Source organism: Podarcis vaucheri (genome assembly GCF_965113315.1).
Source record: "Podarcis vaucheri genome assembly, chromosome: 3".
NCBI lineage: Eukaryota > Metazoa > Chordata > Lepidosauria > Squamata > Lacertidae > Podarcis > Podarcis vaucheri.
The window spans coordinates 23,629,641-23,701,729 of NC_138761.1; the positions used below are offsets into that span (position 1 = coordinate 23,629,641).

At 45.3% G+C, this 72,089-nt stretch overlaps 1 long non-coding RNA gene across 1 annotated transcript; it reads right to left on the reverse strand.

Moving 5' to 3' along the window:
- Nucleotides 1-20,957: 20,957 nt before the first annotated feature.
- LOC309529807 lies at nucleotides 20,958-28,978 on the reverse strand. The gene is made up of 3 exons (XR_014218477.1): nucleotides 28,543-28,978; nucleotides 26,145-26,328; nucleotides 20,958-21,131 (listed from the first exon to the last, which is right to left on the reverse strand). It is a non-coding gene; the product is annotated as an uncharacterized lncRNA (long non-coding RNA).
- Between the last annotated feature and the right edge of the window lie 43,111 nt (nucleotides 28,979-72,089).

Here is a 72,089-nt window from a genome sequence, read left to right on the forward strand (position 1 = left end):
TACATACGCTTCAGGTTACAGACTCCGCTAACCCAGAAATAGTGTTTCAGGTTAAGAACTTTGCTTCAGGATGAGTACAGAAATCATGCTCCGGCGGCGTGGCAGCAGCAGGAGGCCCCATTAGCTAAAGTGGTGCTTCAGGTTAAGAACAGTTTCAGGTTAAGAATGGACCTCCGGAACAAATTAAGTACTTAACCCGAGGTACCACTGTAGTGAAGGTTCCTTGCTTCAAAACTTTGCCCTCCAGGAGTTTGAAGGTGGCAGGAAAGGACAGAGCTTTGTGCCTTATTCCTGCCACCCCTGCTCATCTGCTGGCTTTACTCATGAACAGGATGGCCAAACAGGGCTCACGTCTAACATTTACCAGACACAGAAAGGTGAAAACACATGTCCGATGTTATTCCGCACAGAATAAGAGACAACTGAAGAAGGAACCCAGGCCAAATACTTATATTTAAAGGTGTGCTGTAAAAACACACGCCTTGTTTAAAAACCCTGGCCTCAAAACCAGCATGTTCATTATGCATAGTGGAAAAAGGCAATTAAAATGTAATGGAGCTTGCTGAAAGAACACTCCAGGCCAGCACTCGAGGCAAATGTGTTATTTGAGCAAATAGGAGAGTGTGAAAGATAGACTTCATTTCTAACTTGCAATTCTCTGGTCCTGTTCACTCGAGGATTTCAAAACAAGATGTGAAAATAAATAGAAACCTCACAGACCCCCCCATTTGAAAGGTGCAGGTTTTGTTCAATGGCGGAAGCTGCCAGATAGTTTGGGCCAAGGGTAGGTGCCAGGGGCCCACCCTCCCACAATCCAAATCACAGGGAGTCACAGAGTCGCAGCGACTTGCTTGCCTCTCCAGGTTCCTCTTTCAAGCCAGTGCCAACCCCTCCTGCGAGCACAGCTGCACCCACAGAGGGAATGACCATGCCCTACGTTTTCTAAGGCACAACCTGAATAGACAATAAAAGCAGTTTTCCAGTCCTGCTGAACTTTAACCCCCCATGCCTCCACCATATGTATCTTGTCCACACTTGAAAAATTATTGGGATCAATCTTTTCTCTACACCCACCCTCTTTCTGTTTGGTTGCACCATACGTGTAGAGCACATTTAATGCACATTTAAAGTGCACGGCTTCGCTCAGAGAAAACTACAAACTCTAGTTTGCTAAGGATGCTGGGAAATGTGGCTCTGTAAGGGGAAGACTGCAGTTCCCAGGAGTCTTTGGGGAAGTCATGTGCTTTAAATGTGTGTTAAATGAGGGCGCAGTCACAAAATGGCTTGGAAGCAGGATTCTGGAAGGACTACCCATGAGGCAGAGTGAAGTTGCCACCTTGGTGGTGAAATCCCATGCGGTGGTGCCCAGTGAGATCTCACAAGCTCTTGGCAGAGGCCACCACCACACAACCCTGCTGAGAGAGGTTGCAGCAGTGGCAGCAGGGAGGTGCCCATTCCTATTTTGCCTCAGGCAATGAAACTGGATGGGCCACCCCTACCTACCACCCCATAATAACCCGTGAAACTCTGAGGATCTTCCCTAGAGGCCCTGTCCAGAATGCCCCAACCCACAGGTCCTTTTTTGTTGTGGAACCTCATTTGTGGAACTCCTTCACCTCCACCCACCTGCATATTCTTTTATACAGTGGTGCCTCGCAAGACGAAATAAATTCATTCCGCGAGTTTTGTCGTCTTGCGATTTTTTTCGTCTTGCGAAGCACGGTGTCGGAAAAGTTTTGGAAAAGCTTCAAAAATCACCAAAGTCTTCAAAAACCTCAAAAAAGGCTACCACACCGCGTGCTATGAGTTGCTCCTCGAAGTCAAGTCGCAACTGTATTAACGGTGTTAAGAAAAAGGAAACAAACTTGCAAGACGTTTCCGTCTTGCGAAGCAAGCCCATAGGTAAAATCGTCTTGCGAAGCAGCTCAAAAAACCCTTTCGTTTTGCGAGTTTTCCGTCTTGCGAGGCATTTGTCTTCCGAGGTACCACTGTATAGGCTTTAAGTGAGATTTCGCACCCTTTGAATATATTTCCCCACAGTTGTTCCTAAATTTGTTTTAATGCTGTTGATGCCTGCTTTTAATGGTTTAACAACAACAACAACAACAACAACAAATCCACATTCCCCACCCCTTTCATTCCTTTCCTTCTCTGCCCTGGTTTTAGTAGTCTTCATAAGCACAGCTTAATACTGATTATGCTGTATACCAAAATTGAAACTGAGAGGCAGGATATAAATATTTCAAACCCATAAATTAATGGTTTTCAGCCTTGCCGCCCCTGCATTTCTTTATGTTTACACCAACAGCTTCACGCTCAGGACAACAGTGTTTTGGAAAAATGATGTCGCAAATTGAAAACACAAAGGATTACAGCTTGTAAAAAGTGACTCGGTGGTTCCAATAAATGTGAATAGTTTCATTAGAGGAGGTTGGAGTCAAGTAATGACACCAATTATATTAACAACTGATTTTCTTGTAACTCTCAGTCAGTGAAAACTGACTGATATTTGGCCAATAGGGTATTAATCTAATATTAAAATGTGGCTTTATTTTATACAGCAGACTTTTCCCCTTCTGAATTCAAATGCCTTCAGGTCCTGCTTGCAGGCTTCCCAGAGGCTTTTGGTTGGGTATTGTGAGAACAGGATGCTAGAATAGATGGATCTTTGGGCTCTCCTTATGTTCTAATATACTTCAATAAAAAGTCATGCTAGGGCAGTTTTAGGGTGCAACAACCAGGGTGTACTGGGTGCTGCACTGCAGGGGACGCCAAAATGATGGTGTACAGTGGAGCACAAAAGGCAATGTCAGAAGTGCTCTGATGGTGTTTCCTGCTTGGCAGGGGGCTGGACTTGATGGCCCTTGTGGTCTCTTCCAACTCTATGATTCTATGATACTATGATTCAATGTGTGTGTGTGTGTGTGTGTGTGTGTGTGTGTGTGTGTGTGTGTATGGATTTTAGCATCACACAGGATGCTGCTAAAATTTGCAAGCCCAAAGTCTGCCACTGCTGTTCTTCCTTTGGATTATACAGTGATACCTTGGGTTACAGATGCTTCAGGTTACAGACGCTTCAGGTTACAGACTCCGCTAACCCAGAAATAGTACCTCGGGTTAAGAACTTTGCTTCAGGATGAGAATAGAAATCACATGGCAGCAGCGGGAGGCCCCATTAGCTAAAGTGGTGCTTCAGGTTAAGAACAGTTTCAGGTTAAGAACAGACTTCCAGAACGAATTAAGTCCTTAACCTGAGGTACCACTGTACCTCAGGGTGCTTCCAGACTGTCATTATTTTGGGGTGTGATTTAACTGCATTCCAGCAAATTCAAGTTGTGCAATTAAAGTTGATTGGAAGGTTTCGTGCAACAGACCAATTTTCCCCAAAGACCAGGCTTCCCCCCCAACCCCCAAATAAGGGAAGTGAAAAGGAAATGCACTGTAAAGGGTGGGATAACACTTGCTTTGATGCAACATCATCTAACCTCCCTGGATGCAAATCAGAGTGAATGTTCATTAAATAGCCAACATCGTCTAATCTCCCTGGAAACTCAGCGAACCCCCTGAATGCTCAATAAACAGGTTTTCTGAAAAGAACCCTCAGCCTAATGTTCCCATTTTAGCAAAAGACTAAAAAAAATACTTTTTTTAGGGGGGGAGTGAAAGGGTATCAAATAAATATCTGTGGGATTTCAGCAGTGTTGTCAAACATTTGTATTGTATAAAGTGCCTCTCCTCTTAGGGCCCATGCAAGCCATGGAACTGTCTCCCTCGTGCTTTTTCCAACTTTTGCTCCACCCATTTCTTTTGTAGCTTCCGCAAGGTTGCTTTAGCAAACCCTCCGGGCTCTCTAGAAACCACACAGGCCACTGGCGGCTGGTGTTTCAATCTGTGAAGTCAGCAGAGTTGCAGCTGGTTAAGAAGAAGAAGAAGAAGAAAAAAGCTACGCAGGGCAAAATGTGGGTAATCGTGGCAAATAAAGGCTAATTCTTTTACAAGCAGAATTTGCTCGCTTCGCTAGCTTGTTATGACTTGAAGTGTCTGGCCATTGAACTGTGCATCTGGCTCATTTGATGCTATGAAAGAGATCATGTCCTGATGGACAGCAGTACCAGCCTGAAAAAAAGGAGAATGATCCCAAAGAACTAAGAACAAGAGGGTCCGGCGCTCTTATGATTTTAGGACAGTAACAGCCCAGGCAAGCTGCTTTAATAAGCAAAAGACACAATCCAGACAAAGAATGTGTGTGATATCGATACTTGGTCAAAGCCGCTGGTTTTCTTTCAATGACTGGCTCGGAACGCCAAACCTGCCATTGCCACCCTGCTGGAGATTCTATTATAAGCCCATGGAAACGTGGAATGCTGGTTTGTCTTGCTGCATCAGCGTGCAGACAAAACGTTAAAAAAACGTCCAGATATCTGCAAGTCTGCCGTGATGTTGTAAAATGGTTTAGATTCACACTAGTTATGGCTGGCCTGCGTTCATTGCCTGAGTTCTGTGTGCTTCTATTTATTTTGAGTCCCCAGTGTTTGGGGATAAACGGAGCACATCAAAATCTTTTGCTATCCTTTTATGACCAGAAGTTCCTGTTCCTGCAGCTGTACCTGTCCTTAGAAGGTGCCTTCACGTTCTTTCGGAGGGGGCTATTTCCTCCTTTTATCTCAGATCCATTTACACAGAGCAGTTGCCCTAACCTCCTTAATCCAGTGCATCATAAAACTCCCTTCTTGAGCATTCCGTTCCACATTCTCCTTTTCCCAGCTTGTCTTGCTAGATGTCTCTGTCTCTGGGAATATTGTCGCTCGCTCACCTGGCTTTCCTGAGCTGCTGTGAGAAGCCCTAGAGGGTTTTAGGGCAATCCTACGTATGTTTGACTTGGAAGGAAGTCCCGCTGTTTGCAGGATTACATCCATAGTTTCCTTTGCATGAGAGAGCATTGGAAGCTTACGGCGCTTTCATAACATTTGCTTTCTTCAACAAATATACAATCGGAACATAATAATGAAAGCACAAGACTCTTGCAGCAGACAGTAAAGCGATTAATCCCCCATCTGGCCCCTCAACCAATGGTCCCATACAGATTGTTCAAACAGTAAACTGGGTGCAAAACAGTGGTGCGCAGTCAGTGGACTGGGGGGGCTAGGCCAGTCCCCTAAACGTTCCCGGTAAATGAAAGCATTAAAATTTGCTGCCTCCTTCTGCTTGGTTTAGGAAGGGAGGTGTGATGCTCCAGCGAGGTCCATGAGTCATCCTACCAGCTTCCCAGGGTGCTCCCAGCACATGGCGCCGAGTGGAGAGGGCACAAACTAGTGCACTTGAGAGCATGCGCAGAACGGAAGGTGAGACGAGGGAGGGAGGTCGAACTCTGTTCCAGAATGAATTGTTGTGAAATAAGAGATAAGAAATATTTGAGGGGGGGCTGCCAATTTTTGTGTCCTCGCTCAGGGCGTCATATTACCAAAGTCCACCCTGCCACCACAGGAATGGGACCCCCAGAGGTTGTCTATGAGGGAGTATGGCCATTGGGCTGAAAAATATTCATCTATCTGAAGAGCTGGCAGGTGACTGACCTCTGTCTGAAGGGCTAGCTTAAGGACAAAGAGCCATCTTTTGATGTGGCGGCATACACACTTTGGAACTCTCTGCTTAATGACATCAGACAGGTTCCTTCACAGTACTCTTTTTAAAAAGGCAAAGGTAAAGGACCCCTGACAGTTAAGTCCAGTCGCAGAAGACTCTGGGGTTGTGGTGCTCATCTCACTTTACAGGCTGAGGGAGCCAGCGTTTGTCTGGAGACAGTTTTTCTGGGTCATGTGGCCAGCATGATTAAGTCACTTCTGGCGCAACGGAACACCAAAACCAGAGCAGCCCATGGAAACTGCGTTTACTTTCCCGCTGGAGTGGTGCCTATTTATCTACTTGCACTGGTGTGCTTTTGAAGTGCTAGGTTGGCAGGAGCTGGGACTGAGCAATGGGAACTCACCCCGTCGCGGGGATTCGAACCGCTAACCTTCTGGTCAGCGAGCCCAAGAGGCTCAGTGGTTTAGACCACAGTGCCACCTGTCCCTGTACTTTTTTAATTTGAAATTCATTTTAATCTGGGTTGGGTTTTTTGCTTATCGTTGATTTGATTTTTTAAATAAAAATGTTTTATATAGTTGTTTTTACCTGGACAGCAGACTGAGCATGCATGCAAACCACCTGGTCACATGCTTCCCCACTATGGTGAGATGCATTGTATTTCATTTTTAGCTTTCTAAATTTGCATCAATATATAAAAATCAGCATATTTCATGCAAGCCTTTGTCTTCTTATTTTTGTGGGGTAATGCTTTTCTGTTCTTTCGGTGATACATAAATGGCTGGCCATTGTACCATGCAAATTCAAGGAGGATTAAAACAAATCACAGGCATGGAAGTCTCCAAGTGTATTTCAGTTCTGATATAAATCATCCCTTATTAATATAATATTGAAAGTTCCCCCCTCCTCCTTAAAGTCATTTCTTTGGAAATTCCAGTTGGAATTAGTGCTAGCAAAGGCTGTCTTCAGGGGGGATGTTTTAAAACCTAGCAAAGAAACATAAAATGTTTCTTCAAGGCAGCCAAATCGTCCCAGATTCATATAATTGGAGGCTGGCATCTGTCTGTCTGTCTGTCTGTCTGTCTGTCTTGGGAGAAATGGAGGAACGCATCTTGGATCAGGGGGGTGAGGTCAAGCTGTTGGAAGGTTGCAGCGCCTGCTGTGGCTGTAGAGACCGATGCAGAAGAGATGCACCCCAAGGAATCTCTATAGAGACTCATCAAATATTTTGCTCAAGCTTGCAGGGAGCTTGGCCTTGCCATCAGCCTGATGAAGACCAACATCGTGGGTCAGGACATCGCTAGTGCTCCATGCATTAGCACTGGTGACCACACGCTTGAGGTGGTAGACCATTCTGTCAACTTGGGTACCACCATAATCAGCAACTTCTCCACTGACGCTGAGCTGGAGAAGTGTATTGGCAAGGCAGCTGTGGTAATGGCTCGCCTCTCCAAATGGGTATGGGAGAGTGTGAAGCTAACGGCCAATAGCAAGTCAAATAGCATGCTACTTTATGGAAGAGAGTTGTGGGCAACTTACAACCTCCAGGAGCAATGCCTCAATGCCTTCCATGTGTGCTGCATCACATGGCATGACAGAATTCCAATCAGAGATGTGCTCTCCCAAGTCCACATTCCCAGCATGTTAGCACTCCTGTCTCAGCAACATCTACATTGGCTTGGTTGTGCCCACAGAATGGAAGATGGCACTATCTCCAAGGATGTGCTATAAGGAGAGCTGGCTTCTGGCACCAGGCCAATTGGCAGAACAACTCTGCACTTACAAACATGTCTGCAAAGGCTGGCAAAGTCAACCTGCAATGTGGGAATCCATTACCATCATTATCTGTACATAAAGGCAGAAGATGCATTTTAAACTTTGCTTCTTTGAAATGCAAGGTCCTGATCCAAATAGAGTGTGATCCATGGCTGCAAAGGAAACATAGTTTGCATGATTTCTCTCTCTGCAGATGCATGTCTGGCACAGCAAACTCACCTGCTTCTGCGCTAGGAAGATCCCCCCCTTTCCTTGCCATATCCCGTTCATGAGGTTTACATCTATTTCACAATTGCGTTAGCCAAAGGCCATGCGGAAAGCCAAAGCACAGAGTACAAAACAGGATGTCAAAAGCATGACATCATAAAAATAGATAATGTAGGCAGAGTTTGCATCCAAGGGCAGCGATTGTGATAAATGGCTGTAGCTCTTTCTATTTATGTTACTGTTAATTTTGGCTCCCCATCTGCAGATGGAAGAGGGGAATGTGCAGCCCAGCTAAGCCCCTTCCCTCTCCCTCCTGCTAATTCATGTCTGTGAGATTGATCCACGAATGAGCGCTACTGTGCTCATGGACCTGGGCACAAATTTAACGAACCACTCCAAAAATGAAATTATAATTGGTGGCACTCACCAGTGCCTTTATTTTTGTGGGAGGGCTTTTAAATCCAGCAGTGGCTTTAGCAAATAGAAGGCGGGGGGGGGGGAGAGAAAGGAAAGCCACCCACCTCTTCTATGCAGTGTTATTAAAGTCACTTAAATAACACAGATGGAGTCCAGAGAGAAAATAAACCCTGCTAGCACTTTACTGAGCAGTGTATAATTTTTCTTTGTCGGGGGGGGGGGGGATAAATGGAGAGGTTTGGTCTTTCTTACTTCAGGCCTTTTTCATAGCAGGGAGAAACTCAACCAAACATACAGAGTAAAACTCCCTCAGAACTACACAGCCAATCGGAGCACATGCTACCTCACTAGAGATCACGCCATTCTGCCCGGTTACTATGCAACACTCTACCTGCACCTCTTTGTTTGCTGACTTACTGATAACAGAATTAATCTATAAGTTAGTACTGAACTTAGTAACAAACTAATTTTTAGTTTTCTGTATAGAAAGATGGCTAAATCAGAAAACAAACCGCCTGCCTACCACAGACAGCTTGCATGTGTGGTGGACGTGTCTTGTCATACCGATATTTCTGCTTCAAGGTGAGGGAGATAAAAGTAGAACAACCAGCGGCAAAACTATCACCAGACTTGAAACTTACACTGTTTGACATTACTCATTCATTACTATCAAAACTACACGGCTCGCTAAATTAGTAATAGCAAAATTAGCAATAAAAAAATAGTAATAACGGGACTGGAGAACCGCAAAACCGCCTGTGTGCAGTTTGGCAGATAGAGAGGGGTCCTGTTTCGCCACCTGAGGCAAAATGGGAAGGGGCCGCCCCACCCTGCTGCCACTCTGTTGAAGCCTCCCATACCTAGGATGAACAGAGGTGCCTGTCAAGTGGCGGTGGCGATGGCAGGTTCCAGTGAGATGGCTTGAGATCTTGCAGATGGCTGGCACTGTGTGTGTATGTGTGAGACAGAGGCAGAAGGGGGGGGGGAGGGAGGGAGAGAGAGAGAGAGAGAGAGAGAGAGAGAGAGAGAGAGAGAGAGATTCCTGGACTGCAGCAGGTGGCAAGGGGAAAGAAAATGTCTCTTCTGAAGCTCTGGTTTGCACTGGGAGGAAATCTCCCACCAGGGATGGGTAAATCTGTCATTTAAGGTTTCTCTCAATTTCTCAATTTCCCAATCCTAAATTTTCGATCTTTTTTTTTTAATAAAAAAACACCCTAAAGAAAATTCATCAACATGTTAGTGTGGATTTCTGCTAATCAACACATCTCTGTTCACAATGTTGCCTAATACAGACATTTTCCCCAATATATTTTTGTACGCTTTCACTAATCTATTCATATTCATTTATTTAATTGCAAATTTCAAAGAACAGCTGTGTTTTGTTATTGTATTGTTTCAGAAATAACAATAATATAATTATTATAAATAATCATTATAATTAATTAATTATAATACAATTAACATCATCATCATCATCATCATCATTATTATTATTATTATTATTATTATTATTATTATACTGCCCTGTACCTATAGATCTCAGGGTGGTTGGCAACTTTGGTAGGTTTCTCTTTAAATGCAAATTGATGAATTGTATTTCTTCCCCATCCCTTCTGCCATCCTCAATGCTAAGGTGGAGCAACTCTCGTCCACCCCCTTAGCAGCACATAATTAGAATATGGAATTTGCTGCTACAAGGTAAGGCCCCCAACTTGGATAGTTTTTAAAAAAGAGGATTAGGCAAATTCACAGAGGAAAAGGCACTGAATGGCTACTAGACATGCCGGATGTATTCACCATTGGAGGCAGCACGTCTCTGAATCAGTTGGCAGAGCGTGTGACTCTTAATCTTGGGGTCATGGATTTGAGCCCCACGGTGGGCAAAAGATCCCTGAATTTCAGGGAGTTGGACTAGATGACCCTCATGGTCCCTTCCAACCATAGCCGTAGCTAGGTGATCTTTTGCCCCTGGCAGAACCGTCCAGATTGCGCACCCTAGCTACGAACAAATTAGTTCTTCTTTCTGCCTCTCCTCCAACCCCACCTTCCGTTTACCCTCTATTTCATGGGTAGGCAAACTAAGGCCCAGGGTCCAGATCCGGCCCAATCGCCTTCTAAATCCGGCCCACGGACAGTCTGGGAAACAGCGTGTTTTTACATGAGTAGAATATGTCCTTCTATTTAGAATGCATCTCTGGGTTATTTGTGGGGCCTGCCTGGTGTTTTTACATGAGTAGAATGTGTGCTTTTATTTAAAATGCATCTCTGTGTTATTTGTGGGGCATAGGAATTCGTTCATTTCCCCCCCTGAAAAAAAAAAATAGTCCGGCCCCCCCACAAGGTCTGAGGGACTGTGAACCGGCCCCCTGATGGAAAGGTTTGCTGACCCCTGCTCTATTTAATACCTTTTCTTAGGAGGCAATAATTGATATTATTATTTATAGACATATTTATGGACATATTTTTAAGCTGACTTTGCGCCCCCCTCTCGCCTGCGCCCCGGGGGGGGCACCTCACCACCCCCTAGCTACAGCCCTGCTTCCAACTCTACCATGCTATGATTCTATGAATGCCAGTTGTGGGGAATCACAGGTGTTGTTGAGCTCAAGCCTTGCTTGTGGTTCCCTATTTGCAAGAATGGTGAGCTCAGTAGGCTTTTGGTCTTCTGTTCCATATGTGAGGGAATAGGATCCCCCCCTTACGCTTTTAAGACATGCCCCTCCACCCATATGCCCCCTAACCCCACCCCCTTTCCTCCCTTGCATTGGCCCAGGATTGCTATGCTGATGTAATTTATTTTCCAAGTGGTCATAACGTGAGGAGAAGATTGCTCTCTGTGAGGGACATGGGGCTGAGTTGTGTTGGGCTCGATGCGTCTCTCTGTTCTCCCAAAGTCCTTCATGGCTCAGTGGAAATGGAACACAACAGCTAGCTCTGGAGATGTTTTGTGGAAACAGGCCTTCTGTGTACAGAAATACACATTACTTCTCATAAATCAGCGCACGTCAATCAAAAGCACATACTGCTGGGGCTGGGGGGGGGGTTGGACTGTGTTTCTTAAATCCAACCAGGAATGCCTCTTTAACTAGACTTCTATTGCCTTGAAGAACTCATAGAGGTTGTCTTCAATGAGAGGTTGTTTCCAACCAGAGACAGAAGGTTATGCCAGTTTTGTTTCTCTCCGTTTTTCTTTTTTCTTTTATTAAAGATTTTCTTGATTTACAAAAGTGTGTGCAATGTCTCTCTCTTGTATTTTTCCCCCATGTAACATTTTTACAAATCGGTTTCATTTGTCAAGACATTAGGAAGAAAAGGGGAAAGAGGTGGAGGGGGGAAGATGGGTGGGGTGGGGTTGTGTGGCGATGTTTCTATTTTAATTAATATATGTGTGGGGTTTTGTGTCAGCGTCGCTTGTGCAGGTTCTCTGCTGTCCACTTGTGTTCCTTTGGTGGTGAGAGAGGTTGGGGTTGGCCTAGGGTGTGGTTGGCTGTGGTGGTCTTTGTTTTCATGTGTGAGTGGGGTGGGTGGGTGTTTTGGATCAGGTAAGCCATCTTGATTTGTATGCTGTTGGTCGATTTTTGTCATTGTCTTGTTGGGCTGTGTGTGTGATAAAGGGGAGCCATACCGGGATGAAGGCGTCTTCTTCTAATTGTCCCCGTGTCAGTTTCAGTTTATTGGTTAATTTTTCTATTACGGCTGTTTGATTCTTTCCGTTTTTACCTTCTTTCCAATTTACCTTCACATTTCTGCTGCAACTTTTAAAAATAAACCTCCTGAAAATTCATCAGCATTTTAGTGTAACTTTCGCCTACTAAACAATTTTTGTATGCAGTTTTGATTAATGTACACATTTTGGCAGGCATTTTCCTCCAATAGAATGCCTGTGTGTGTGTGTGTGTGTGTGTGTGTGTGTGTGTGTTACAAATATAGGCATTTTTATGCACATCCCCCACTTATATATACATAAAGGTAAAGGGGCCCCTAACCATTAGGTCCAGACGTGGCCGACTCTGGGGTTGTGGCGTTCATCTCGCTTTATTGGCTGAGGGAGCCGGCGTACAGCTTCCGGGTCATGTGGCCAGCATGACTAAACCGCTTCTGGTGAACCAGAGCAGCGCACAGAAACGCCGTTTACCTTCCCCCCAGAGCGGTACCTATTGATCTACTTGCACTTTGACGTGCTTTCGAACAGCTAGGTTGGCAGGAGCAGGGACCGAGCAACAGGAGCTCACCCCGTCATGGGGATTCAAACCGCCGACCTTCTGATCGGCAAGTCCTAGGCTCTGTGGTTTAACCCACAGCGCCACCCCCGTCCCTTTATATATACATACTTTTTTGTAAATGTGGCTTTTTTGGAGCACTGCATTGCAAAATTCAACTGAGTGCGAATTTTGAAGGACTGCTGAATTTCAGTTCTCATATTGCGTTTGAAACTGAATTTGATAGATGTGCCTTTGAGTGTGAACAGAATTTAATTCCCCGCCCCCTGTTTCAAACTGAATCCTACTTGGAGTAGGCCCATTGAAATCAATGTACTTTGGCTAGTCATGCTTTTCCTGAGTCTTACTCTGTAGAGCAGGAGAAAACAAGCTTGCTCCATCTTCTATAGCATAGATAATTATGCACGCACCAACTAGCTCTGATCTAGTGGTAGGAGGGAGCTGATTAAGATTTCCATGGAGATCTGTTTCTAATTTTGGCTTTAAAAGTCTCCCACAATGCTTCAGTATAAAATAAAATATATTTCCTTGTAAACCTCTGGTTGAAGTTTGTGCTAGCAGAGTGACATGAATAAGGCAGATCGAGTTCTGAGAGAAAAGAAACTGATAATACTATACTCAATAAAACTGAACAAGATCAGCATATAACTTGTGGAGAAATATTGAGGTTTGTTTTTCTTAAGTCAGGCCTGGTTCATAGCAGGGAAATGTTCAGCTAGTGACATATACAAAAGAATACTCCTTCAGAACTACCCAGCCAAGTCAGAGGATGTCCCATCTCAGTGAAAGTTACACCACTGTATCTGTTTGCTAAGCTACACTTCCGCCTGTCCCCCTCTTGACTAATTGACTTTTAACACTGACAAAATTAACCCTTACGTTACAAACTGAATGATTCCCCACTGTTCTACTTCCAACCGTTTATTTGTCACTCCCTGCGGCCCCACCAGCATCTTTCAGTGTGCCAAAGAGATGTGAAGTGGATTAGAGGGCACTCAATCTCCCATCGTTGCACATTGCCCAGAACATTAGGGGTACAAATGTAAGAACTGGTGGAAGAGTCAGTCTCTCGCCGTCCTGTTTTTTTTTTTTATACGGGCTGAAAAGGGAAATGGGAATGTCTTCTGATTTTTATCGGGCTCTCTCCACAATACCTAATTGTTTCGTATTTTACTTTGCCACTGGCGGTCTGGTTAAGATCAGATGGGGATCTTGAGGTTCCTGTAGCCTTTTGCTGTGTTCGACAGAAAACGTGCACGAACGCTTGTTTACAGCCTGTCATCCACTTCTTGCACTAAGGAAACCAAAGGTCTCTGAGGTTGGCGACGCTGACGTCATGCTACCATATCCATTTTTCTTTGTAAACAGCTCGCATGTCTGTGTGGGCTTCAACAAAAAGGACTGTAACCTCAGAGATAGCAGCATCTCCACAATGGCAGGTTTCTAATCTGAGAATGCGACGAGGTGAAGCAGAGATGGAGCCTCTCTGTCTTTGATGCTGCAGGAGGCGAGGTAAAAGCTGCATGTGGGAAGGCAACTCATAGCTTCCTGCATTATTCCTTGATTCACGGAGTGAGGTCGTGGTCACCAAACCAAACCAGGAGTCCTGCACACGGAGAGCATGTTCCCACACGCACAGTCATCGCTTCATGACTGCTAAGTGTGAAGTGATGGCTTCCTGGTGCAAATTTGCTGTCACAGACCTCTAAAACCCCAAACAGAAATTTTGCTTTTGTTGAAGTCATCTTTCAGATTCAGTGCCTCAGTTGTCAAGGGCAGGCTAATCATATGTGGAGAGATCCCCCCTTTCTTATTTATTATAACATATAAAACGCATACATTTACATTTACACAATACATATACACAACACACTACCTTATTTTCACAGCATAAAACATACCTACATTACTCTATATAATACCTACCTATACTGTACATATCAACATACCTACACTCCTACCCCACACAGACACCCACCAAGTAACTTGACTTCCAGCCATTCTTGTTACGCTTCTTTATTTTTCCAACTAGCTTAAACACATTTCATTATTTCTTTTAGCTCTTCTTCTACCTTAACTTTACTCTTCTTTCACTCTAATCATTTTCTGGATTCAGTATCTTTCAAAAATTCTACTTTTTCCGCATAGATTTTGACGTCTTCCTTAAAGATAGCCCACTCCTTATTCACTTTTTGTACCATATCTCCTCTTATCTTCCTGTTAATTCGGCCATATGGAAGTATTCCATCATTTCAGATAGCCAGTCTGTTTTAGTTGGGACTCTGCTGCTTTTCCAATTTTTGGCAATTAATAACCTTGTCGCCGTAGTCGCTTACATAAATATTGGTCTGACCGTTCTTTTTATTTCCTCTGACATGATACCTAGGAGAAAGGATTCTGGTTTTTCCCCCAAATGAGAATCTAAACATCTTTTTCAATTTGTTATAAATATTTTCCCAGAATCCCACTATCTCTTTGCACTCCCACCACATGTATAGAAAGGTTCCTGCCCCATTGTTGCATCTGCAACAGGCATCACTACAGTTTTTATACATTTTTGCCAGTCTAACCGGGGTCAGTACCATCTATATTGCAATTTCATTACATATGTGGAGAGATCAAGCAGTGTACATGTGGCAAACAGTTCACAGCAAGCACAGCACCCCAGTCAGTGCACTCATGTTATCACCTGACACCTATCCACTTGTGTGCAGGTCAAATCTGTGCAATCCATCACTCACTTTTCTGAGAGGGAAGGATCAGGGGTGTCAGGCGCACATACATGCAAATGTACATGTTTAGGTTATGGGAAGATGTGACACATGGCATGACAACTGGAGGAAGAGGAGGCTGCAGGGTCCCCAAAATTTACATTTTCACCCTATTGTTCCTCTAAAGCAGCAGTTCTCAACCTGTGGGTCCCCAGATGTTGTTGGACTACAACTCCCATAATCCCTGAGCTCTGGCCTTGCTAGCTAGGGGTGATGGGAGTTGTAGTTCAACAACAACTGGGGACCCACAGGTTGAGAAAGGCTGCTCTAAAGGTTTCAAGGCAGCATATATGGTGTCCTCCCCCATTTTATCAGCACAACAACTCTGTGTGGGGTAGATGGCTGCTGTTATTGTTTCATTTATATCCCAAGGATATAATTGTAACTTCCTTCCTCCAAGGAGTTTGAGATACAAACATACATACGCACATAATTTTTATCTGTAGGCTGCCTTCCCACAGTTCAAACCGTGCTTAAGGTGGCTTACCACATGAAAAAATGCATAACTACAACACAACAAGTCATGAACCATAAACATTGTGGTTTTCCACACAAAGCACAACAAAAACTAACACAAAGATACAAAAAAACCAGGATAGAACTTTTTTTATGTATGCTACAGCAGCAGCAAGAATTCTCATCACAAAGCATTGGAAGACACAAGACCTACCCACCTTGGAAGAATGGCAGATGCAACTAATAGACTATATGGAAAGGGTGGAAATGACTGGCAGAATCCGAGACCAGGGAGAAGAGTTGGTGGAAGAAGATTGGAGGAAATTTAAAACTTATTTACAGAAATATTGTAAAATTTTTGAATGCTGATGACATTGAAATGGATTGAAGGTAAAATGTAAGATGGGATTGATAATAGATAAACTAATAGGACATGAATTTGCTGAACCAATTTTTAAAAGGGATACAAAAAAGGGAGACGTGAGGAAGTCAGGAAAATAAGTTAACTAAAGATGAGAAATCAAGAAAGAGGGAGTTTTCTTTTCTTTTATATTTGTTTTTTCTTTTTCTTTTTTGTGTTTAATGTTTGTATTTTTGTATTTTGTAATTTTGTATTTTTCTGTTTTTGTATTTTTTTGAACTTTTCTATTGATAAAACCTAATAGAATATATATATATGTAAAAACCCAACAGCAACAAACCCTCCCACAACAACACTCCAGCCCAAGGGTGTATACATGGCTCTCCTGAATTTTTTATCCTCACAACATTCCTGTGAGGTAGTCTATGCTGAGAAACTGTGAGTGGCCCAAAGTCACCAAACTGAGGTTCATGGCTGAATGGGGATTTAAACCCTCTTCTCCCAGGTCCTAGTCCAGCCACTATAACACACTATGTAAAAGAGGGTCAAGGGGATTCGAAGCAGGGACTGTCCAATCTCATTCCCAATATATATGTATGGAAAAATATATTTTTCTGTTTTTTGTGTGTGAACTAATTCTATGATTGACAGGTGTAGGGGCCTTTACCCCACAAGATGGTGGACTGCTGAAGTACCAAGCAGCCAAGGAAGTTGAGGTGAGGCAGACTACGGTCGCACCATACATTTAAAGCACATGGGAACTGTAATTTGTTAAGGATGCTGGGCACTGTAGTCCAAAACTTCTGGTAGGTTATCACCTACCAGGCTGGCGAAGGCACAGAGTTACAGGCATTTATAAACACGACACAAAACTATTATCATTGGGAAGTAGTGTCTCAGTCCAGCTCTCGTTCCTGCTTAACACCAACGTAACTCGAGGGACTTCGGTGGATTTTTGCCAAAGTGTAAATGAGATTAAAACCAGGCTGCAGGGCTGGAGCAGGGCACGTTGCAAACGTTAAAATAAACAGAGTGCTATTGGGGAAACTCTAAATGCAGGTCTGTGCTTTTAACAACACAAGCGATTGTTTTTGTAAGAAGCCAGCCTCTCCTGAAAGAAATGAGCGCTTCTTTCTCTGCCACCCGGCAGCTTGTGGGCTCACGTGGGCATGCTCTGGGCTTGCCGTTCTTTTTGCTGCTGTCTTGAAGAAGATTGACTGAGAACTACAATTCCCAGGATTCCCTGGGAAGAGGAATGGATTGTTAAACCATTCTGGAAACTTTAGCTCTGTGGGGAGGGGAATAGGGATCTCCTTACAATTCTCAGCCTGCTTAACAAACTACATCTCCCAGAATTCTTTGGGGGGGAAGCCTTGACTGTTTAAAGTGCTATCAAAGTGCATGAATGTGGCCTTTCTCAATGGTGCTATGAGTCACCAGCCGCAGTAAATGGATCGGATCAAGAGCTTAAGGTTTCGCCTCCCTCTGTCTAACGTTAGGTCTGGAAGAGCTAAATCCATGTCTTCCCCTCTTCTTCTCCTATGTCAAGACTCTACATTCGCTCCAATTTACAATAAAGCAAAGTTGGGATTCATTTCTACACCAATCAAAACCAAAACCCTGCATATAGAAAACTAGCTCTTCACTAGGGCCTATGGCCCTAGATTTCTGTGTGAAAAGTTATATTCTTTATAGAGGAACATCCAGACTTGTGAGCCCCTGCCTGACATCTCAGGTGATAAGGGCCAGACACAGGTATATCACCTCAGTGAGGACTAGGACATTGCTGAATATGTTCTCCGGCATCAACATTTTTGCCCTGTGAATTTATTGAGGGGTGGGTGGGGGAAGGCCATTTTTTTCAAATGTCTATGAACACTTGCATGATAAGATTCAAGGAGGTATCGCACTTCAAACGCACCAGTTTGTGAAAGTTTAAGGCAGGGCTTTGTACTTCCCTTTCAGTGGTAAAAGAAATATACCTTGACAGGAAGAATGCCTCATTTCCTCTTCAGGCTTATTTCTATTTTAAGCAGCTCATATTTGTCTAGACATCACTGCTGCTTTGTTGACACATTGTTTATCGGTGTTCACAGATATGCAATGTGAGTTTTGCTTGTTTTTTCATAAGGTTAGATTTTAGATTTCATAAGAATGTAGGTGTGGAGAAAAATACACTCTAGTTGCACAATACTTCAGCCAGCAGAGTCGGCGGTAAGGGATGATAGGGATTGTTAGCCCAGAACATTTGGAAGACACCATGTTGGCTACCCCTGCTGTAAAAACTTACGGCATTGGGATTGGGTTCATCATCATCATCATAATCATCATCAATGTTTATTGTACTAGCCAAAGGCCACACCAATTTCATAATGGTTTGCCGAACTACAAACCATAATAAAAACATACACCGATAACAAAACAAACATTTGTAATAAGCCACTCTGGGCAGCTTCCAGCACATATAAAAACATAATAAAACGTCAAACATTAAAAACTTCCTGATATATGGCTGCCTTCAGATGTCTTCTAAAAATTGTGTAGTTCTTTATCTCCTTGACATCTCATGGGAGGGTGTTCCACAAGGAGGGCGCCACTGCTGAGAAAGAGAAGGAGGAAAGACCGTTGGCTAGCCCAAACCCTGCTCAACTTCAAATTAAATCACCGAATTTCCCAGAGCTTACAGCAATGCTAGGATTGGGTTCTTCGTCTATCATCAGAGGCAGTATGGCAGGTTCTGGGAAGCACTGGCGGGGAAATAACTGGGGTGCCCAGATTCTGCTGGCAAGCTTACCATAAGCACCTATGTGATTGCAAGAACAGGAAGTTGGACTAGATGGGCCTTCACCCTGATTCAGAATAAGCTATAAGAAAATAGGCTGTGAAATTTATGTGTTTTTTCATATTTTTATGTTTGTTTTTTCTTTTTTGTTTGTATAAAATTGGGAAGACACAAGACCTACCCACTTTGGAAGAATGGCAGGCGAAGCTGATTGACTGTATGGGACTGGCAGAAATGACTGGCAGAATCCGTGACCAGGGAGAAGAGTCGGCAGAAGAAGACTGGAAAAAAATTAAGGACTATTTACAAAAATATTGCAAAATTAAGGAATGTTGAAAGATGTTGGATTGGAATTGAGTGGTTTCAAGCTGTAACTATGATAAAATGGTTTTCTTTTTCTTTAAGTAAGAATTTGAAGTTATAATAATTTAAGATGTTGAGATAAGGATTTGCTGTATAAACAACTTAATCTGGGGATACAAGAGGGGGAGGTTTGAGGAGGTCGGGGAAATAAGCTATAAGAAAATAGGCTATGAAATTTATGTGTTTTTTCATATTTTTATGTTTGTTTTTTCTTTTTTGTTTGTATAAAATTGGAAACTTTAATAAATATATTATATATATAAAAAAAGATTCAGGACAGCTCTTCTCATGGAAAGCAGCAATGGGCGGGGGGGGGGGCAGCTCCAACTTTTGCTCTCTCTTCTGTGCTCTTCCCAAGAAGAAAGTCCTTGGTTTCGCCCCTGGTGTTTCCAAGTAGGGCTGGGGAAGATTCCTACCTGCCTCAAACACTGTACAGTGGTACCTCGGTTTAAGAACTTAATTAGTTCTAGAGGTCCGTTCTTAACCCGAAACTGTTCCTAACCTGAGGTACCACTTTAGCTAATGGGGCCTCCCACCGCCGTGCGATTTCTGTTCTCATCCTGAAGCAAAGTTCTTAACTCGAGGTACTGTTTCTGGGTTAGCGGAGTCTGTAACCTGAAGCATCTGTAACCCGAGGTACCACTGTACAGCTACTGCCAGACCAGGGGTCGGCAACCTAAGGCCCATGGGCCACAAGCAGCCCACGGGAGTCGTTTAACCAGCCCATGGACCCCCGCCACCTGCTTGGGGACCCCCACCGCCAGCTTGGTCGGCTCCCATGCGCCGCGCTAAACCGGTGCGGAGCAGAGCAGGGACTGCCTTCCGCGATGCTGGCCGGCTTCCCATTGGCTGCAGGAAGCTCCTGCAGCCAATGGGAAGCTGTGCACGCCTTCTCTGCGCCAGAAGGAGACGGAAATAGTGTTTGCGCATGCTTGCGCGCGTGCACTCTGGCCCACCGCGGGACTTTGAACTGACCCAAGCCACAAAAACTTTACTGACCCCTGGTGTAGACAGTATTGTGCTAGATAGGCCAGTGGGCTACATACAGATTTTCCCCCTCAAAGAATTCTGCGCACTGTAGTTTAATCCTCTCAGACCCTCCAAGTGTCCCTATTTTCCAGGGACGGACCCGGATTTACAGAAGCTGTCCTGGTTTCTGATTTGAGCCCAGAATGTCCTGCTTTTCTTTAGGACACCCCTATTTTCATCAGAGAATGTTGGCGGGTATGTGGTTACGCGACCCCCAAGCCAAGGAGATAAGTAACTATACAACCTTTAGAACACATCTGAAGGCAGCCCTGTATAGGGAAGTTTTCTTTATGTTTAATGTATTATTATATTTTTATATATGTTGGAAGCTGCCCCAGGGTGGCTGGGGCAACCCAGTTAGATGGGTGGTGGATAATCATAACCATAATTATTACTGAATAATAATTCCAAAATAATTCTCTCATTGGAGAAATGTTGGAGGGTGTGATCCTCACAGAGTCACGATTCCCAGGAACCCTTTGCAAACAGAACACTTTGAGGGAAATGTGTTTCAAAATGTGCTTTAAAGGTAACCTAAGTCAGCTTCCTATGTTCCTATGAGTTTTTCCTGTAAAGTTACTAGTGACATCCTGGCAAGCCAAATACCGTATTTTTTGCTCTATAAGACTCACTTTTTCCCTCCTAAAAAGTAAGGGGAAATGTGTGGGCGTCTTATGGAGTGAATGCAGGCTGCGCAGCTATACCAGAAGCCAGAACAGCAAGAGGGATCGCTGCTTTCGCTGCACAGTGATCCCTCTTGCTGTCCTGGCTTCTGGGATTCAGAATATATTTTTTCTTGTTTTCCTCCTCTAAAAACTAGGTGTGTCTTATGGTCTGGTGCATCTTATAGAGCAAAAAATACGGTAACTCTTGCACGATTATGTACACTGTTTTAAAGTTATAGCGATTTCCATTTGTGACTTAAATGGTACTAAAACCCCCCACAAAACTGCATTCACTTCAGACTTTCTTTATTAACATCTAGATGATAAGCCAAGGTGGCCCTCTTCCTGACGGTTTTGGGATTTCTCTGGTTGCCTCTTGTTCTCGATTTTGCTGCTCTGGTCACTGCCACAACTCTTCACTTTATAGGGTGTTTTAAAATGTGGTATGTTTTTACATTCTTTTTTGTGCTTTGCTAGCTGCCTTGGAGACGTCTAGTAAACCTATGCAGACACGCGTACAGGTTACAAACTATATAACTATACTTTGCATGTCGAAATACATGGATGTGCACGTGCGCAGTACAGTGGTGCCCCGCAAGACGAATGCCTCGCAAGACGGAAAACTCGCTAGATGAAAGAGTTTTCCGTTTTGGAGGTGCTTCACAAAACGAATTTCCTATGGGCTTGCTTCGCAAGACGACAATGTCTTGCGAGTTCCTGCTGGTTTTTCCCCTCCCCCCCTTTTCTAAGCCGCTAAGCCGCTTATCAGCTGATCCTATCAGCAGATAAGCTGCTAAAAGCCGCTAAAAGCCGCTAATAGCGCTAATCCGCTAATCTGTCAATGGGCTTGCTTCGCAAGACGAAAAAACCGCTAGACGAAGAGAATCACAGAACGGATTCTTTTCGTCTTGCGAGGCACCACTGTACTTTTCCAAACACGTTGCTGTTTTGTTGTTTGCTTCTGCAAGGTGGTAGCAAGCAGGTGCAGCTAGGCAGTGACAGGTATATGTTCAAGGGATATAGGACAGGGATGGGCTGCAAACGACTCGAGCAGAGGGTGGCGGAGAAGTGTGGAAATGAGACTCGATCCCTGCCTGAGTAGTTGCTTCAGATCCCAAATTGCAAAAATATTCAATGTACTAGGACAGTATTGCCTGGCAGCAGCACTCCAGGGTTTCAGGCAGGCATATCTCCCAGCGCTGCCTAGACAAGCTAGGGATTGGATGCACGCAAAACAGATCATCAATTCAACCCTACTGAATATGCGAAGGGTTGTGGCTCAGTGGTAGGGCACCTGTAGTGCTGCTGCCAGCCAGTGTGGTCAGTACTGAGCTAGGTAGACCAATGGCCTGACTCAGTGTAAAGCCGCTGACAGTTGTTGTAGCAACTGCTTTCGCAGGCATAGCTGTCAACTTTTCCCTTTTCTTGCGAGGAATCCTATTCGGAATAAGGGAATTTCCTTTAAAAAAAGGGAAACGTTGACAGCTATGTTCGCAGGATCCTGCCGACGGGAGGCCTTCAAACCCACCAGTATTATTCCTCTGCCGTTCCAAAAGCACTTTTGCCAGTAAGTTTACTGGATTGTGCTGGCTGCCTATTTCACTGTCCCCCCCCCCCCCGATGAAAATTTCTAATTCAATTTATATCTTTTCCATGACTGGCACAGAAGAACAGCCAGACCAAAGTCTGCAGAGGCAGGAGGAGGAGGAGGAGGCAACTCCTAAGGTTAATCAGGAAAAGCTGAGATTTTGCAGCCTGGAGTTGTAATTCCTCCCCCCCCCCATCCCCACACAGAATTGATCTGTGGCTGCGGCCTTTTCAAACAATGTTATTAAAGAGAACAACGCCCCCCTCCCCCCAATGTTTGGAACATTGTGTCAATCTCTTGCTCTGTGATTAAGCAACAGTTTTAATTGGAAGCTTGACATTTAAAGGGTGTGAGATGTAAATCAGGCCACGATCTGGCTTTAATCACTGCTGGGACATGTTTCTCTTTTTTAATGAAGTAGTAAGGTTTGGCGATCATAGCACATTTGGATTGGGGTAGATATGCATCTTGCGTGTTTCTGGAATTGGTAGCGCCGAATTCTGTGGCTTGCATTGTCTTTTCTTCCTCCTCTCTCTGGATGAAGTCAGGGCGCCTCATTTGCTACTCATCTTATTTTTTTAGATACAGTTGGAAATAGCCAGGGCGTGGAAGGCGTATTATGTATTCCATATACACCCGCAAATTTAGCTGGGGTTACTGGCGCCTCAATTCCGTCATTGATGCATTCAATAAAATCACACCATGCCAAATAAAATCGGTTTCTGTATGTGTTATACCCTTCTATATGCACATACTTTGGTTTAGCTTTTCAAACAGAGCCCCGAACCAGACCCCAATATTTGTACCAATATTCTAAAGCCGCATTTTACAATATTTCCTGAATTCTGTAATAGTGAATCTGGCTGCTAATAAAAGAAGGCTGATTAGGCCTTTATTCTCGCACTCCGCATTTTTGCTTGTCCTAAATATTTAAAAGTGCTGACTGAGCGGGGCTTTTGTTCTTGTTCAGTCTCAAAGCGCTATTGAGGATGTAAGTGAGGACGAGGATAATTATGGCTGCAGCTTATAATCAACAATATTAAACGACTTAAACTTTTTTTCATTCACTTAAAATAAATGCAGTAGTGGACACGGCCAAAGGCCTAAAGTGGGTTAGGCAAATATTTGGACAGTAAATTATTTTCCACTCATATTGACTGTTAGGAGTTTGTGCTAAAGGTAAAGGGACCCCTGACCATTAGGTCCAGTTGTGGCCGACTCTGGGATTGCGGCGCTCATCTCGCTTTATTGGCCGAGGGAGCAGGCGTACAGCTTCCGGGTCACGTGGCCAGCATGACTAAGCTGCTTCTGGCGAACCAGAGCAGCGCACGGAAACGCCATTTACCTTCTTGCCGGAGTGGTACCTATTTATCTACTTGTACCTTGACGTGCTTTCGAACTGCTAGATTGACAGGAGCAGGGAACGAGTAATGGGAGCTCACCCCGTCGCGGGGATTCGAACCGCCGACCTTCTGATTGGCAAGTCCTAGGCTCTGTGGTTTAACCCACAGCGCCACCCGCGTCCCTAGGAGTTTGCGCTAGGCACCCCTAAACTTCTGGGTCTAGTAGGAGTTAGAATTTAATGACGGCCTAGGCGTTAAGGCTAGGTGCCCGACCTATGTGTATTAAGCCAGAGCATATTAAGCTAGACCAGTGTGTGTATTAAGCTGCGTGCTAGACACTTCTAATTTTTTAATTAAGCCAAGTGTTAAAAGCTCATTAAGCCAGGCTAACTTCCTCGTGAGGCGAAAGCCTGGGGATGGGTCATTAAAAAGATAAAGGATCAAGAGACTCTCTCTGAGACTGCGAAGGCATGGGGCCTTCCCCTCCTTTAACAAACGAAACCAGAGCTTAGTGAAATTAGAGTCAGAGCTGCTGTGATGGGAACAAGAGAGAAAGAGGCAGAGCACAATGAGGGCTCTCTGCTTGAATCCTATCCTAGGTGTGCCTGTGGGAGAAACAAGACCCTCTTGGAGTGCTGGCACTGTGAACACCTCCATCGAAGGCTCATATTGCATATTTTGTTGTTGTTGTTCAGTCGTTTAGTCGTGTCCGACTCTTTGTGACCCCACTGCCTCCCGCAGCTTGGACAAACTCATGCTGGTAGCTTCAGGAACACTATCCAACCATCTCGTCCTCTGTCGTCCCCTTCTCCTTGTGCCCTCCATCTTTCCCAACATCAGGGTCTTTTCCAGGGAGTCTTCTCTTCTCATGAGGTGGCCAAAATATTGGAGTTTCAGCTTCAGGATCTGTCCTTCCAGTGAGCACTCAGGGCTGATTTGCTTAAGAATGGATAGGTCTGATCTTCTTGCAGTCCATGGGACTCTCAAGAGTCTCCTCCAGCACCATAATTCAAAAGCATCAATTCTTCGGCGATCAGCCTTCTTTATGGTCCAGCTCTCACTTCCATACATCACTACTGGGAAAACCATAGCTTTCACTATACGGACCTTTGTTGGCAAGGTGATGTCTCTGCTTTTTAAGATGCTGTCTAGGTTTGCCATTGCTTTTCTCCCAAGACCTATGTGTATATAAACCACATATTTGTAAAGACACCATTTCCTCATTTCCAAAAAAGTAGCACATTCCCTGGTGAGTTCCTGGGATCTCACACCGCTCGATGGTTGGGGTGGCTGGCAACAATACAAGTATGTTGTTTAGGGCAAATCAGCAACATATATTTAAATCATATCCAACACACTGTTAAAACACATGTCTTCCCCTGAAGGATCTTGGGAACTGTCGTTTTTTAAGAATCCTAGGAATCCTACAAGCCACGTGTTTTAAAGGCATGCTGTCCACCTGCCCATTCACTTTGTGCTTCCTTTTGAAAGGAAGAGGAGGAGGAGGAGGAGTTTGGATTTGATATCCCGCCTTTCACTCCCCTTCAGGAGTCTCAAAGCGGCTAACATTCTCCTTTCCCTTCCTCCCCCACAACAAACACTCTGTGAGGTGAGTGGGGCTGAGAGACTTCACAGAAGTGTGACTGGCCCAAGGTCACCCAGCAGCTGCATGTGGAGGAGCGGAGACACGAACCCGGTTTCCCAGATTACGTGACTACCGCTCTTAACCACTACACCACACTGGCAGGATACAAACTTTAAAATGAAAGGTGAACAAATCACATTAATTAGATCCCGCTTGAACGTTGTGGCAGCAGGAGAGCTGTGTTTTAAAAGTACAGTGGACGCTCGGGTTACGAACGTGATTCGTGTGGGAAGCACGTCTGCAACCCGCAGCATCTCACGCGCGGGTTGCGATTTGGCGCTTCTGCACATGCACAAGCGCCAAAACCCGGAAGTAACCCGTTCCGGTACTTCCGGGTTCGGCGCAGTGTGCAACCCGAAATCGTGCAACCTGAAGCGTCTGCAACCCTAGATATGACTGTACAGTTGTACCCCGGGTTACAGATGCTTCAGGTTACAGACGCTTCAGGTTACAGTCTCCGCTAACCCAGAAATAGTACCTCAGGTTAAGAACTTTGCTTCAGGATGAGAACAGAAATTGCGCAGCAGTGGCGTGGGAGGCCCCATTAGTTAAAGAGGTACCTCAGGTTAAGAACGGTTTCAGGTTAAGAGCAGACCTCCGGAATGAGTTCTTAACCCGAGGTACCACTGTAATAAAGGAGTTAAAAGAATTACACTGGTACCTCGGGATGCGAACGGGATCTGTTCCGGAGCCCCATTCTCATGTCGAACAGAACGTAAGACGCGACAGTGTGTCTGCACGTGCACGGGTCGTGTTTCGCTGCTTCCGCGCATGCGCGTGACATCATTTTGACCATCTGTGCATGCGCGAGCGGCAAAACCCAGAAGTAACGTGCTCCGTTATTTCTGGGTCACTGCGGAGCGCAACCCGAAAGCACTCAACCTGAAGTGTATTTATCCCAAGTTATGACTGTACCTATAATGCCGGCGTTGGCCTACATTTTACCAGGTCACTCTAACATCCTTTTTTATGAAACCGGAGCTATTAAAGTCTCTCTCTTTTTAAATCCTTTATTTGCTAACATCTTTTTTTAACGTCCCTTTAACGTCTAATGTAGCCCCTGGAGTCTGTGCATGGGTCCTTTTAAGTGAACATCTTAGCTCCACGTTCTGCCTCCATTTCCTGCAAGAAAATGTTTTATATGAATGTAACTTTCACCTTTCAACAAAGTTCATTTACCGTTATGTTTGGTATCCGCTTTTGGGGGTGGGGAGAGAAATGCAGTGGGCTTTTGAGAAGGGTATACTTTCTGCTCTCGATATTGGGTATATGGAGCAAAAGGCATGCGCAATAAGTCAGGAATAAGATATTGTGCCAAAGAGGACTCTCCCTGCATGAATTCAGCATGTGAGCAAATGAGTAAGTGGTTTAGAATAACTCTCGTCGCTGAAAGCCAAGAGCTGGGCTTGATCTATTCAGGAGCATGCTGGTAACAAATAACATATTGAATCCCTTGGCCATGAGAAAATGTCAAACCGTCCTTTGATAGATGACTAAACTCATATAGCTTGTGGAGTGCGGGAGAGAAACATATGACCATTAAACTATTAATCCCACTGAGGGGAAAAAAGAAAGGCTGAACTTGAGCCTTAATTAATTTTGTTGTTGCTGCTGCTCTTGCTTAATCAGCTTTTTCATGGGTTATTGGCTTTGGGTTGTTGGAAGGTAAGCACTATTATCCTCGCTTTGCGGCCAGTGACATGCTCAAGAGCCTGCTTTTTAAAAATAATTCAGCCCTGGCATACACGGCCAAACCAGACGTGATGTTCAATGCGTGCAAGCATTTAAGTGTGCTGCATTTTTTCGCTCTTGAAAATACAGCTGCGCCTACCACAGTCGGGATCTGGACTGTAGCACAGAGAAAAAAGGGAACTTAACTCTTCCCCTGCTTTCCACATTCCCAAGGAAAATCCTGCCTCTGGAGCTGCTATGAGCCTCAGGGGAGAAGTTTCCATTCTGGGTCTAACAGACCTTTTGGTAGCAGAGGTGGGGTGTGTGTGAAGCAAGGATTTTTGGCAAGGCAGGGAAAGCTAAAGTTCCTTCCCATTCAGACCCTGAGCTTGAGTTTGTGAGTGAGCGCAGCCGACGTAGGTGCCCTTTCTTCCACTGGTGGAGTAACTAATGGGTATGCGCATGCTTGCATCCTTTTGTGATCCTGCCTCTTTTTCTGCACTTTCAGACGTGGCAGCCATTTTGTGCTATGTCTTGCATTTCATGGAAGCCATTTTGTGTTGTGCCTTGCCCCCAAACTGTTTTGTGTGATGCGCCATGCCCCTGTGGCAGCCATTTTGTGCTGTGCATTGCTCACACAGGAGCCATTTTGTGACTGGCTTCCATAGCACTCTCTCTCAAAAATCCAAGCCAAAAACGTTGCCATCCCCTGCTCCAGAACCTGAGCTCCCTCTTTCCACAGGGTTGCTATTTACAGAACAAAAATCACATAAAATATATTACCATCATTTTAACATCACTGGCAAGAACAAAAGGAAAGCTTTCACAATGTTTGGGACATATCGAATGTATCTCAGAGTAGTAAATTGTCCCCAAAATATTGCATGAGGTGTCAAAAGAAGAGCACTTATGTTTTTTTCCTCCTGGGCCAATCTTCGTTCAAAAAAATCCATGAGTATTTGGGGATTTTGTTTTAAGATCCTAGCACTTTCCATTGATTGGGACGCAAAACCATCTAAAAGCAGTTAATTTCTTGGGTTCTTTTATGGCCCAGGCAATTTTTTGGGTTTCTGAAAAACAACTCCTTACAAGCACTTAAATTTGTTTCCCTGGATAGGGTTTGTGTTGGTTCCCGATAGTGGAATGACACCAACTCTCTACATTAGCTGGGATAAAAAAAGGAATCAAGTAAAAACCACTTGATTTCTTAGGTGGTTTATGTCCCAGATCCTTTTTTTGTTTACTGTAAAAGGATAAGTGGCTGAAATTTGGAGACATCTTTTGCTTCTGTGCAGGTGACAATGTTCTGATCCATAAAGAATATCTTATAGCTCTAGTACTTTGTCAATTCTACAGTGATTGCATCCAACTGCATTTGGTAAAGGCTGTTAATGATTCAAGTTTAGCTCGTTAAGTTGTGGGTGAACACATCAGACGACACAGCGATTCTTCAAACAGCTCTTGTTTATTCTCAGGCCAGAACAGAACTGAACTGAAGGGTTCAGTCAGCCTGCTTATATAGAGCTCCAGTACAACGTAACTGTAACAATTTTCTAAAACTATCCAATCACTGAACGTCACTTTCGATCCCTTATTTGCATAACTATCTACAGTATCCCCCTGCTGGCCCAGGGTGAGAACTTCAGTACATAACACTTAATATACCTATGCAGGAGCTTCCCAGCTTTGTCTGAGGAGCTTCTGCAAGTTGAGAAACAAATAGCTTGAGTCTTCACATAGGTGTTTCCAAAAGGAAATGGAAGTGACTTTTCTAATCTCCACTGGTCCCCCTCAACACATGACACAGACATTGGCCAAGGTGCTGGGTTGCCCCTCAAAAGGCAGTCCCATTAAATTTAAGACCATATAGCACCAATCTTAAAGGAGCTACATTGGCTCCCAGTACATTTCCAAGCACAATTCAAAGAGTTGGTGCTGACCTTTAAAGCCCTAAACGGCCTCAGCCCAGTATACCTGAAGGAGTGTCCCCACCCCTGTTGTCCAGCCCAGACACTGAGATCCAGCGCTGAGGGCCTTCTGGTGGTTCCCTCACTGCAAGAAGTGAAGTTACAGGGAACCAGGCAGAGGGCCTTCTTGGTAGTCGTGCCCTGTGGAATACCCTCCCATCAGATGTCAAGGAAATAAACAACTATTCAACTTTTAAAAGACATCTGAAGGTAGCCCTGTATAAAGGTAAAGGGACCCCTGACCATTAGGTCCAGTCGTGGCCGACTCTGGGGTTGTGGCGCTCATCTTGCTTTATTGGCCAAGGGAGCCAGCATACAGCTTGCGGGTCATGTGGCCAGCATGACTATACAGCCCTGTATAGGGAAGTTTTAAATTTTTGATATCTTACTGTGTTTTAATTTATTGAATGCTGCTCAGAGTGACGGGGGTAACCCAGTCAGATGGGTGGCATATAAATATATTACTATTATTAAGGTTTATGCCAAGGTAAATGCTTATAGAATCTCAGCCTGAATGTCATTTAGTAAGGACCGCAAGAGAGAGCAGCTTTTGAAAATATTGCTTGCCTTTTCTTATTCACTCATCTGCAGTGACAGCTTGGGTTCTACTGATTGCAGATGCTGTGCCATAATCTTGATTAATGATTAGCTTGGCCACGTTTGGTGCTTTGAAGAAGCAGACCTGTAGGTTTCATGTGAAATATCACTCATTCTATCTGGAAGTGCATTTTGAAGCACGGCGGGAATTTCTCACACGGTTCAACCCCTCTGCTTTGTGCATGCACCAAGTTTGCATGGAGTTTTCAGCAGCGCCTCCATCTGGAATTGATTCCAGTGAGAGAAAGAGAGAGAAAAGAGATTTATCTCGCATAAGGAGATAGAGCAGGCTGACAGTGATAGATGGCACGAGAACAAAGCATTAAAAGTCATTGTTGTCGGACACTGTGGATACTAGGCAGGGATGGAACCAGAGATGCAGACCAGAGCAGGTATTTACCTCTGCATTTTATTTTATAAACTGAATTGATAAATACCAAATGTGAAAAAAGAGTGCAGGGTGGAATCATGAAATTATTGGGGTGAAAAAAAATCAGACCAGAACAATATATATAATATATAAGTCAGGAGAAAAATAGGAGCAGCACAAAAATACTTTGATGGAGGCACTTTTAAGAATGCATTTTGAATGCATGAAGAGTAATGGCCTGGGAGATAAATTAATAGTCATGGCCAGAATCCAGTGAATGCTTGTATGCTCTTCCAACAATAGCCACATCTGCACTGGATGAAATGCTCCCATTTTCTCCTACATCTGCCTGGCATATAGGAAGTTCCATGAATAGTCAGTGGTCTAGAAAACAAGTCCTATGGAGAAAGATGGAAGGAACTGGGTATCTTTGGCCTGGATCTTAAATGGGGCAAAAGCTATGGGGGCAACTCCCGTAATAGAGCATCGTAGACTTAGTGGTTAAAGGTAAAGGTAAAAGGACCCCTGACCATTAGGTCCAGTCGTGGCTGAATCTGGGGTTGCGGTGCTCATCTCGCTTTATTGGCTGAGGAAGCCGGCATACAGCTTCCGGGTCATGTGGCCAGAACAGCGCACGGAAACGCCGTTTACCTTCCCGCTGGAGCGGTACCTATTTATCTACTTGAACTTTTATGTGCTTTTGAACTGCTAGGTTGGCAGGAGCTGGGACTGAACAACGGGAGTTCACCCCCGTCGTGGGGATTCGAACCGCCAACCTTCTGATTGGCAAGTCCTAGGCTCTGTGGTTTAACCCACAGCACCACCTTTAACCCACAGCGCCACCAACGTAGTGGTTAGAGAATGCTAATTGTCTTTATGGGATGGGAAATCCTGAAAACTGGAAGTGGAGAGGAAGGTGAATGGAATGGAGTACCCCGAAAGCAAGGCTGGTTGGCTGGAACACTGAATAGAACCACTCTGCACTGCAACATTTTGCTACTGATCTCACTTGCAATCTCTGTTGATCTGCCTGTTGGTAAGAATGTTTACCACACCAATGCGCCTGATTAAAATTTGGTTGCATCCGCCGTTTAGTGAGCTGAAAACCTTTTCATTCTCCCAGACCTTTTAGATTTTGGGTTTTTAATACTGCTCTTAATATGACTATGTTGCTGTTCCATTTTATAATCATTTGCTTATTATGGTTCCACCCCACCCCCACCCCTGGCTATTGTTGTTTTGGTATTTTATTCAGAGCTGCTCTGCAAATTTGTAATAAAGAGCAGGATATTAAATCATAATAACCGTGTTGGAGGACAACAGCAACTTTCCAAGTGGGCACTGTCGTAAGTTGCGACTTAGTCATTAGATGTTCAGATCCAATTTAGGATGCCTCCTTTTTCACTTCAGTATTTGAAGCAAGTCTCGGATGAGAATGGCCTGGGTTGACATCTGAAGAGTTCCTGCACAACAACTGAACTTGGCTCAAGACATGAAAATGAAGCTTATTTCACGTCATTCTCTCTGTTATTTGTTGAGAAGTGGGGACTCATCTGTTGATCATATTGGGAGGGTTTTTCATTAAGGGAAGTAGAGCACTGCCTCACCCCTCTCAGAATGCCCTCAAGCAGTTCCCAACTTCCTTCCTTCCTTCTTATATCTAGTAGCACTGCTTGTCAGCTGCCTCCTTCTCCCCAGTGTTGCCCTTGCAGAGAGATGGATGGGGAAGAAACTTGAATTAGTTGGTTCTGTTGGTCTTCCTGCCTTTTTCTCCAGCAAGCCCAGCAAGCACCAGTCACCAATGTGTTGAACTGTTGGGGAGTGGGAATAGTCCCACTCCATTGTAAAGCCAAGATGTCTAAGAAGGACCCTTTAAGGGGTGGCAACATGAGAGGGTGGCAACATGAGAACGGGCCTTTTCTGTAGTGGCTCCCGTTTGTGGAATGCTCTCTCCAGGGAGGTTCGCCTCGTGCCTTCATTATTTTTAGTCCTCAGACGAAAACATTCCGCTTCAACCAGGCCTTTGGCTGACTAATATTTCACAGCCTTTTAAATGTGTCTGTGGGAAGGGGGTGTAATTGTTTTGTTGTTTTTGTTTTAATTGTTTACTTGTGATTTTATCCTGTATTCAACAACAACAACAACAACAACAGATGGAACAAGATCTTAGCAAGATTGGGCATTTTTCAGCCCATTGTGTTGAAAAAGACAAAACCAACGGATTGGAAAGGCAAACTGAGGCCATTTCCCCAAAAGGCAACACAGACAGGTCTTGCAGATGTGGAAAATAAGAAACAGGTAGTTGGACTAGTGTGGCTGAATAAGCAGGAAAATACTTATATATTTTCACAACACCCCCCCCCCCAAAAGCCTAAGATCCCTTGTTACTAGTCCAGTATAAAAATGTTTCTAGATTCAGGTAGGTAGCCGTGTTGGTCTGACACAGTCAAAATATATATATAGGTTCAGTATGTGAAGCAGAAATAGTCAAGCCAGAGAGCCAAATCTCGATGTAATAGCAAATGCTTTGTTGTAGAAGAAGAAGAAGAAGAGTTTGGATTTGATATCCCGCCTTTCACTCCCCTTCAGGAGTCTCAAAGCGGCTAACAATCTCCTTTCCCTTCCTCCCCCACAACAAACACTCTGTGAGGTGAGTGGGGCTGAGAGACTTCACAGAAGTGTGACTGGCCCAAGGTCACCCAGCAGCTGCATGTGGAGGAACGGAGACACGAACCCGGTTACCCAGATTACGTGACTACCGCTCTTAACCACTACACCACACTGGCTCTTGTAGTTTTTACAAATACCCAATGAGGTGGTTCACCTACAGCTTAACAGTACCATTTGGGCTGCAGTGTAGGAGGGACTTTATATTCTTATATTTCCATCCCACCTCTTTCCATCATGGAAACCCCCCCCCCCAGCTAATCACGTATCCAGGCCCTGACCATGGCTAGACCTGTTTAGGTTCATCAAGGTACTGCCGCCACCATTCTCCTTTAGGATCAACCTTTAGGATCACTTCTGGGATGAATGCTCCCTGCTCCCCAAATATTTGCACATATAGAAATGCAGCATGTCAGGAAGAAGGTGAGATCAGAACCCTTCTTCCTAATCTCCGCCTTTCTATGTATAAGGAATGGCTTTGTGTGGAGGAGCATCTAACCACATGAACCCTGAACCTCCTTTTTGAAGTGGCAGAAGTTTGTCCCCACGTCTGTAGTTTGTGCCAAAGTCTGTTAACAGGAAGAGTGGAGATTTATATATTGACAGGGAACCAATCAAAGTTGGGGGCTTGTGATGGTGGTGATGACAGAGAGCCAACAGAGGTCTGAGGGCCAAAGGAGGCCTACCATTTTTTATACATACATAGTGCAGGGGTTGGAAACCTTAGGCCTAGAGGCTGAGTACAGGCCTCATTGCTTGGCCCTTGGTACTCTTTTCAAGCCAGACACCTCACTGAGCCTGCTTCACACCTTCAGTATATTTGCATGGCTAGAACGTGCCACTGAACCCTCATGATGGCTCTGGATGGTGGATAGAGAAGCTTGTGTGATTGTGTGTGTCTATGCAGAAACTAGCTTACTGTACAAATGGCAAATGCACTTTCCTCGCTCCACCCACTGTTGCCTCTGGCCCCACCCCACTACTGTAATGTGGCCCTCTGTAGGTTGTTTAGAAGGGAATGTGGCCCTTGGGCTCAGGAAGTCTCCCCCACTCCTGGCCAAGGGTGTTTGACCATGAGGCTTCTGGAAAGCTTCTGCAGTTCAGGCTTGCTGCTCACAGCGGATGACCCAGACGGTTATTCTGAAGGCTAGCCCTGTCATTTTATGTAAGTTAAAATGTCAAAGTTTTGCAATTCAAGGGAATTTGTTTAGAAACACTGAAGTTCCCATGGAGATTAATAATAAGCACCATGTCCAGAGCGTGTTCAAAGTCTTCACTCTACAAGTTGCATATGCTGTTATTTACTGTTGGCACGTTTTTGCAAACAACACCAACAACAGGCAACACGTAATTGCTGTGCGTAGGATGGGGGGACGGGACAAGGAAAAGTTGGTGTGGAGAATGGCTGTGCTGTTCCTCAAGATCAATATATATTTTGCTGACGGAGGTGACATCATTCTAAAGGAAGACTCTTTGCTTCTACCATGAGATATGTTTAAAAAGGTGCATCAATGGCTTCTTGGAAGGCCCTCCTTCCCTTCTTGCTTCTCACGTGCGTGCCCAAGCGCCAACTTTGTGGAGAAAAACCAGACAAGACAAATACTTTATTTGGGTCAAGTAAGGCCACAACTTTATTGACTACAGATGTAAGAGGTTTGGCATAGGCATTGGATATAGCCAGTGCTATTTTTTCTAGAAAAAGAGGTGCTGAAACTCACCACGAACACCTCCCTTCTTCTCTTATAATGCCAACGGCACCCACCCTAGAAGTGCTCTAGAACACTGCTGGAAGTGTTGCTTATTGGGGTCAATCCTGAAGAGGGGATGTCCTATGAGGCCCATGGGATCACCGTTATTTCTCCCCTAGCAATAAGTATTCAGAAGTTTATTGCTTTGGTATACACAGATTAGCGAAGAACAGAAGGAACTCCCTTGCATGCCAAAGCAAGTCAGATCAGACCAAAGTCAGATTCTTCAGGAAAGCTCATAAGCATGGTAGAAATGCAACAGCTCTTCATTGTTGCATGTTCTTAACATCCGGCAAAGAGCAACATGATAAAATGATGTCAGCAAGGATGGAATTTAATCTGGCATCTTGACACAGGTATGGGCCGCCTCTTTGGTCTTCTTCTGCCTTCTATTTGGGGCATGCGGCTTACTTGGGTGGTATGTGCAGCTTGTACGCCTTTGCTGATAGAACGATAAGCCGGCTAATGTTTCTGCTGGCATTTCAATAACAGAAAGAAAGATGAAACATTTTTTTTTTTAAGAAGAGGAAAAGAAGGCTCTGCTGTAACCCCACCCCAGCATTTTAACCAACCGGCTTGTTTTGTTAAACTTGTGTCACCTCGAGCTGTTTGCCTACCACATTCTGTTTTCTTTCAGATGCCTGCATGTTTCATAATAGCTTCTCCAGCTTTCAGCAGATGAGAGCCAGACCACTGTGGTCAAAACTGGGCATCAAAGGCCTATTCTGCACATTTAATGAGGTAGGAGTAACAAAGAACACACCAAAGCTACCTGCTCCTGCAAAACATATCCCCCCCCCTGTGGAGTGCAACTCATTTTTGGGAAACCAAGGCACACCAGCTGTTATCAGCCGGTCAATTCAATCTGACGTCATTTGACGTAGGCCAAATTCACTTCATACCTGTTAAAACATGGTTTTGCGAATGCATTTTCGTGGAAGTATCTGATGCTTCCAGCTTGGTGCTTTACTGCTAAATGAGAAGTATCTCTCCTGAACACATAGGAGAACTCTACACTATCATGACTCCTGAAGACATTGGTTTGGACCACACTATTTTTGTTAGCTCTCTTAAGCACATCTATCGGTTATGAAGACTGAGGCAAGGTCATATGGGTACCATGTCTAGAAGGGAGGGTGGCACGATGTCTAACCGTGTCAGGGCTGAGTCCTAGGCAAGCCCAGGCCAAATGAGACAAACATGAAGCCAGAAAGAAGTTGGGACTGAAGAATAACCACAAACCCAGGAAACAAACAAGAGCACAAGAAGACATTGGTTATGTGCACACTGCGCATTTGAAGCATACAATGTCCCCCAGAGAATCCCAGGAACTGAGCTGCAATTCCAGAGGTTCCAATGGATATTCTGAGTGGCAGTCCTGCCAGGTCCTATGGTTTTTCACCAAGAAGCTGCCGTCTGCAGTTCAGGGGTCCCACCACATGGGGTGCTAGACACACCCAGCAGCACTTGCCAATTAACTGTGGGTGCTTCTAGGCATGAATGGTTTTAATGGCACCCTATCATTGCATAAGCTGCAAGTGGAAGAGCAAGTAAGCTTCCAGATTTCTGGAATCTAAATAACATTCTAGTGTCAGGTGGGCAGTTCTCTTTTCAGCAAATCTTGTAGGAGGTGGGGATAATTTTTGTTTTGACCATGGTGTACGGGGACTAGGTCTCTTCTTTCTAAATAGACCTTCAATCATGATTTGTTGGCTATCTAATGAGCATTTGTTCCGATTTGTTAGATTTGTTGTGGGGAAGTTAGATGATGTTGCATCAATCAAAGCAAGTGTTACACCAGACTTTCCAGGGCCCTTTCCCGTCACTTCCCTTATTGCAAAAAGTCAGATTTTTAGGAACCCTGGTTTGTTGTGCAAGACCTCACTATCAGCTATAACTGTGCAACCTGCAGCCACCGGTACATGATTGAATCCTACCCGAAACTGGCGACAGTCTGGAAGTGCCCTAAGAATGTTTATTTCCACTATTTTTAAAGTAGGCGAATGCAAATGGAAGTATCCAAATGAATAGAGCGCTTTTTTTTTTTAAAAGCCCAAAATAAAACTATCTGAAAACGTAGCAAAGTCCTTCCACATGCTGTGCCCATGTCCTTGGTGGCTGTCAGCCTGTTCCGACTTTGTATATTTGCAAGATGGAAAGAGCTTCCAAGTGATCCGATGGATGATCTGGAAGCGACACTTGCTGCAGAAAAGTTGGTAGGTGGCCCCAGTGAGTGCAGGGCTGCAAGACTACACGGAGATTCGCTTAAGTCACAATACAGGCTTTCACAAGGCCAAATGCTATATAAACATGGTGGTTTGGATCAAATGGTTGCTTGAGCGGAAGGTGACTGCGATGTGGTGTAATGCCAGAAAAGGACTTGCTATCAGAAAGCTCTGTTAAATTCTTAGCAGCTGCTACTGTGTGTTGATGCCAAGGAAAGGACGTTGCTCAGTTGTGATTATTCTTTTAATGCAACTCTCCAAATGTAGTAGGGTATATACCGGTACTCCTTATTGAAAACTATGTGCATGTCAAGTGCCGTTTTTCAAATATCAGCTGTTTTTCTTTTGGTCCTTTTTTTCAAAAGAACCATTAATCCCTCGAACATTATGTTTAGAAGGAACTTATTACAATGGGAAAGTGTTTGTTTCCCATCATTGCGCAAAACAGCAGCAGCTGTAAAACTCTCTCAATCACATTTTCATACTGGAAGTTTCAACTTTATTTTTAGAAAATACTGCAAGAATTAAAGCATGGCTTTGGATTTGTAAAGAAATAAATTAAATGCATTATTATAGGTTAGACAATGTTGTATGCTTTAATTTTGAATGTTTGCAGGACCCAAAGGGAATGAAAACCAAGGTTGTTTGAATCGTTACTTAGGTTTCACCAATTAAAAAAGGCCTACTTTCTGGGTTATGATGTGTGACTGGACATCTAACATATTTTTTTTTTTTGCACTATAGTCAACTCTTCCCCAAATTGGAAAGTGTGAGTATGAATGGAGTGGAACACCTGCTTGTCACAGTTCATATATTTGGATTTACTCTTGGGTGCCAGCTGTGAATTCTCTGATTTCTCAATTGTCCTGCAAATCACATGGAGCTAATATAAGATATTAAAATGCTTGCAAGGAAAATCTACGATAAAGTGTGGATCATGCAGACACCACGTCTATGTCATAAGCACTCACAAAAATGGACTGATGTGAATTTGGATATATAAATTACTAAATGGAGAAAAGAAGGGAAATTACACGGACACCTGGACTATTGCCAAATTGCTGGTATAGCTGTAGGTCAGAGGTACTTTTTTCATCTATGGTGGGAATGCACACTGGTTTCTAAATTTGGGGCTGAAATTTGTAGGGAGATCTCTACCATATGCAAAAGTGATGTTGTAAGAACTCCCCCCTCCAACGCCCCTTGTTAAATTTGTAGGATGGTTATGTGTGTAATGCATGCTCAAAAGGCCAGATAACATGGATGGATGCTGGTTGGAGCTAGAATCTCAATAACACAGCAGCAGAAAACCCTGTAGGACATACAGTTAACACTTTGGTACAAAAATATGTGGGCACCAGCAGCTTTGGAGAAAATAAGCCACAATTTAAATATGGCTGGAGAACTCAAAGGCATCTGAAAACATGGAATGCTTTTATACTGCATGGTGGGACTTTGGGAACTGACACACAAATTCTCTACTTGCTCTGATGAGGGAAATCTGGTTGTCTTGAGGGACCCTTTTCCTGAAAACCCTGTGGTATGGTGCAAAACATACTTTTATATTCCGCTCCTGTAATTGCTTAAATAAAGTTTTTTTAAAAAACCCAAACTTCCATATCTAATCTGGCGCCAGGCCGAAACCCCAGATAATGTTAATAATAGGATTTGCCTATGCCTGTCGGGGTTTTTCATTTTTGCTATCCATCAGTTTGACAGATCTCATTTAAGACAAAACCTAGACTGTACAGTCAAACCTTGGTTGTCGAACGTAATCTGTTCCGGGAGACTGTTCAACTTCCTAAACGTTCGACAACCGAGGTCAAGTGGAAGCTGCGTCGGATGTTTGGGTTCCGAAAAACTTTTGAAAACTGGAGCATTTACTTCCGGGTTTTTGGCGGGCGTCCAAGAGTCAAAACGTTCAAAAACGGAGCTGTTCAAGAACTGAGGTTTGACTGTATTATGAAGTGCACGGGCGTAAGCAAGTTATGGAAACTGCGATGGGACATGTGAATCGACTAGCGTGCCAGGCTGAGCGGACCATGCCCCTTGAGATTCGTGGAAAAGCCTCCCTCAGTGCTCAACACACTTTCGCTCACCATGATGTAGCAATTCTTTTGTACTAAGTGTTCTTTCCAAAGAGTCATCCGAGAAGCAGAATGGGTGTCTGGGGACCTTTTAACTGGGCCTATAAAAAGGCTTTGTGGCAATAAAATCCTGTAAGATCTCTCTTCAAATGCCATGATTATAGAAGAAAATAAAGGAGCAATTACCTAATGGGGCTGCAATTTTCAGACTAGTAATCATCTCACACATGTTCACGTTTCCTCAGATAAGAAAAACGAAATCCAGCACAGCAGTGTCACCGAGGCTGTGGGGGTCAGTGATTTGGGGTGTGGGGAGGCAAGCACTCATTCCTTTTACAATGGACAGTTGTTTTCTACATTTTCCGGACTAGGTAAGTGATGGCCATAGTTACGGAGAAAAGTTTGTTTTGAGAGGAAGTGTGTAACTATGATCCAACAGTGTGGGTATCGGGACAGCTGAAGATTATGAAAGGAAAAGGGCCATAGGTCAAAAGCAGAGGAGATATGATGAGGAAGTGTGGTGATCTATCGTGTGGCTTTTGGCACACTTGTCATGGGATACTTCCTTTCAGACAGGACAATGGGAGATTATTTGGAAGTACATCAGCCTGATAAATAAAAGGTACATCCAGTGGGGGGAAAAAATGTTTTGAGGTGTGTCAGGATTGTGGATTTTCCTAGTCAGGATTTGCACCTGGTTATTTTTAAAACACAAACTTATGTTTTGATTCCTGAATATTTTTGCAATACTCCACACCAATTTTACTTTTCCATACATTGTTATGAATTTAAGCAAATTGGCAAGGGATGCTCTTCCCAACTGCGAAAAACAGATTATTATTTACTTAGGGCATTGTCAAAGGTGATATGTGCAGCTTGATCCCATGCATGTATACTTTGCAGAGTTCAGTGGTGCTTACTCCCAATTTAACAGCATAATCCTATAAATTCTACGAAGTAGGTCCCACAGAATTAAACGGAACTTAGTCCCCGGTAAGTATCAATCAATGCTTCCAGTGTAAGTACTGGGTCCAAGGATGTCTTTCTACTCTAATGAAAGAAAAAGTCTTCCATGTGGTTTCCCCCAAATTACAAGTGATCATGTGAAAAGATAGTATTTGATGAGCCATGGCAATAGGTAACAATAGGTCAACATGCACTGTCGGTAGACAGTCCGAGTCTCTTTGGGGAAGAAACACAGGATATAAATTAAGTAATAATAAATAAAAGCAAGAACCGACAGTTAGAGATGGATGAATCTGTCATCTCTGGTTTATTATTTTTCTACCCTTAAATACAGTTCTCCCAATTTTCACTTCAGTTTGTAATTTTTTTCTCCTAAGTTCTCATGAAAATTCACCAGCAGTTTGCTGTGAATTTCTCCTAATATAAACATTTTTTTTTTTTGCAATTTTTGCCTAATATACTCATTTTTGCACACTGGTTTCCTCTAATGTGACACGTTTGTATGGTGCCACAAACATATACATTTAAATGCATACTTTCCCCTAGCTAGGGTATTTATTTTTGTACACATTACTTCACTGGAGAACTGTGTTGCAAGTTTCTGAAAACTGCAAATTTCAAGGGACGGCTGTGTTTCAGTTTCTGTATTATTTCAGAAAGTGTCATTAGGCATCTTTGCTTACAAAAAAGAACTGACCTGAATTTCTCTCCATCCCTAATTTCCCCCAACATGCATTGGGGTAGAGAGTCAGAAAAGCAAGAGCCCAGGGGACTTCTCAGTCACATGCCCTAATTCAGACACCCAGACATTTAAACCATATTGTTTGGAAAAATGAAGAAGAAAAGACAGAAGAAGAAAGAATTATATATATATATATATAAATATATATAAAAAAGCATGTGCAGGTTATTTTGTTGTAACTGTAGAAAACCTAACTGCAGTATTTAATGAGGCAAGAGGGGTGGGGGGTTATGCTTTGAATTACCATTGTTCTGTCCTTATTTCACACTAATTTGTGCAGGCACGGATGAGAGGAAAGAATTTGTGAAGCTCTTTTACTCCAGGAGTAATTCCATTGTGAAATCAGTGAGACTAATTGAGCAATAAAAATTCCACCCAGTGACTGTAATCCTCAAACTGCTCCGCTGGTTGAAACCACAGGTGGTTCCCACCCCCTCTCCACCCCACCCCCCAGCGGAGTCTGTTGCCCATGCACTGCTTTATGGACAGATCTGATAGTGTGGAAAAGACATCCAAGCATCTGGCCAAAATGAAATTTACTGGCAAAGGATGCTGTCATAGACCCCAGGCTGGAATAACCGCTCTTCCTTGTTTCTCTGCTTCACTCCCTCATCATTGGTCCTCAGCCTTGCTTTGGTTCAACATTACCCTTCTCTCTGCAAATGGCATTAACCAGGAATAACGCAACTTGGAAGAGAGATGGACCAGGAGTCTTCCAGCAAAGTGCTCATATAAGCTGTTTGGAGCCTGCCTACAAAGGAACCTGAAGTTCTTAAATGCATAGAGTAGTGTGAGAGCCACAATCCCACTGATGGGAGACCAAATTTCCCAATTACCGTAACCTTGGAGACCTTTTTCCCCTTAACTTCCTCCAGAGTGACAGCTTCCCATTGGGGAACAATGGAGAAATTTGAGGGATGAATGAAGAAAGAGTTGCATTGCACCAGTTAAGCTACATCCCTGTACTCTGATGAGCATGCACATTTATCTAGGAGTAAGGCTCATGGTTTCCCCAGTAGTGATCTATGGAAGTGAGAGCTGGACCATAAAGAGGGCTGATCACCAAAGAATGGATGCTTTTCAGTTATGGTGCTGGAGGAGACTCTTGAGAGTCCCATGGACTGCAAGAAGATCAAACCTCTCTATTCTGAAGGAAATCAGCCCTGAGTGCTCACTGGAAGAACAGATCCTGAAGCTGAGGCTCCAATACTCTGGCCACCTCATGAGAAGAGAAGACTCCCTGGAAAAGACCCTGATGTTGGGAAAGATGGAGGGCACAAGGAGAATGGGATGACAGAGGACGAGATGGTTGGACAGTGTTCTCGAAGCTACGAACATGAGTTTGACCAAACTGTGGGAGGCAGTGGAAGACAGGAGTGTCTGGCGTGCTCTGGTCCATGGGGTCACAAAGAGTCGAACACGACTAAATGACTAAACAGCAGCAGAAGCAGAAGCAGAAACAACAGCAGCAACAACAACAACAAGGCTCATAACCCACCTACTTTCAGCAGCCAGAATCATCATAGCCAGACACTGGAGAGACCTGTCAGGAGTAAGCATGGACCAATAGTATCAAAGTGTATGGGAAACAGCCTTATTAGAAAAACTAATCAATAAACTGAAGCTGACACAGGTACAAACAGAAGAAGATGTATGGTTCCCCTTTATCACATGCACAGCCCAACAAGACAACAACAAGAACCCGCCAACAGCATACAAATCAATCTGGCTAACTTGATCCAAAACTACATCCCATACCCCACAAAACCAAATATTACTACAGTACAGCCAACCAAAGACAAACAACCACACCCTCGGCCACCCCCAACCTCTCTCTCCACTAAAGAAACACAACAAGCGAATAGTAAGAGAACCACACAAGTGACACTGACACAAAACCCCCACACATGCACTAAGTAGAAGAATAGGAGCATTGCCACCTGACCTCACCCCACTCATCATTCCCCTCTCTCCCCTTTCCTCCTATTCTTCCTAAACTGTATGTAACACTAAGGTCTCATAACAAATGAAACTGATCTGTAGAAAACACAACTTGAAAAAAGAGACAATGCATGTATTTTTGTAAACTAAGACATTCTAAATAAAAATATATTCAAATTATCTAGGAATAAGCCCTACTTGCATACAGTGTACTGTGAGAGTCACCTGGGTGGCTCTTCCAGGCCCAAATCAGGGGTGGGGGAAATGTCATAAGCTGACAAAGTGAGCGGGACACAACAGCAATGGAGGATAAAAAGCAGATGGATAGCTGCTGCCAGCCAGTGAAGACAATATCTAGGTAGAAAGAGCAATGGTCTTATTTGGTTTACTGCAGCATCCCATGTTGACTTTTGTTTTGGTTCTTGAGTTCACCTATTGTAGAGATAGGTACCCACAAGTGTTGGCTGTAGGCCTTTGTAGCATTCTCTTCTGGCTCCATCTTGCCACCTCGCACCAGCACACACTGGCTCCTCAGATGGTTTAAATCAAACAATGCATTATTCATATAACACAATATGCATTCTCCAGCCCTCCACAAAGGAAATTACTTCTAGCTGCTTCTAAGGCTCCATCCTGTTTCAGAAAATTATCTGGAGTCCCTCTTAGAAATTTTAATTGCCTGAGATTCAGTTGAGGAACTTCTAAGAATCGCTTGCTCTCTGAAACGTAACCCGAGAGCTAATTTAGCTTTTTACATTGAAAATTGAACATAATTACACCATGCAATGGGTTTTGATGTTGTAACGGAGCACTAAGTAAATTTGGAATGACAAAATAATGGCATCGGGAACAATAGAACCTGGGCATGCGGAATTGGTGTGTAGTTGTGTTCAACAAATTCTGCGTATCATTGCTTAATGCTCCAATTTGGCTCCCAGCTTTTCCTTATTCTTTGTACATATCTACGACTAGCTGAGAGGCCCTGGGGCCTCTTAGGAAGCAGAAACATGCAAGAATCCTAGAGAACTTGAAAGACTTCATATGATTTCCTGACATTTTGCTCTAATGTGGATTTCTCTCTCTCTCTCTGTCTCTTGGATCAGCTTGGTTGCCTTTCCATTTTAAAATTCAAAATTGTGAAACTTTTATGGGGCTTGTGTGTGTGGTTAATATCACAGGCACTGCCTAACAGCAGTGGCTGCTGGTCCATTTGGGCAAATGGGCCACTGCCCCACCAATCCCAACCTTCCTTCTCCTTAGCATCAGTGTTGCCCTTGTAGAACTCAACAGGTAGCAGGTTGAAGACATAAGTGGAATTAATTGTCTCTTTCTGTCATTGGCTCTGGCGCCACCTACTGTTGACCTCCCTGCCTTCTGTGCTGCCAGTCCCCCAGCAACCAAAGTCTAACAGGCATCTATAGATCTAGCTTTTCTTGGTTCAGACTAGACCCTGCTGAAAATCTATAGAACTTTTAGTGGATAAGAGGAGTTTAAGGAAAGAACTCTTGTCCCAGAATAACAGGGCAAATTGGGGTAGGGTAGGAGGTCCATTTGACCAGGGTCCTGAAGCTCAAGGGGGACCTCAAATGTGGGACATGAGGGGTTTCTTTGGGCACTTGATAAATTTCACAACTTGTTTTCATGCACATCGGAGCAAAAAGTAACAAACTCTTAGCTTAGAGCTGCAGATTTAAGCCAATAAGATATGTGCTTTGGCAAAAGGCGTAAATTTTTGCTGACCGAGAATAGATTTCGTCATATAAAAGTTTGGAATGTTCATAAATATTAATCAAATATTACATCGGTTCTGATGGTGCAGTTTTATGAATGTGTCCTCTCAGATCAGCTGGTAATATAAACAAACCATGCACTCTTTTTAGGGTGCCTTATTTTGTTTTGGTGTGTTGTCATTTTTTTCTTTTCCTGGCGGCCCAAGGTCTCTTTGGACCTCTGAGAGGGCCTGATGACAGCAGCATTCTCAAAACAACTTTGTCAGTTTTCAGCTACTGCATCTGCCTTCATTTTTAAAGACCAGGTTGAATTGGAAGCTCCCTTAAGCACTGGGCACAGATTGGATACAAAAGGCCCAAAGAAGGCAAAGAGGCCGAAAGAATGAACAGGAACAACCCTAAACTGGTTGCCTCACGGGGGTCACTTGAAGAATAGGCTGCTGATCTTTGCTTCATGATGCTTTCCTGTAACTTTAGAAACAGAACATGTGCTGTCCAGACCCCAGTGGTCTCTCATCCCCCCCTCCACCTTCCACCAGTCGGTAAAACCCAGCAATTCCTTCCCTGCTTCTATTTTCTAGACTTCTTCCAGATGTGCAAGTAAGTGTAAAATAGCAGGATCCCAATTACGCTGATCCTTTCCCATTTGCTAGTCATTCGTTTTCTTCTTTATGTGTAGTCTGAAAGCATGACTCAAAGGAGCCCAATAAAATCCCGCAGCTGCAGGCACGTGATGGGACATAGTCTGTAGTTGCATATGAATTCTCACTCCACACCCCCAATTCTGCCTTTTCCTTGCTGGCTGAAGAATGAATACGCAAACATGCATGGACGGTGTGGTGTAGTGGTTAGGAGTGGTGGACTCGTAATCTGGTGAACTGGGTTCGATTCCCCGCTCCTCCACATGCAGCTGCTGGGTGACCTTGGGCTAGTCACACTTCTCTGAAGTCTCTCAGCCTTACTCACCTCACAGAGTGTTTGTTGTGGGGCAGGAAGGGAAAGGAGATTGTTTGCCGCTATGAGACTCCTTAGTGTAGTGATAAAGCGGGATATAAAATCCAAACTCCTCCTCCTCCTCCTCTTCTTCTTTTTCTTCTTCCACATAAGCACCATTCAGGTGCTTTTGGATTCAGTCCTTGCAGATAGGATGAGCATATGATGAGGCTGGTCCATTAGAGTGAATGGGGGCACTGCCTCACCAATCTCTCTCTGTCCTCAGCCAACCCTCACCTGTCTGGCTACCTTATTACTTACAACCAGTCAGGGGTGACTGTGCTCTGGCCCCACCTATGTCTGTCTGACCTCCCTACCTTCTGCCCTGCCAGCCGCAAACAGCACCATCCACCACACAGGTTGTTTGTGCAAGCCCTGCTCCCAATGTTGCCATGCATACCACATCCAGGGGATTCTTCCTGTGCCCTGCTGAACGTGCTTAGAACCGATACTGTGATAGTTCAGGGTTCCTGCTCGAATGGAGAAATTAGAGGCTATTCACCTGAACGCATGATGAGTCTCCCTCTATACTGTGACACACCACCCCAATCTCAGAGCGGTGTGAGATTCCAGGGGTCTGGGTTTGTGTTTCCTTTGGAATGAAGGCACATCAACTAATCAGTTTAATAAATAGTAATAGTAGTAATTTCTAGTCCACCTTTTGGGCTGCTTAGCCTTCCAAGGCAAGTGACAACAAACCAAAAAACTGCAGCATCAAAATGTTAAGATTTAAGAGCAGAGGATAAAACAGCTCTTAAGTTCAACAACCACAACATCACCCCAAAACAGATCCCCAAAGGACAGTGTTACTTCACATCCCGATACCCTCCAGCCCAGTGTCCGTTTTACAGACTTCCAGTATCTTCTCAGAATTTTAGGCACATGTAATAAAAAAGGCACCATAAATTTGCTCCTGAATGGAGGACAAAAATACAGATTTGCCAACCTTTGTGTACATCTCTAATCACTGCTGCGATTGCATCGAGCAAACTCAGTCATAACCATGGTGTTGGGGGGGAAAAACCCAGTTCTTCAAGCCTAACTCAAGAGGAATGTTAATCTTTTAATTAGCATATTGTCATCAGAGTATTCGCCGTATAAAAAGTCGCAATGCCACTGGACTATCCTTATTTGCTTACATTATGTCCTGGCATGTTCTCACTGACATTTTTAAGCATTCTTGTGGACGTGTTGGGATGCCATTAACAGCTTGAAGCGTTTGGAGCAAAGTAAGACATGCTCAGCAAAGATGGCGTGAGCTGGCAGAGGTTTTCCTGAGAACCAGGAAGCCTGCTATTCGGGTCTCACTTCTGCCGCTCACTTCTGCCAGATGGCCTTAGAAGCAAGCTGCTTTCCCCTTTCTCTTTCTCTGCATTATTTCCATAGCATTTACAATGTAGCTTTGAGAATTTATTGATTTCCAGCAGTGCAATGTGGCTGCTAAAAAGCTAACGCAACCCTAAGCTGCGTTAACAGAAGAATAGTGGCTAGAACATGGAAAGCAAAAAGCCACGTGGAAGCATTTCCCCGTTTGTGTCTCCCATCATGTAGGCCTCATGTGGGCAAGGTGATTGAGCGAGTGGTTGCTGAACAACTCCAGGCACGCCTGGAAGAAGCGGACCATTTGGATCCCTTCCAGTCAGGCCTCATCATGGGACTGAAACTGCCTTGGTCGCACTGGTTGATGATCTCCGGCGGGCTAGGGACAAAGGTGAGAGCTGTTTCCTAGTTCTGCTGGATCTCTCAGCGGCGTTTGATACCATCGACCATAACATCCTTCTGGACCATCTTGAGGGGCTGGGAGCTGGGGGCACTGTTATACAGTGGTTCCGCTCCTTCCTCCTGGGCCGTGTCCAGAAAGTGGTGGTGGGGTATGAGTGTTCAGACCCCTGGGCTCTCACTTGTGGGGTGCCTCAGAGTTCTGTCCTCTCCCCCATGCTTTTCAACATCTATATGCAGCCCCTGGGAGAGATCATCAGGGGATTTGGGCTGGGTGTTCATCAGTATGCGGATGATACCCAGCTCTACCTCTCTTTCAAATCAGAACCAGTGAAGGCGGTGAAGGTCCTATGTGAGTGCCTGGAGGCGGTTGGAGGTTGGATGGCAGCTAACAGATTGAGGTTGAATCCTGACAAGACAGAAGTACTGTTCTTGGGGGACAGGAGGCGGGCAGGTGTGGAGGATTCCCTGGTCCTGAATGGGGTAACTGTGCCCCTGCAGGACCAGGTGCGCAGCCTGGGAGTCATTTTGGACTCGCAGCTGTCCATGGAGACACAGGTCAAATCTGTGTCCAGGGCAGCTGTTTACCAGCTCCATCTGGTACGCAGGCTGAAACCCTATCTGCCTGCAGACTGCCTCGCCAGAGTGGTGCATGCTCTGGTTATCTCTCACTTGGACTACTGCAATGCGCTCTATGTGGGGCTACCTTTGAAGGTGACCCGGAAACTATAACTAATCCAGAACGCGGCAGCTAGACAGGTGACTGGGAGCGGCCGCCGGGACCATATAACACCGGTCTTAAAAGACTTACATTGGCTCCCAGTACGTTTCCGAGCACAATTAAAAGTATTGGTGCTGACCTTTAAAGCCCTAAACGGCCTCGGCCCAGTATACCTGAAGGAGCGTCTCCACCCCCATCGTTCTGCCCATACGCTGAGGTCCAGCGCAGAGGGCCTTCTGGCGATTCCCTCACTGCGAGAAGCAAAGCTACAGGGAACCAGGCAGAGGGCCTTCTCGGTAGTGGAGCCCATCATGTGGAATGCCATCCCATCAGATGTCAAAGCGATCAACAATTACCTGACATTCAGAAGATATCTGGGAAGTTTTTAATGCGTGTATTTTTTGTTTCTGTGGAAGCCGCCCAGAGTGGCTGGGGAAACCCAGCCAGATGGGCGGGGTACAAATAATAAATTATTATTATTATGTTATCCTTTTCATAGCCTACCTTGAAAACATGGTGATCTATAATAAATAATTTTATATACTATATAGAAAGAAAGATAGATGTCAGGGAACTGCCATCAGAGGAAAGGGAGGTGGAAGGGCTCACAGAGGCTGGCAGGGAGTCAGCAGCGAAAGCAGGGACCAGCAGGGGGAGAGAGGGGTCTCTGGAGGAGGGTCTCATGAATGCGGAGAGAGACGCAGCAGCAAAAGCAGGAACTAGCAGGGAAGAGGGAGGGATCAGGGACACGTCCAGCGAGAACAGCGGGGAGGTGTCAGAAGCTCCTATAGGGAGACCCATGCTTCGCAGGAAGCTGCCACGTCGTGAGTCCAGAAGACGCGTTTCCGTTAAGGAGCTTCTTTGCTGGAAGCGCTTCCGCAGACAGCCACTGTCGGAATCTACGAGTGACTAGGGCAGACATGTTTGAGGAGCTCTGTCACACACAGAGGTTTGTGGAGTGGCACAAACTCTGAGGGAGCACGATTTTACGCACAAGCAGCTAATCATCCCATCACAGCATTCCGACAGTCTCTGTACGCTGCCTGTGCAGGAGAAGGCATCATGAGCGACCCAGCCGGAACCGAAGGAGCAGGGGTTGGAGCTGGTCCAAGCTTGGAAGAAAGATACCGAGCGTTGGAAATCCAACTTGCGCTGCAGACGGCGAGGCTTGAGGAGAGAAGGGCTCAGGATGCAGACAAGAAGGGGAGAGCCACCCAGTTCACCAGAAAGGTACCAGGATTGGTGCAGAAGTTTGGGGGGGACCCCAAGGACTACCATGCCTTTAGGACAGAGATGCAATATGCCCTTAATGTGCAGTTTGATGAGTTCCCTGATGAGGAATCGCGAGTTGCTTTCGTGATTGGGCATCTTGAGAGGGGGGCGAGGGACTGGGTTAGACCCCTGATGGCAACGCACAATGACATCCTAAAGGACACTATGAAGTTCTTTCGTGCAATGGATATCATGTTTTCCAGCGATATTGAGGAGGGAGTGGTGCGCAGACAGCTAATGGCTTGCAAGCAGGGAAGCCGATCTGTCCGTGAGTACTGGACTGAGTTTACCATGCTGGTTCACAGATTGGGGTGGGATTTATCGGCGGCACCCATTCAGATGCTATTTGAAGAAGGTCTTTCTTTGGCTGTGAAAGACGAACTGTCCCGGAGCCCCAGGGCGGTGTCTATGGATCAGCTGACCAAATCTGCGCTGACCATAGGAGCGCGCCAGGAGGCAAGAGCTTTGGAGAGGTGGGAAGGTAAAGGGGAACGTTGGAAGGAGTTCCGCATTCCAGACATTCCTGAGCCAGCTTTCCCGCCGGCAGAGCCGATGGAAATCGGAACAGCGCGCGCGTGCGCAGTTTCAAAGCCCAGTGAGGGGGCTAAGAAGGAGGGAAAGGGCGCACGGAAATGCTATCTCTGCCAACAGCCAGGCCACTTTGCCAGAGTCTGCCCCCAGAGGAAGGAATGGCAAGGGATGGTGGGAGCTGTTGAGGGAAGAGAGCAGGGAGAAACGGAGCAGGTAAAAGCCAACGCCTGGTTGCCACAGTTGGGGCACAGCAGCCAGGCCAAAGAGCAGTGAAAGTGCCCGTGCCAGAAGCTCCTCAACCTGCTCTAGTGATTGAAGTGTCGCTAGAGCTGCAAAATGGACACCCCCTAAAAATAAAGGCGCTGTTGGACTCAGGCAGCTCCTGCAATTTTATGAGCAAGGAGTTTGCTGCTGAACACCAGATACAGACGATCCCTTTAAGCAACCCCCTGCAGGTGGCCACGATCGATGGCAGGGAGTTGTTGGGAGGAGGGGTCAGCTTGCAGACCGTCCCAATGATAATGAGGGTGGCAAGGCACACAGAACTGATAGCGTTTAATGTGGCCACCTTGGGAGGCGCTCCCATTATTTTGGGAATGAGCTGGCTAGCGCTACATGATCCGCTGGTGGGCTGGCATCAGAGAGTGGTTTCCTTTGGTTCAGCACATTGCTTAGAACACTGCAAAGGGGAAAAGGGTTCAGCAGGGGCCCAAGCCACCCTAGCAGGGACTGAAGTAATGGAGAAGGTGAAGGTACCACCACAATATGCAGATCTCAGCAACGTGTTCAGCGAGAAGGAAGCCGACCAACTACCCCCGCATAGGCCCTTTGACTGTCAGATCAATTTACTCCCTGGAGCACAGCTTCCTGTAGGCAAGTTGTATGCCATGTCAGACAGAGAAATGCAGGAGCTGCGAGAGTTCATTGACAAGAACCTGAAGAGAGGCTTCATCAGAGAGTCCAAAGCAGCGGGGGGTAGCCCAGTGTTTTTTGTGGATAAAAAGAACACGGACAAGCCGAGACTTGTGTGTGATTTCAGGGGGTTAAATGCAGTGACAGAACCAGTGGCTTTCCCTATGCCCAGGATTGATGACATTTTGACCAGGGTGCAGAAGGGAAAGATTTTTACAAAGCTGGATCTGAGGGGGGCGTACAACCTGATACGTATAAGGAAAGGGGATGAATGGAAAACCACCATGTTCACCCCTTTAGGGGCATTTGAATATCTCGTTATGCCATTTGGATTACAGGCAGGCTCCGCATGCTTTCAATCGTTTATGAACCACGTACTGGGGCCTTTGCTCTACAAGAATTGCGTGGCCTTCCTAGATGATGTGTTGGTGTATTCGGAGAATGAGGAGCAGCATGTGAGAGACGTCAGAGAAGTGTTGAGCAGGCTGCAAGCCAACAGGCTGTGGGTGAAACTGGAGAAGTGTCAGTTTCATACCAAGGAGGTGGAATTCCTGGGGTACCGCCTGTCAGACAAGGGATTGGCTATGGATCCCGGCAAGGTCCAGGCAGTGCTGGAATGGAAAACACCCAAAACCAAGAAGGATGTGCAGAGGTTCCTAGGGTTTGGAAACTTTTATCGTAAGTTCATCCGAAACTTTGCACACCTGACGGCGCCCATTACGGACTGTCTCAGCAGTAAGAAGAAATTTGTTTGGACTGCGGAGGCGGAGCGAGCGTTTGAGGAACTGAAAAGGGCCTTCGCCTCTGAAGGACAACTTCTGCATGTGGATTTACAAAAAAAGCTGAGGGTCGAAACAGACGCATCGGACAGAGCCATAGGGGCGGTGCTTCTTCTTCTGCAGCCAGGGAAGGAGGAGTCAGAGTGGCGACCGTGTGCCTTCTTTTCGCGAAAGCTGAACAAATCCGAGAGGAACTACACGGTGTACGACCGGGAACTTCTTGCTATTCATGAGGCTTTCCGGAGATGGAGGCACCTGCTAATTGGTGCACAACATAAGGTGCAAGTGTGCACGGACCATAAGAACCTAGAGTATTGGAGAACTGCGCGAGTGCTCAACCAACGGCAGTTGAGATGGGCCCAGGAGTTTTCCAAATTTAACTTTGAGATTTGTTACGTGCCAGGCCCAGAGAACGTTAGGGCGGACGCTCTCTCACGCAAACCTGAATATTTGGAGGGGGAGGGAGCACCCGAAGAAACCCATGTCATTCCAGAGGACCGCTGGGTGTGTGGGGCGGCATTGGTGGGGCAAAGGGAACTGGTAGAGGGAACGGTGCATGATGAATACGCCCAGGACAAACTCAGGGGTCTCAGGAGGGAGGGAGACAAACCCGGGGGTTTTGAGGAGAGAAACGGGGCGTTGTATTACAAGGGAGCGTTATATATACCTGAAGGTGAATTGAGGGAGAAGGTACTCAAGCAACTGCACGATAGCCCCACAGCAGGGCATTTTGGGCAACACAAAACCATGTGGCTGGTTACCAGGGAATTTTGGTGGCCCAAGGTCAGGGAAGATGTGCGGGAGTATGTGAGAGGGTGTGACCAATGCCAACGGGCCAAGGGGGAGAGGCGGGCACCGGCAGGGTTATTAGAACCACTACCCACACCTGAAAGACCATGGGAAACAGTGGCAATAGATTTCATGACTGATCTGCCAAGGTCCAGAGGGAAAACAGCCATCATGGTTGTGGTAGACCTGTTAACCAAAATGGCCCACTTTATAGCCTGCTCACATGCGGTCACGGCAGAAGAAACCGCTAAATTGTTTGTAGAAAATGTGTTTAGGTTGCATGGCGCCCCCTTGAGGGTGGTTTCAGACCGAGGGAAACAATTTACTTCCAGGTTCTGGAGGAAGCTCATGAGCTTACTGCATGTAGAGGTTAATTTCTCAACTGCCCGGCATCCTGAAACCAACGGGCAGGCGGAAAGAGCTAATGGCGTCCTCCAGCAATATTTAAGGTGTTATGTGAATGACAGAGAGAATGATTGGGTGGAGAAGCTGGCGTTGGCAGAATTTGCCTACAACAATGCAGAGAACGTGTCCACGGGGATGAGCCCCTTTTTGGCTAATTACGGGTGCCATCCCCGAGCCTTCCCAGGGGGGGAAGGGGAGAACTGGAGCGTTCCAGCTGCAGAACAGTTCGTAGAAGAAATGGAAGCGATCCATCGCCAGCTCCAACTTAACTTAAACAGGGCTAAGGAGGAATATAAGAGGCAGGCAGACAAAAACAGAAGAGAAGGGGAAAGCATTAGGGTGGGGGACCAGGTGTGGCTGTCAACCCAAGGGTTACCATTCAAAGGGGGTTGTAAGAAGTTAATTTTTTTTTTAAAATATTTTTATTGGGTTTTCACATTTTATATAGACAAAAACAAAACACAGAACACCAAAACAAACATAAAAGACGACAAACATGTACAGTTTCCTAACATCTTATTTTCTAACCCTAGTCCTTGACTTCCCCCCACCCCCACCCTTGCCTCCCTATTCCCAAATTTATGTCAGCAAGTTGGCATTTCCTTTTCCATCTTAATATTAATCCTTTTATAAAGAAAAACAAAAATAAATTTTCCCTAAGTTGGACCCCAATTCTCTTCCCTCGATTTCTCATTTTTTCTTGAATAATTTTCTTATTAACTAAACCCCCTGGTCTTGAGTGTTGTTTGAATTTAAATGCTTCCCTCCCTCCCATCCCCGGTTTGCGTCCTTTCCCAAGACATGTCCAAAATAACAGTTTTTAGCCTGGGTTCCGCACGTCCGAGGCTCTCAAATCTTTTTCAGTCCCTCTCCGCCGGTTTTGTTGGTAGTCCTTTTTGTCGGTCATCGAGTCTCGAAAGGGTTCCTTCACAATCAATCCAATCAGTCCATAGTCTCTTCCCATATTTAGAAACAACTGCTGAAGAATTTCCACAAGGCCTGAGTCTTGATGATAATCAAAATCAAATTCTATGTGGAGGCCCCAATTGTACTTCTTTATTTCAAGTTCCTGAATTCCATAAACTCCCGGGGCCTCCACTTTCGTCTTCTGTATCTTTCGTAAGCTTAAAATGGATTTAATCCAATAGTCTCCTTGCTTGTGTTCTCCAGATGTCGGCTTCTGGTTAGTATTTTCCCACTTAACTTGTTCTCTTTCTTGTTTTGTCTTCTCCTCTTCTTTGTTTATTATTTCGAATTCAGCTGTGGGTTCTTTCTCACTCAAATCCTCATTACATTCAGCAGAACTACTTGTTTCAGAATTCAAGGTCATCAGTTGTTTACTCATAGCTGTAGTCTGCTCCTGTAAGGTTCCCACCAGTGAAAACATCCTTTCGATTTCTCTCAGTATCTTTCCACCCACAGCCATTGTAATTCCACAGAATTCCCCCTAGAGGGAATCTGGTTACTTAATGTTCTTTTCTCCAACAATCCTCTGTCCTGTTATTGTTTCTTTGTTTCCAACAATTTTGATTCAATTGTAACTCCTTTTAATCCGGAGAGATCTTAAATAGCAATTTTTCCACTGTTAACAGTCCATTTGACAGCTTTGACAGCTGTCAAATTCTGCTCCTCTATACAGGCTCCAAAGCAGGTCGCTCCCGGGCCCGGGAGGGAGGGTTGTCTACAACAAAACAAAGTCTCTTCCAACACTCCACTCTCCTGCTCAAATTTGCCTTTCCAAATCTTGGAAGTTACTGTCTTTTTGAAACTCACCCTTTACAGGGTAGGCACTCCAGCTTAGCTCTTATATCGTTGCTCTGGATCGTCTGCAAGGGGGGGGTGGGGACTTCCTTTTAGCACACCCCCCGGTCGTCTCAAATTCAGAAGGTAAAATTTTTAAAGTTCAGTTCCAGATTACTCACGGGTTCTTTTTTTTCAGTCCAAATTTCAAGGAAGGAAGTCAGCGCTCTCCAGTTATGGCTCGCGGCTTCGCTCAGCGGCGGTAGCGATCGACTCTCAGTGCCGCGCCGTCCCCCGTATCCCCTCCGTAGCCTTTAAAAAGGCTCTTCGCGAATCAGGGGGGGCGCTTAAGGCACCCGCCGAGTCTTCAGTCCGCAGGCTTCCGCGCCTGCGGTTTTTAAGGGTCCCCGTGTCGCCGGCACGGCAAAGACCCATCCACCGCTGAGCCGATTCCCTCCGGAGCTCGGAGGGAATCCGCCATTTCCAGATCGCGCCAACCCGGAAGTCCCCGGGGGTTGTAAGAAGTTAAGACCCAAAAGGTTGGGCCCATTTGAAGTCACGCAGCAGGTCAACCCAGTGGCTTTCAGACTCCGGTTACCGAACCACATGAAGCTGCACCCAGTTTTCCACAGGTCGTTGCTGTCACCGTATAAAGGGGACAGAGAAGGGCGGGTCAATAGGGGACCAGCAATGGAGGAGAAGGAACACAGCTACCATGTAGCGGAGATTCTCGATTCCAGGTGGAAGGGAGATCAAGTAGAGTATTTGGTAATGTGGGAAGGGGAGCCGGAGTCGGAAAACACCTGGGTTATGGCAGAGGATGTAGATGACGAGGTTTTAATAGAAACTTTTCATCAGAGGTTCCCACGTAAACCTCAGCCAGTGGCAAGGTTCCGGAGGGAATACTTTGCCACCACCGACGAAGAAGAAGAGTTGGAGGGGTTCCCTGATTCCGAGGAGGAGGAGGATTCAGCGAGCCGGAACGAAGACCGATGGAGGGAAATGTTCGAGACGTCTGAAGATGAAGAGGATTCTTTTCGGGGTTTTATCTCCTCATCGCCCAGAGGAGAGAGAATGGGCGGGGGGGAGGGGGGCCCTGGAGGGGAGGTGGATGTCAGGGAACTGCCATCAGAGGAAAGGGAGGTGGAAGGGCTCACAGAGGCTGGCAGGGAGTCAGCAGCGAAAGCAGGGACCAGCAGGGGGAGAGAGGGGTCTCTGGAGGAGGGTCTCATGAATGCGGAGAGAGACGCAGCAGCAAAAGCAGGAACTAGCAGGGAAGAGGGAGGGATCAGGGACACGTCCAGCGAGAACAGCGGGGAGGTGTCAGAAGCTCCTATAGGGAGACCCATGCTTCGCAGGAAGCTGCCACGTCGTGAGTCCAGAAGACGCGTTTCCGTTAAGGAGCTTCTTTGCTGGAAGCGCTTCCGCAGACAGCCACTGTCAGAATCTACGAGTGACTAGGGCAGACATGTTTGAGGAGCTCTGTCACACACAGAGGTTTGTGGAGTGGCACAAACTCTGAGGGAGCACGATTTTACGCACAAGCAGCTAATCATCCCATCACAATAGATGTAGATATATAGATGTACAGTGGTACCTCGGGTTACAGACGCTTCAGGTTACAGACTCCACTAACCTAAAAATAGTACATCGGGTTAAGAACTTTGCTTCAGGATGAGAACAGAAATCGCTCGGCAGCAGTGGGAGGCCCCATTAGCTAAAGTGGTACCTCAGGTTAAGAACAGTTTCAGGTTAAGAATGGACTTTCAGAACGAATTAAGTTCCTAACCAGAGGTACCACTGTATAGAATTTCATGCAAATGCCAGACTATTTCCCACTGCCTGTTAGTGGAAGCTAAGGTTTTGGCCAATATACTGGCTGCCCCTGGGTCCCTGAGAGAGAAAAAATCAGCCAGCAATTTCAAATGGTTTTAGCAGAGAAGGCTCTGGAAAACTGACATTTCCCCAGCTTCTGTGAGAGAATAGTTTCAAAGCAGCGGGTTATCAGTACAATTTCCGATCCTGTGGAAACGGAATTTGGGAGTTGGGAAGGAAACCTTCTTTTTTCTGTTTGAACAGTGATCATTTTAAAACACCCCTCTTCCATTTTTGGCTCTTGGGTACCTGTTTCCATGGGGACAGGAGTGGAAGCTCACTTGTTATCACTTTTTGAATGGAAGAGAGTCAACAAATGCAAAACACCATTTCAGACAGGCAGCTGTGGTGTGGAGGGAAAAGTCACAGTGGGAGTCATTTTGCAGTTTTTAGTGCCTTTGTGCATGGAAATGGTACATGAAAAAAGAACGAAAGCTCTGGAAACCAAAGGGGAAAAAAGTATTTGTGTGGAGTTGTGTTTTGTTGGTGAAAGGCATGGCACCCACAAGAACCCTACATGTCATCCTTTTATAGTAAATGGAGAGCTGTCTTTGTGCTCTGTGTAAACTGCAAGGGACCACCCCAGGACTGAACAATCAATTGGATCGCCCCAGTTTTCCCCTTGTTTCTTAGGCTGTAGGTGACTAAAATGGGTAGCAGGCCCTCCAAGTGTCCCTGTTTTCCAGGGACAGTCTCGGATTTACAGAAGCCGTCCCAGTTTCTGATTTGATCCCAGAATGTCCTACTTTCCCTTAGGACACCCCTATTTTCATCGGAGAAATGTTGGAGGGTATGGAATAAAATGTCTTTATTTTCATCGGAGAAATGTTGGAGGGTATGCAGTAGCAACTACCAGATACCAGCTGGAAGCACAGCAGGGATGTTGTGCAGTAAGTAGATAGGCAAGGAACGGTGTGTGAGAAGCGCCCCCTTCTCCAGGCAAGTGTGACGTTAACCTATGAGAGTGCTGGAGGTGAAATAGTTAAACAGGTTACCCAATCAGAACCCAGGGGGTGGAGTCAGAGGGACTATAAAAACAGCTCTGGGAGGGCTGAAGGGAGGAGTTCGTTGGGAGTTGGGTGGTTGGTTGGAGTGAATTGGGATAGAGTCTGTGGGGAGGTTGAGTTAGTGTAGCGAAATAAGCTGAGTCAGGAATAGTTAGGGGCTAGGAAGACAAGCCTCCTGCCAACCTAGCAGTTCGAAAGCACGTCAAAGTGCAAGTAGATAAATAGGTACCGCTCTGGTGGGAAGGTAAACGGCGTTTCCGTGCGCTCCTCTGGTTCGTCAGAAGCAGCTTAGTCATGCTAGCCACATGACCCGGAAGCTGTACGCTGGCTCCCTTGGCCAATAAAACAAGATGACTGCTGCAACCCCAGAGTCGGTCATGACTGGACCTAATGGTCAGGGGTCCCTTTACCTTTACTAGGAAGACAAGTAAATATCTGAGAGGTGGTTTAGTGAGTGAGAGCAGGTAGTGGAAGTTATAGGTCTGGATAGGCACCCCATGATTGTAATTGACTGATACCGTTTATGAAACCACACGCTTGTTAAACTGCAATAAATAAACAGAAGTTTATGTTCCAATTTAACCCTGACTGGACTTAGTATTGTACCAGGTAGGGCCTGGGTGGTGGTAGCAAGAAATAAAGTGGTGGCACAGGGATCAATAGTCGGTGAAACGTCCGGGTACCCTGTGTGATCGCCACAGCAAATATGTAAGATTTATGTGTATAACATCCAGAGGTTTGGTTTCGGCCTGAATCTCAGTGTGGGCGGCCTTTGCAATGCCTCTCGGAGCCCTTTTCTCTTCCCCTCCCTCCTTCCCTCTCATAATAACACTGCACAGAGTGAATCCTTTGGCAGTCATGCTGGCTTAGAATAGGAAAGTAAATATACAACTGGATAGGAGATGATGTCAGCATCTCGGCTAGGCCAGGCCACAGTGCACAATCTGTGTGCACATGCATTTTGAAGCGGGAGGGAGGCTGGCTTTGAACCTAAGAGTGCCAGCTGTGCCTGCCGCACTATTCCCAGTTTCTGGGTCAGGACTGGAGAAAGAAATTATCTTTTGGATCTTTCCTTGCTGCAGCTGTCAGACAAAGGTCTGGGCTTCCTGAGAGAGCTGTGAAACGACAGCTTTCAGGGGGACAGGAAAGTGATTTTCAAAGCAGAAAATAGCAAGGAGTCGGGGGGAGGGTTGAACTTTTGCTTATTTTTTTTTTAAAATTCCTCTTCCCCTTTCCAATCACATGTAACTAGCTGAGCAATTTGAGAAGAAGAAATATGCAGAAGACGACATGCCCAGTGTTATCCTTGTTGGGTTCTCACATAGTGGGGATCCAAGGCTAATATAATATACGCTACGAATGCCTACTTCCCTAGTGCCCAGGGAAAAAATGGGACATCCCGTTTCTTCATGTGAGAACGCAGAGGCCATATTGGATGACACCATCTTGTGTGCTCTCGCACAGTACTCTCACCCTGAAAAAGCACTTTTGGGGAGCCCGTGACCTTGCACAGAGCCAAAAGAAACACGCATTTTGGGGTGCCGTGCGAGATCTCACCCTGAAAAAAGTGCTTTTTGGGTTGAGAGTGTGGTGAAGGTCACATGACTCGCCTGGGCGCACAGGTGTCCAAGTTTTTGCTCCGGAAAAGATAGGGAGTATGCAAATGTCCTGTAAGGTTCTGCACCTTCCATAGAAAGAGATCAGTCTTGAATAAACACTTCATTTCAACTAAATATGCAGCTGGGACAGGGCTGGGGAACCCAGGAATGATGCTCAAATGCCCGCCTCTCTCTGGCCTTCAGGACTTTCCCCAGGCCACATGTCCTCTCAAGCCACACTCCTCCACAGCCCTGTTTTGCACCCTCTCAAGGAAGCAGCTTTCTACTGAGTCAAGACTATTGGTCCATCTAGCTCTGTATTGTCTACACTGGCTGTCAGCAGCTCTCCAGGATTTCAGGTAGAGATCTTTTCCATGGATCGAACCTACATGCAGGACAGATGCTTCCCCACTGAACCAGGTAGAGACCATTGATGTGACCCAGTATAAGGCAGGTTCCCATGTTTATTCTGAATAATGCTTTCCTGTTCTTCTTGCGTTAATGTAACGTCTTACCATAGGCTGGCCAAGCGTGTCCCCCACCACAAAGAAAAAAATTCTCCTGCTTCAGCATCTTTGTCTGTATTCCTGTATGATGGGTAGACTTTCAATGTACCTTCCTTGCCTAAGCATGTTACATAAGAAACCCATAATATGGAACTGCAATGTAAACTGTCTGGATTAGAGTGCAGTACAAACTGTCTAGCTAACGGACAAAAAGAACTTTGCAGCCTAGGATTATTCTCCATTTTCACTGGAGTGGAGGTGCCGGCTCTCCTCTTTCGACACACGGGGAAATTTGTATTGTTGCTTTTTTCTTTTTTTAAAAAAGAAATACATTTCTTAGCTTTAAAAAATCAGGAGTTTGAAAGGAGTGGGGTGCATCTAGAACATGGGTAGGCAAACTAAGGCCCGGGGACTGGATCTGGCCCAATCACCTTCTAAATCCGGCCCGCGGACGGTCCGGGAATCAGCGTGTTTTTACAAGAGTAGAATGTGTCCTTTTATTTAAAATGCATCTCTGGGTTATTTGTGGGGCCTGCCTGGTGTTTTTACATGAGTAGAATGTGTCCTTTTATTTAAAATGCATCTCTGGGTTATTTGTGGGGCATAGGAATTCGTTCATAAATATAGTCCGGACCCCCACAAGGTCTGGGGGACAGTGGACCAGCCCCCTGCTGAAAAAGTTTGCTGACCCCGATATAGAATGTTGGTGAAGGTGCGCCTGGGACAATCTGCCTATTCTGGGAAAAGCCAAAGGCAGTTTGGGGCAAGCCAGAGACTCAGCCAGCTAGTATTCTGGGCCTGCCTGGACTGAAAAAAACAGGGCAGTTGTCAAGCACCTGCCAGAACAGTGCTGCACTCAGCTTGGTTTGTATCAGAAGGATGGAGCTGCTTGCAGCTGAGTGCTTTTGGCGGGCTGGGATATGTCCTAATGTCTCAGACTTGGATGAAAGCAGAAAAGTGTGTGCAGAAATCTCTCAATGGCTGGAATAGTTTCTCAAATGGAAATAGGGATGCCCTATTCCATCACAATCATTAATAATGATAACAACACCTGTATGTCTGACTGGGTTGCTCCAGTCACTCGGGGCGACTTTCAACATATATAAAAACATTATAACATTACAGTGGTACCTTGGGTTAAGAACTTAATTCATTCTGGAGGTCCGTTCTTAACCTGAAACTGTTCTTAACCTGAGGTACCATTTTAGCTTATGGGGCCTCCTGCTGCCGCTGCGCCGCCGCTGCAGGATTTCTGTTCTCATCCTGAAGCAAAGTTCTTAACCCGAGGTACTATTTCTGGGTTAGTGGAGTCTGTAACCTGAAGTGTACCACTGTATACAGGGCTGACTCCAGATGGCTCAGGGGTCACATAACTCCATACCCTCATTTCTCCGATGAAAATATGGATTTCCTAAGGAAATGCGGGACATTCCAGGGTCAAATCAGAAACCAGGACAGCTTCTGTAAATCCAGGACTGTCTCTGGAAAATAGGGACACGGAGGGGCTGCTACTGAACCTGCCTGCCTCTGAACCTGCCTTAAAACTGACTTAAAACATATCCCCCACCTGTGTCAAAGCATTTGCCTTGTGACACGATTTTTTTTATAAAAAAAAACATATATATAGCTGGCACTGAATCAGGATCATAGTGTGGAGGGAGGAGGGATTTAATACTTTGCCTCCACCTTTGTCCCAGTTGGAATCAGGCCCCCTCCACCCTGCTTGTCCATGGGTGTCAGTGCAAGATTTTCTTGTTACTTGTTAAGTGCGAATTGTTGCTGGGGCTGCTTTGAATCCACTGCAAGGATGAAGAACTGCTCAGATCAATAGATGCATGGCAAAGCTTGAGTCATTGTCAAGTTGCATGCTTGTTCCAAATGAAGTGGGAAGTACATTTCTTGGTTTTTTTTTATTAAAAAAGTTATTGCACCGCATTTTCTTCACATTGATACGTATACCATCAGCACATAGATAAGGCAATGAAGAAAAGAAGCCCCCAGATACCAAAGGGTAGAGAAGATAAAAGGAAGTTGAGTGTCATAGAATCCTACACTTGACTTGATTTCCCCAGGTTCTTGTATGCGAAAAATATGCACTGGAGTTATTTGTGACTTATGCCTCCCCAAGCTTTTCCCCCAAAATGCCTACAAAGCAGATTGCTCAAAATTTTGAGGCACTTTTTTTTTGCAGAACGGTACTTGGAAGTTACTTACCTAGGAATATATGATGCTTGACTTATACTGAGCCAGACCATTGGTTCATGTATCTCAGTATTGTCTACACCAGGGTTTTGCAAACTTGTTTCTCCAGATTTTGGACTACAACTCCCATCATCCCGAGCTAGCAGCACCAGTGGTCAGAGATGATGGTAACTGTAGTTTCAAAGCAGCTGGAGACCCAGGTTTGGGAAATCCTGGTCTACACTGACCAGAAGCAACTCTCCGAGGGTTCGGGCTGTAGCGTTTTCCAGCGCTACCTTGAGATGCCAGGAATTAAACCCGGGACATTATTTTTACAAAGCCTTTGCTCTACCTCTGAGCTACAGCTCTTCCCCAAAGCTACATCTACCATTACTACTGTACTGTATAACACCAATGGGTTGGAGAGATATTAAGAATGGCTTTGCTGGATCAGCCTAAGGTCAATCTAGTCCAGCAATCTGCTCCCAACAGCTGCCAGCCAAATATCTTGGGGAAATAAGTCCACAAACAGGGCACTGAAGGTGACAGACTTCTCCCCTTCTTTGTCTTCAGCAGCTGTGCTTTTTTTAAAAAAAACAAAAACAAAAAACAAAACTTCAGCACTTGCATCATTGTCAAAACAAGCAGAGTATTATGAAAATCACAGGCCATTGCAGCCAGGCCCCTTTAGCTGATAGAGGAAAATTAGTATACTTTCCTAGCGCTGTATTGTGTAATTCAGTTTTTGTGGCAGTGGCCATTGCAGCCTGGCCTGGCTGCAGGGGGAGGGGGGCAAAATTCCTTCCTGTGTGACCGACCGACAGCATCATTAGCCCCAGTTAGCCACAGGGACTGTCAGGACTTTTCCACAAACTGAATTTAAACAGGCCAATCACAGCCAACTAAGGAGGCGGGAACTGGGAGACGGACCTGGATCGAGCCTGGCTTCACTCAGGTCCACCTCCAACTTACTTAAACCTTGGAGTCAGCAGCTAACAGGCCATAGGACTCCCCAAATGGCGCCCTGTAGTGATTGTCCTATTTGCGCCATGCGGGGGATCCTTATCCCAGGATCAACACTGATGAAGTGATCAGCCAGCAATCAGACTGGTTGATTCAGAATACTTACACAATGCCTATGCCAAAGCCTACTTACATCTGTAATCAGTAAAGTTGTGGCCATTTCGACCCCAAGATGTTATGTCATTTTTGTTGCTTTCTCCCAGTGGCCTCGGGCTCACTGCATCTTGGCCGGTAAAGAACAATGGAATATGCTGTCACAAGAGTATATTTTCCAGTATGCCTTGTGAGACGATATTGCATAATTATTTGATTGATCCAATCTTCAGAGGTGTTTTCACCCCACCCCTCAGAGGGCTGAATTACGGTCCACAGCATAGAACTGTCCAAGTTTAAAACTGAACTGAATGGGATTTGGAGTTTGTGCAGTGCGGAGAAGGTGGTTTTCAACTGCGACCATTAATTTCAGGAAATGGCCTTGGGGATAGTTTTCATTTGAGTCTGAGACCGCTTGGCTCCACTGGCTCATTTGCTATGGCAAAGTTGCCATGACGGCAACACACATCTCGGCTCCGTGACACCTTTGTCCTGAAAAAACCTGCTGCAAAGCACACTTTTTTAGACAGAGAGGACTTAGCCGCTTTGTGACTGAAAGGTAGGGCATGAATCATCCAGACGGTGTGCTTTGAACATCAGGTTCTGCAACAGGGTGACATGGCTGAGTTGCAGCAGGATGCTGCAATCTGTTCAGATATCAGAGTTGCAGCGTGATGCTGCAATCTCTGATATCTGTAAACATCAAACGCCAGGCAGGGGTGATAAGCTTGACGGCACAGCTTGTCCTTTCAGCACGAGTTTGCACTGCGTGGCACATTCACAGTGCAATGGATAATTCACACCTCCAGCTTCTCCACCTCGGAGTGGATTTCATGACACACAGAAGAGTAACACAGCCTTTGTTTTTGCACATAAAAGAATTAACTGCACAGGGCAGGCACCGGTTCTAGGTTTGAGGAGACCCTGGGCAAAGTGTCCTCTGCCCGTGTGTCCTTGCAGGCTTACCTGGCTGTGGTGGCAGTGCTCTAAGAAGCATTGGGTGCCAGAGATGAACAGTAGGGGGACCCAGAGCCAGTGATGGGCATAGTTACTTATTGTCTTGGCTCGGGGGTCACATAACTCCATACCTTCCAACATTTCTTCAATGAAAATAGTGATGTCCTACTATATCCACCACATTTCTCCAATGAAAGTAGGGACTGTTATGTATTGAAGTTCTCACCCTGGGCCAGCAGGGGGATACCGTAGATAGTTCAGGTCCACATATGCAAATAAGGGATCGAAAGTGACGTTCAGTGATTGGATAGTTAAAGAAAATGGTTACTGTTGCGTTCTAGTGGAGCTCTATATAAACAGGCTGGCTGAGCCCTTCAGTTCAGTTCAGTTCTGTTCTGGCCTGTGAATAAACAAGAGCTGTTTGAAGAATCGCTGTGTCGTCTGATATGTTCACCCACAACTTAACAGGGACGTACAGTGGTACCTCTGGTTAAGAACTTAATTCGTTCCGGAGGTCCGTTCTTAACCTAAAACTGTTCTTAACCTGAGGTACCACTTTAGCTAATGGGGCCTTCCACTGCCGCCGCACGATGTCTGTTCTCATCCTGAGGTAAAGTTCTTAGCCCGAGGTACTACGTCCGGGTTAGCAGAGTCTGTAACCTGAAGTGTTTGAAACCCGAAGCGTTTGTAACCCGAGGTACCACTGTATTATGGAAAAGGGGGACATTCTGGGATCAAATCCAAAACCGGGTTGGCTTCTGTAAATCCGGGACTGTCCCTGGAGAATAGGGACCCTTGGAGGGTCTATTCTACCACCTTAGGCTTCTATCATTCCACTCTGCTGAATGTGTAGACCCATCTTTAAGCTACTGGGCAAGGCCCAGTCTAATGGGAAGGTCATTGCTCAGTGGCAGAGCAACTGCTTTGCATGCAAAAGGGCCCGGGTTCCCAGGTAGGGTTGGAAGGGACCCCTGCCTGAAAACCTGCTGCCAACTCACTATAGGAAATACTGGGCTGGAAGGACAAATGGGTCCGATTCAGATTGTAGGCCTTTGCAGTTCAGTTATTAGAATATATCATCTCTTCCCCTTTGCTTGGTGTCTGTGTGGGGTGGGAGGGGGGGGGTGCGAAATAATAATATATACTTTCTTTCAGAACGATAGTGGAAAATTGGCAGCCTGTCAGCAATTTTTGCTGAGGGCCGACCATTTCTAGATATCGAAACCTGAAGTTTGAGGCAAAATTACTCTGCCAGAAATAATAAAAGAGACGTTGTAATGAGACTTTAATTTTTATTGAGGCCTAGCAGCTGCTGATTTCTGTGGAGTGCGATGACGTCTTTATGGTATATTTTATGATGAGTGGATGATGGCTATCTACCGCTTTGCACATATTATGGTTAAAAATGGCTTTATAGGAACCTGACTTTGAGGCTGCATTGGCTTCAAGACAACTCTTCAAATTCCGCAGTGCCTTGATTTTGATTGTAAAAGAAGCTGAACAAACTGCATTAGAAGTTTAAAGCCTTTGCTCTTAAATTGGTTTAAAAATAAACCCTGAACATTTTGAGATTTGGAAGTAAATTGATCTTGAAAATGTCATCGGACTGATGCCAAAAAAGGTCCAAAACATTGGGGAGGGGAACAATTCAAGAAAAATAATTTTAATATGTTAAATATAGGTTCCATATATCACAATTGTGAGTGTTTTGCAATTAGGTAGTTAGGTTTGTTCCTTCAAAGTTTTCTCCAAGTCATACATACATTTGTTTTTCAGGTTTCTGAGCAAATGGAATAAACAGTTTATTGAATAATTACAGTGGTACCTCTGGATGCGAATGGGATCCATTCTGGAGCCCCATTCGCATCCTGAAGTGAACGCAACCCGCGTCTGTGCGGGTTGTGATTCGCTGCTTCCGTGCATGCGCGTGACGTCATTTTGAGCGTTTGCGCAAGCGCGAGTAGCAAAACCTGGAAGTTACGCGCTCCATTACTTAGAATCATAGAATCATAGAGTTGGAAAAGACCACAAGGGCCATCGAGTCCAACCCCCTGCCAAGCAGGAAACACCATCAGAGCACTCCTGACATATGGTTGTCAAGCCTCTGCTTAAAGACCTCCAAAGTAGGAGACTCCACCACACTCCTTGGCAGCAAATTCCACTGTCAAACAGCTCTTACTGTCAGGAAGTTCTTCCTAATGTTTAGGTGGAATCTTCTTTCTTGTAGTTTGGATCCATTGCTCCGTGTCCGCTTCTCTGGAGCAGCAGAAAACAACCTTTCTCCCTCCTCTATGTGACATCCTTTTATATATTTGAACATGGCTATCATATCACCCCTTAACCTCCTCTTCTCCAGGCTAAACATGCCCAGCTCCCTTAGCCGTTCCTCATAAGGCATTGTTTCCAGGCCTTTGACCATTTTGGTTGCCCTCCTCTGGACACGTTCCAGTTTGTCAGTGTCCTTCTTGAACTGTGGTGCCCAGAACTGGACACAGTACTCCAGGTGAGGTCTGACCAGAGCAGAATACAGTGGCACTATTACTTCCCTTGATCTAGATGCTATACTCCTATTGATGCAGCCCAGAATTGCATTGGCTTTTTTAGCTGCCGCGTCACACTGTTGGCTCATGTCAAGTTTCTGGTCAACCAAGACTCCTAGACCCTTTTCACATGTACTCTCAAGCCAGGTGTTCCCCATCTTGTATTTGTGCCTCTCATTTTTTTCGCCCAAGTGCAATACTTTACATTTCTCCCTGTTAAAATTCATCTTGTTTGTTTTGGCCCAGTTCTGTAATCTGTCAAGGTCGTTTTGAAGTGTGATCCTGTCCTCTGGGGTGTTAGCCACCCCTCCCAGTTTGGTGTCATCTGCAAATTTGATCAGGATGCCCTTGAGTCCATCATCCAAGTCGTTGATAAAGATGTTGAATAAGACCGGGCCCAAGACAGAACCCTGTGGCACCCCACTAGTCACTCTTCTCCAGGATGAAGAGGAACCATTGATGAGCACCCTTTGGGTTCGGTCAGTCAGCCAGTTACAAATCCACTGAGTGGTAGCATAGTCAAGACCGCATTTTACTAGCTTCTTTACAAGAATATCATGGGGCACCTTGTCAAATGCCTTGCTGAAATCAAGGTAGGCTACATCCACTGCGTTCCCTTCATCTACCAGGCTTGTAATTCTGTCAAAAAACGAGATCAGGTTAGTCTGACACGACTTATTTTTCAGAAATCCATGCTGACTATTGATGATCACAGCATTCCTTTCTAGGTGCTCACAGACTGTTTGCTTAATGATCTGCTCCAGAATCTTCCCTGGTATTGATGTCAGACTGACTGGGCGGTAATTATTTGGGTCCTCTCTTTTCCCCTTTTTGAAAATAGGGACAACATTTGCCCTCCTCCAGTCTGCGGGGACTTCGCCTGTTCTCCAGGAATTCTCAAAGATGACTGCCAGTGGTTCTGAGATCACATCTGCCAGTTTTTTTAATACTCTTGGATGCAGTTCATCTGGTCCTGGAGACTTGAATACATCTAGACTAGCCAAGTATTCTTGTACTATCTCCTTAGTTATTCTGGGCTGTGTTTCCTTTGCTGAATCATTTGCTCCAAATTCTTCAGGTCGGGCATTGTTTTCTTTATTGGAGAAGACTGAGGCAAAGAAGGCATTGAGGAGTTCAGCCCTTTCTGTGTCCCCTGTTTGCATTTCACCATCTTCTCCTCTGAGTGACCCCACTGTTTCTTTGGTCTTCCTTTTGCTACGAACATACCCATAAAAGCCTTTTTTGTTGCTTTTAACCTCTCTAGCAAGCCTGAGTTCATTCTGTGCTTTAGCTTTTCTGACTTTGTGTCTACACGTGCTGGCTATTTGTTTGAATTCCTCTTTGGTGGTTTCCCCCCATTTCCATTTTTTGTACACATCCTTTTTTAATCTTAACTCAGTTAAAAGTTCTTTAGATAGCCACCCTGGCTTCTTTAGGCACCTTCCATGTTTCCGTCTCATTGGTATTGCCTGAAGTTATGCTTTTACTATCTCCCTCTTAACAAACTCCCAGCTATCATGAACTCCCTTTCCTTTTAGTATTACTGTCCATGGGATCTCACCCAGCACTTCCCTAAGTTTTATGAAGTTGGCTTTCTTAAAGTCAAGAAATTGAGTCCTAGTATGCTTGGCTGCTCCTTTCCGCTGTATAATAAACTTCAGAAGAGCATGATCACTCACGCCTAATGATCCTTCCACTTCTACCCCACTTCCGGGTCACCGTGGAGCGTAACCTGAAAACGCTCAACCTGAAGCACATCTAACCCAAGGTACGACTGTATTGTTGTTGTTTAGTCGTTTGGACGTGTCCGACTCTTTGTGACCCCATGAGCACGCCAGGCACTCCTGTCTTCCACTGCCTCCCGCAGTTTGGTCAAACCCATGCTGGTAGCTTCGAGAACACTGTCCAACCATCTCGTCCTCAGTTGTCCCCTTCTCCTTGTGCCCGCCATCTTTCCCAATATCAGGGTCTTTTCCAGGGAGTCTTCTCTTCTCACGAGGTGGCCAAAGTATTGGAGCCTCAGCTTCACGATCTGTCCTTCCGGTGAGCACTCAGGGCTGATTTCCTTCAGAATAGAGAGGTTTGATCTTCTTGCAGTCCATGGGACTCTCAAGAGCCTCCTACAGTACCATAATACGACTGTATTAAGATTATAATTATTCATAAAGGAAACAGTTTATAAGAAGTAAATAAGGAGGCCAGATACAGGATAAAGGAAGTCTTTTATTTGGTTGTTTGTATTGTTGTATGTTATGCTCACTGTATGTTATGTTCATATTTAATGCGGGTGGATTTGTGTATTGGGGGAGTGGGGGGTTTATGTTATGTTGTAAATAAAATTCAAATAAATAAATAAATAAATAAATAAAATTAAACAGTTTCTTGAGGTGCTCCCCTTTCCTCCTGCCACCTTTCGAAAATAACTTCCAGGGTTTCTTTCAGAGGGGGTGCATCTGTTGTTAGTGGGAGCCCTTTTCCTGAGTGGGCACACCTGTCCCCAAATAATTCAGTGTCTGAGCATTTTACTGAAGTGAGGATTGAGTTGACGGTGCGATATGCAGTTGGGTTGCATCTAATGATGTGGAGATTTCCAACTGTGCAATGGATCTTCCCCTTTAATGGATCGTCTTCCCCCACTAAATCTGGGCCAGAGGGACCCCCAGCTGCCTGGAGCAGATTTTGAGGGACGGCAGGGAGCCACTGCAGGTGGCAGGTGAGAAAGGGGAAGTCCCATTGTGCACGTGGAAGTTCTCTGTGAAAAAGCCATTGGCTTTTCCGTAACGTTTATCAAATTTGTATGATACGTTGTAGTTATATTGCATTAACACCATGGTGCATCTGCATCAACACAACTGGATGTCTTCTTCTGCCCCAGCTACAGCGTGTGGTCTCTCCCTTCCACACGTTTCTCCTCCTTTTTACTTTATCCTCACAACAACCCAGTGAGGTAAATTAGGCTGATAGACAGTGACCGGCGTCAGGTCAAGCAGTGAGCGTCATGGCTGAATCCTGGGCTCTCCAGTCCATGTCAAACACATTGCCCATCACAGCTTTGTATGAAACGCCTTACAATAAACTGCCATCTCCTTCAGCTTCCAGTACAAACTGCTTGCCCTAAACTTGTCCTTCTGCCCTTATTCCCATCCCTGCTGGTGTCCTTCCTTCCTCTAGTTATCAGCTACCCCAAAATCTCTTAAAATAACTCTGCCTTGAGGCCCTTTTGCCTGGATCTTCCTTCCCTAATGCTCTGCCCTCAAGTTTGTTTGGACTCCCATCAGCCCCAGCTAGTATGACTAGTGGTTAGGGTCGATGAGTTAGGGTTAGGGGTGGATGTCATCCAAAACATCTGGAGGCTGGGATAGGCTAACTTACATGGTGTCACGATCTGCTTTTGTAAGTTTCTCTTCTCTGTTTTGTTGCCACACTGGTGGATCGGTGCGATGTTTCAGGGTTGGGGGAGGAAGCCCTCAACCTCCTCATTTTTAAAGGTGAAAGATCTTGCTTTATCATAATACGACTTTCCTGTTGGCATTTGGGGATGTTCCCAATCTAAGGAGCTTAGTAATTTTAACATTGCTCCCAGCAGCTACTCCAGTTTAATGCCATTCTCCTTTCTGTGGTTTCTAGTTGGTAGTTCGGCCCAGGCTGACACCAGAAGCAGCTTAGGTTGCATACCATACCCTCCAACATTTCTCTGATGAAAATACGGATGTTCTATTCAAGAAGAAGAAGAAGAAGAAGAAGAAGAAGAAGAAGAAGAAGAAGTATACCCCACCTATCGGACTGGGTTGCCCCAGTCACTCTGGACGGCTTCCAACATATATAAAAACATAATTAAACATTAAAAAGTTTCACTATATAGAGCTGCCTTCAGTTGTCTTCTAAAGGTCGTATAGTTACTGATCTCCTTGGCTTAGAGTTGCATAACTCCATACGTTCCATCATTTCTCCAGTGAAATCCAGTAGGGACGTCCTACACATCATACCTTCCCCAAATAATCCTGGGAACCGTAGTTTTTACCTCTCACAGAGCTGCAATCCTCAGCACCCCAACAAATTACAGTTCCCAGGATTCTGTGGGGGAAGTTATGTGCTTTAAATGCATGGTGTGTTTTCAGTCCGAGTGATGGACCCAATGGAAGTTCTCCACCCTGTTTGACTGCCTGGTTGTGAAACAATTGCAGATCTTAACATTTTCCCACTTCCCAAAGAAACTGAATCCGGTCCCCAAACCTCTTTGCAGCAACCTAAAGATGTGTGTATGTATATGGGGGTGGGGAATACTCAGCAAACCTTTATCTTGCTGTTTAAATATTAGCTGCTAGTTGCTGAAAGCAATGCATGCTGGGTACCTTGCGGCTTATATTTATCCACAGCTGCTTATATAGATGTGCAAATTGCTTTTTCTTTACACAGGTTTTCATACCCTGCCCATCTCCGGAGCAAAACCACACCATGAGTATCCTTCTCTCTGCTTTGCCCAGATCTGTCAAGCGAGAGGCGCCTTGCATAATCAAAGAACACTATATAACTTCAGCCAACTGCTGGCATAGGTGCTGGCCCGATATTTGCTACTCTTATCTACTTCTGGCTATTTCTCTCTCCACCACCCTCCCAGCTTTGGCCTCCCTCGAAACATTCATGTGTCCATTTCCTCTCTAGCCCACATTCGTTTTCGCTTCCGTGCCAAGCTAATGTGTCCAAGTACCAGCAAAGCGGCAGGAGGCTTCCAAGGCAGCCCGCAGCCTTCGTACGGTTGCCTTGGCTGCTTCTGTGCCCCTCCAGGCACTTGGATACAGTGGACTGAGTACAGAAATAATCATATTGAAACACCGTACCTTTCCACCCCGGAGCTGAATATTGTGTCAATGCCTCCCTCTGCTGAACGTTTTGCAGCATTCCTACCCCCCCACCCCCACTTACTGGGCCGATTCCCTCCCTCCGGCCCTAGATTTGCTGCGTGTGGTTAAAATGGAAAGTGTCAAGATGTACAGCTTGTAGAAACTCCAGCGAAAATGTTCTTTCCCTTGGCGACGAGTGGCTGGAATTTGCTGGTGGAGCCAATTAAAAGGGAAAACTCAAACATGTACTTTGTGGCTGCAGACACACCTTACCTTTAGGGCACACACATACCCTGCAAGAATCCTGAGATCTGTAGTTTACACCCACAGAACTATGCTTCCCAGCACCCTTAACAAACTACCACTCCCGGGAAATGTGATTTAAATGTACGGTGTGTACACAGCCACTTTTGTTCAGAGAGAGATAGGTGCCGGTGTTGTTGTCTGCTGTCTCACAGTTGGGTGGCAAGCTGCGGTCTCGTCACTTGTCTGTGACATCTCAGAACATTCCACCATGCAGATGCCATTCCTATAATGTTCACCCGCTTAGGGATTCCTGCATCTCAGCTCTTTGTCAGAATCCATCCTCTCCCTCCCTTCCTTTCCCGCTCCAGGAAATTTGTAAACAGAACACTTCTCCGGTGCATTTTTACATAATGATGATGCCAATCACAGACAAAAAGAGCATCTCATCTTAAATTGGCCTGCAGGAGTTGATGACAGGGAACTTTCGGAGAGGATGTATGTGTAGAATCAGCCATGTAAGGAACCCACAAAGTGTGTATAAAGAACGAACGAAGAGATCTGGTACCCTATAGGCCTGATGTTACAAAAATGACTGTGCTCTGACCAAAGGAAATAACCTTTTAAACATGTCTCTGCTATGCTTTCACTTGTGACTTCTTACCCACACGTTCTGAATGATTTTACTAATGCAATGAGGTTGCTGGTTTTGCTTATGTGTAGATTCTGAGAGTGTCAGATCTACATTGCTTTTCACTGGCACTCCAAGGCCTGCCAACCAGAGTCAGGTGCAGAAGAAGATAGGTAGCCGTGTTGGTCTGTCATAGTCAAAATAAAAAAAATTCCTTCCAGTAGCACCTTAAAGACCAACTAAGTTAGTTCTTGGTATGAGCTTTCGTGTGCATGCACACTTCTTCAGATACACATGCAGAAGACTTAGGGTTGTATTCAAGGTGAACATTCCGCCAGGGCAAGGATTTTTCCTTGGGGATGAAACGTTCTCCTCCACCGCTACCCCTGTGCACCCACTAAATCTATTCTGAAGATTCCCACAACCCTCCAGAGCAGAAGGCATGCGTGGGGGAAGGAGAGGGGCAAAAATCCCTTTGTTCTTTGTGCTAGTGCTAATCATTGCACTAGCCCACAGAGTTAGAATTGCAGGACAGGGTTCCCAGCATGAGATCCTTTCAGTCTCAGAACTGAACTGAGGTCACAGCCCTTTTCCACTAAACTCTACTTCTGGAAACTCTAGTGGGGTGATGAGAATAGAAATGCTGCCCCAAACTTCCCATAATTCTCCGAAATAAGCTATAGCAGGGCAGAGATGTCCGATTTAAACCATGTGCTTAAAGCTCTGGACAACTCAAGCAAGACTTGTCCACATAGTCCCATTGGGCTGTTGCAGCGAATAGGAAAATTCAGCAAGCACTGCCATCCTTTTTAAAAC